Source organism: Chamaea fasciata, unplaced genomic scaffold (genome assembly GCF_029207755.1).
Source record: "Chamaea fasciata isolate MVZ Bird 193981 ecotype frontalis unplaced genomic scaffold, bChaFas1.0.hap1 SCAF_3, whole genome shotgun sequence".
Taxonomy (NCBI): Eukaryota; Metazoa; Chordata; class Aves; order Passeriformes; family Sylviidae; genus Chamaea; species Chamaea fasciata.
In genome coordinates, this window is record NW_027094088.1 from 21494535 (window position 1) to 21566623 (window position 72089).

The window sequence follows — 72089 nt, forward strand, 5'->3', positions numbered from 1 at the left end:
TGGAAATCACAGCTCATCAGTTAAAACATCTTCAGAGAAAATCCACAGAGACAAAACTTTCTTAAAGAGGGAAAATAAAGAGAATGAGTCAATGCAAAGCTGCTTCTCAAGGGAATTATGTAAGAAGGAAAAAGTCCCGAAATGTATGCAGAAACTAGATGAATTGAAACAATCATGAAAGCAGTAAGACATAACGTTGTCGTCTCAGGAATGAAATAAAGATTTGATAATAAGTGGATACACAATCCACATGAACACTTACGGAATTTGAACTTATCCCTTTTTATGACATCTGATGATGCTTTGGATGGTGTTGAATTGTGATTCATGTATTCAGAGACCTTTTTACACCATCAAAGGCATTATTATGAACAATTTAAGCTCTTGATGAATCAAAACTGACACAAAATTGTTGTTTAATAAATGAAGTTAATAAACTCAAGAAGGATTGCTCTTACTTTTATATTTTCTATGGGTCCTTTTTAAAGACATTGCCATTTTATCAAACCTTTCTGGAGTCCCTTCTCTTCAAGCCATAAAAACTGGCAAGGGTATCCTTGTGTCAAGAATCAGTGACTAAAAACAATTGTCTCAAATTGATAAGTTACATCTTGCCACTTTACTTTAAGCTTCCAACTCCTGCCTCTCTGAGATCAAACCACAGTTACTCTGTGAAATTTATGGAAGAGAATAAAATAATAGACCATGTGACCTTCATTGGTTCAATTATCTTAACTTTTAGTCTTCTATACATTTCTTCGTGTATACAAATACCCAGCATTTGCCTTCATGGTTGTGGAATTACTTCTTTTGATCACTAACTCTGTAAATGCAAAAAGTGAGTAACGAAACTTATTTCTTAGACAACATGTCTTTAGTCACTGTAATTTGTATTGCTCATCATAAGGCCATATAGAATATCTTGTGTTCCTTTTCCCTCTGAACAATGTATGTGAAGACAATTTTGTGTCTGGAGCTGTGGTCATGCCAAACTGGGACTAGTGAATCCAGTGGTGTTATAACACAATTAACTTTTGAATGAAAAATTCTATTTATATTGCTGTCATTTCTCCAGTCCATTTTGGAATAGTCTGGCCTCTAATTATTACCTCAAACAATAGTCTGAGCTATCTTTCCACAGTGGATTAGCACCTTCAGATTGTAGAGGCATCAGGTCACCCTTGAAGTTCCTACTGTCTTTGTCCACTGACAAATATTAAGCAGCCCAAAATCATGGAAATTATTTTGGAAATGGAAATGAATTAACACCCAGGACAAAACCACTGTATCCCAGAAAGACAGATATGTAAGAATTAAGTCATAATTTTAGGACTGTGATGTGACAAACACTTCCTGAAGATTTTTCTCAGTGAGCTAAATTAACCTTTGCACTACTTCACTTTTTCACATGACGTCCTGAGAGGACATTGGCCAAGAAAGTTTTCTATAAATGTTTATAGTTTGAGCTTTGCTTCAAAATTATAGGAAAAAAAGATTGAAAGCTATTTTTTTTCTTCCTCTCCCACACTAGTGTTGTTCCACTGGCCTAATCAAGATGAGAAGACAGTTGTAAATTTATGTCTGTCTGGCTTTGACAGTTTTCTCACTAATTTACTAAGCTTCCTAGCCAAAAGACAAATAAAGCTTTTGCCACATAGGAGAATATAATATCTTAAAATCATGGACTTGTATGAAACACACCTTGTAATGTATATCTCTCAACAGATTTTGTTAAAGGAAAAGAGAAAGAGAGGGAAAGGGCCTGTTATAAGGTAGGCCTTTTATGAAAAGTTCTGGATAACATAATTGGAATAGAAACAAGGGGGTCCTATAGAAATGTAACAGAACAGTATAAAATTACTCTAAAACCTATGGAGCATTATATCTTTTATATGAAGTTTTTTTAGCCATTGTATAGGATTTAATAGAAGAGGTATCTGAGCTATAGGATGGTAGGGAGGTTAAAAAAAAAAAAAAAAGCTGTAGAAAGCATATCGGTTTTGTGTTAAATTCCACAGGAGTTTTCCATGAGGGCTGGGCTGTTTCTGAGTGTATCCTGTGCGTGTTTCTTCTCTCTCCACTCCTGTGGCGAGCTGAACTTTAGTTTTAGTCTGCAGCACATTCTGAATGCACGAGTAGCCTTTTGTGGGGAAAAAAGAAGATAGTTCTCTGTCTCATTAATCTGCAGATTCATGTGGAAGTCTATGCTGTCTTAAACTTTATTGGCAGGTCACCATGCAGCTGCATGAGCCATTGTGTTTGAGTTCTAAATGGGGACGTACAATAGGCACTGTACCTTCTGGTGTAAAACGTACACAGGAAATCACATACCACTACCATCAGCAACTGAGGTTTTGTATTATTTCAATGGACTGAGGGCCCTTTTTTAGTGCACCAGGGAGCTAAGAAAGTGTACATAAAGGACAGCATAACAGCATCCTTGCCTGAGTTGGTAGAAATGAGAGAAACTACTTTGGGTTTTTTTTTGGTGTTGTTGATGATATTCGGGGCAGGTTGATTATAAATGAGCCACAAACACAAGATTAGTGGTATTATGTTAAAAAATAATACTTTCAGAAAGTCAAACAGGTCAGATATTTAGAATTCTCAATTGTTCCTACCACAGTATTCAAAACAGAATTTGGGAAGATTGCTGCTGAAGCCAATATGACAGGAATTGGAAATGACAAAAGGGTCTAAGTTCTTCCAAATCTAGGAAGGAGTAAAAAGTGTCAAAACAGTAATAAACCACGACCAGTTCAAAAGGTCCGTCCACATGAGAACACCAGCATTTAACAGAAAGGTCTCTGAAACTTCTGAAGAACAGAAGACTGGTAGGAAAGCATTTTTCTGAGAAATAAAATGTGCCTTCCTGTCAGGGAGGAAGGGTGTTGCAGGGTGCTTGAGAAATGGAAAAAAAAAAGTACCATTAAACCTCAATATGAATAAAGATCAGGTGAGAGAGGATGTCACCCTGTGGCCTTTGGAACTGTATTTCTGCTGCCTCCTGAAATTATGTTTTCCTGAAACAAAGGAACAGTGTTATGGAAAAGTGGGTGCCAGATACTTTAGGAAAATGAGACACAGTGAAGCGGATAAAAGAGACAAAGACAATAGCAATCATATGCAATAAAGTGAAGGCAGCTGAGGTCTGAGACAAAGGTGAATATTCCAAGCCAGCAAGATGACTGAAGCAGGGGAAGGAAGGAGGGAAAGGTGATTCACAATAACATTTGAAAGACATTGGCTTGAATATTTATCAGTGTCACAGCAAACTTAGCTTGGCAGCCTTGGTGGCTGACTTTGTTCTTTCGGCGGTTTCCCACCCTTGAGATGACAAACAGGAGTGTGGTTCCAAGTACAGCTCCTAATGTGAGCCGAATGCAGCAGTTCTCAGGCCCACATGCCAATTGCACAGGCACTGCCATGCCATTTTATAGCTTTCCTATAGACATAGCTGAGCTTTCTATACGTATCAACATTATGGAATGCTGCACATTTACAGAGATGGGGAGGCAAACATACAGCAGGACATGCAGAAAACTCTGTGCAGGTTTTTCGAGGACCTCACTTGCTCTGAGTATATTCAAATTACAGCGTAGGTCTTATGCCCTGGTCAATGACTGCTACATCTTTAGTTGAGAAATAACTAAAGTAAGTCTGAAGTGATTAATCCACCTGATTTTTGATGGATGCAAAAGTACTCCAGTAATTAATTTTTTTGGCTGATAGTGAAGGTCTAATTAATAGTGCTTTTGCAAGAGCTTCTTCTGCACATACAAAATGGCATTCTGAAGTGACTGATTGCTGAAGGGTAAGATGCAGGGACTATTAAATATCTCAGAGAAGTGCCCAATCAATACATTTTGGAGCTCTACTCAATGCTGTATCCCAATTTATTAAAAGTTAAAACTGCAGCCCAATTCTTATCTAAAGGTAAGGACAGAGCAAAAGTCATGCTACAACAAAGCAGGAAAAGGACCATGGCTGCCCTTGGTGGCATTGGTAAAAGTGGAGTTAACTCTAAATGTCATAGGCTGCAACCAAGGCCAGAATTTGGCTATTTGTTTTGAGTCGTTGCTATCAATAAAAGTCTGCCAAAAATAACCAACTGGTAAATATTAATTTAAACAGAAAAATTGGAAGTCAGTTGCACACTGAGTTGCAGCATGGGGCCATTCCATGCTGGCAGTAAGAGGATAATCATGTGAAGTGCCAAAAAATACCTGGAAAGCACTACTTCTGTGTGACATCCAATAAAGAGGCTGCACACACCCCTACATTTTTCAGCAATTAAATATCTGAAAATGAAAGTGCTCTCTTTCCCCAATTCCCCAACTGCAATGGCCAAAATACAGCCCAGCAATGCTGCAATAGAAGTTTTTCAGGGTGGCCCCTCTGCACAACAGCTGTTTCTCAGTCTGATAGTAGCATCTCCAACCAGCTGCTTCAGTTTGCTCCTGGCTGTCACTGCTATAGGTTAATAGGAACAGAGGCAAGAGAAGGGCCTAGGCCAGCATAAAGCAGAAATAACAAAATTTTCTGCCAAAAGGGAGTGTGGGATAAGAACTTTAATGGGCAAGCAAACAAAGAATCAGACTGAAGCCTGAGGCGCTTCAGTGTGTTGGCAATAGACACACAGTCCTGGAACAAGTGCAGCCCAGAGTCTAAATTTGAAAAGACTGTGGGGCCTCTGTGCCAATAAAGTTTGGCTCTGTGTATACATGTGTGCATGTATATCTATATCCCCACACCAAATATGTAGTTGTGATAATCGCGTAGTAAATTACAGAGCCATATGATGAACTGCATGTGCCTTTGACCACCTCACCTGCCCCCTACCAGCTAATCCATCTCTATTTGGATTTGCTCTGTCATTACAAACCAAGGCTTTAATCCTGCAAACACTTATGTGTATACTTAACTTTAAGCACTGGAGCAGTCCAGTTGAAAACAAGTTTGGCTGGGTGTAATTTCAGCTTTGACTTTCCGTGTGATCGTAATCCTGCTTTCTACATTCAGTGGCAGCAGTTTGGGCTTGTGATTTCTTCTAGCTGGTAGGAAAACACCTCTGGCACTTACTGCTGTTTTGGTGCGTGCTGAGGATAAATCTGTATTATTCCACTGGCTTCAATTGTGTTACACCAATTTACACCACCTGAGAATCTGCCCTGTTGAGAAAGGAAAGTCATGAGGATTAGCAGATCAAATCTATAAATCTATACTGGGTGAGTTTCAGTCCGAGCATAAAACAGGGGCAGGGTGCAAGCACCAGATTTCTTATCCACACAAGATGGGGATGCAGACTGATGGTGTTGCTCTACTGTGAAATCTATCCACCCACCCTCATTTCATGAATGTCAGGAAGGTCTTGCAGAGCTTCCACCACCTGCTCTCTCATGGCTTCAGCTCCAGGTTGTCTCTCTGTCCTCTTCCATAAACTGTGCAGAAAACAAAGAGAAAGGCAGCAGAGGAGAAATGTAATTTTATACTGCAAAATAACATTCATAAGTCACATAGAAACTGAACCCTACGAATAATGGATCTGTCCTTTAGGGACAGTCCTTTCCATGTCATTGTCTGGTACTTATGTTGTTGTTCATCTAACTAATTACTGCTTTGAAAGGTATAGTCCTGCTGTCATGCCTAGATTAGCAGCAAGTGTTTGGCCAGCTACTTTCTTGTCACAGTTGATAATTATTTAATGAGTTCTGTTCTTCCCTAGGAAAGCAAGATTGGGATAGAATTGGACTTATTTTATCACAGTAGCATTGCTGCGCCTGTTGGCAGATTTGACAGCAACAGCGCTGGATTTCAGCAAGACAGAAGAAGAAGAATTTCCATAAGTAGTTCCTGAATCAGTTGGAAGCAATGGGGAAATTAATAGTAATGAGTGAATCTCAATAGATACTTACTCATTACTGTGTTAGCTGCCAGTCCTTTCCTGCAGCTGTAGCCGTGCTGGAAGCTGGGTGATGCTCTTAGCTAACAGAAGAGCCACTGTAAGTTAGTACAATATGTTGCTGAAATGGGAAATCTGACTTCAGGTCTCCAGATTCCTCCATCTGCAGTGGGCCACTGAAGTCACTTTTTTTTTTTTTTCTTTTTTTTTTTTTTTTTTTTTTTTCCCCAGTGGGCATCTATTGATAAATAAAGGAGTGTCATCACAGGACCACGAGGACCCTTCCTTCAGGTTAGCAGTCTAAAAGAAAATTTGGAGCAACAAAGGCAGGTAAAGAAACTCTGTGCTGAGAGCAGGTTAGAACAGCACAGTCAAAGCCTTATTGTACGTGCAGCTACCTGCTGCAGTGAGGCATATTTTAAAAACTCTGTGGTACCTGTGCCCAGTTATTTTCCCTTCCTGTCAGGAACCTTTCAGGAAAACTTCATAAGGAAAATGTTAACTCCTTGAAATCTGATTCCAAAAAAAAAACCCCCCAAAAAAACCAACCAACCAACCAAAAAAAACCCAACCAGAAACAAAAAAAAAAAAAATCACCAACCTGATCAAATTAAAGATGTTACATTTTTATTTTAATTTCAAAATATATTTTAATTCAAACACTCTAAAATTTTCAGAGTCAAAGCAAACCTTTTGGGCTAATCTTAAATGCTTTTTCTCTATTGGCACTTAACTTCAGGGAAAAATTGAGAAGAAATTTTATTCTTTTTCAGAATAAAAGGTAGACTTTCCCACAAAATGGGAACTTGATTCGGCTTGCATTTACTGATTCCCCTTACACTGAGTTGGGATTTTCTTCCCAAAGCTGGACAAAATTTCTAATTCCTTAAAGCCATAAATCATGGGGATCTTTTTTTTCTTAAGGTTACAGATTAATTTTGAGCTCGATTGCAATCCATTCCCTTATCCTCTCTCTCTCCAAAACATGATTCACCTGGGTATGTATGAGGTACAAAGACGGGGCTTTTCTGTCACTTATTTCCTTGCAAATGGCACTGAGTCATCAGCTAACCAGCACCAGACAATGCCATGATGTCCTACATTGAAGTGCCTTCTATATGGCCACATCACTCAGGACAACAGTGGCAGCCAGACAGGGAGAGGTTGGTTTGTCTGAAATAAATGACCTGAGGACTGCTGGTCTCAGCAAACTGCTCCTATAAACAGCAGGAGCAAGTGAACTCTGAAAACATAAGAATTTCTTGTTAAGCAAGCACCCCTGGTAATGATAATATATAAATAATAATAATAACAACTTACTCAAAGGATCAAAATGGATGTTTGCCTTTTAAAAAAATACAATATTTTTAATACTAAATCTACTATTTTTCCAAGCCAGATGGTTTCTTCGCCACCATATTTTCCAAATTTTCCCATGGCTGTTTTGCATTGTTGTTTCTAAACATAAATCTTGTTTTTAAAATGGTCTAATCCTACACTTACCAAAGCCAGTGGGAAATTCTTATGTTGACTCCAGTGGCGTTTGTATCATGTCAGAAGTATGGAAAGCAGTTGCTTTCTCCTCATAGTCTTCATTGTAAGTTCTATAAAATGTATGATGAGATGATAAACAGATGTTTTTCTGGGAAAGCAAATGCAAAAGTAATGAGTAATAAGTATATAGAGGCTGAAAGGAGATTAAAATATTGGTTTAAATAATCCGTGGAAGAAATTGTTCTTGGTTTAATTTGTGTTCCTGCTAGGAGGTGTGGATTCCTTACCAAGAACTGAAGGCTCTTCTGATTGTAGCACACTGCATCATTCTTCAAAGAACAAGAAGATCACACTATACGTTAATGGCTGCAAACAACACCACTGCTGCAGTTGAGTGATCAGCACTTTCACTTTTACACAGCAATTTGTCAACTAGTAATGTAGAAGTAGTGATTTACTAGCAGCTCTATTACTACATTTACCTCAGGTCTAAGATTTATGTGTAATTTTTTGCTGATGTTACTGAAGATGGCACCCAATAGGCATTGTTTTCTGTTGGCAAGCAGATACACGAATTTCTCTGTAGGAGTTTTCTCTCTGCTAGTTGAGTAAGTAAATAACATTCTGTGTTGACTTATTTGCAGAAGAATGTGCAAAGTTGCTGAGAAGTGATTCCATGTCAATGAGGTTGTTGTTTTTGCAGTTCAACACTGAAATATACCTTTATCTATACACAGGTTGGTAGGTTGGTATGCAGGGCCGTGATTTCATTTTGGATGCCACTTTCATTGCAGATAACCAGTTACTGAGTTACTCCTGAAAGGTGAGGGAATTTCGAGTGATTCAATCCTTTCTTTACCTCCCTAACTTGTTGTATTCTGTATTAAACTCACTGCCATCCCAAATGAGGATCATGTCATCAGGGAAAGAGGTTTACCTGGCTAGCTTGACGTGTCCTAAAATTATATCAAGGATTTGGATAACCTGTAAGTTACTGAAGTAAGGTAGCAAGGGCATTCATATCTCTGATACAATCTTTACCCTTCCTTCCTGCCTCACTGCCTGAGCTATGCCGTGATAATTGCAGAAGGGAGATGGACCCAGAAAGGAACCATTCATACAAGATAAGGCACTGAACAAATTCTAAATCCCTTCATCTGGAGAGAGTTTAGGGCTGAGTTTGAATCTGATCTTTACAGTCACTTTCAAATGTGTGCATATTTTTACTGTAAGATACAATAAGCTGTGGATGTTCCTGTGTCCAGATGGTGCTAATGAGAGTCTCTCATACCTCCTCCAGTAAACCTCTCCCCTCCTTACCTTCTTTCACTTTTGGTATTATGGCAGAAGCATTTCAGCCTCTAATGGCAGGTCTTGCCAGGCACTGTCTAAAGGAAGTTCACTCACTCTAGATATCATAAAGTCAAGGGACAACTGCAGTTTTATAGGGAAAAGAAAACAAGAATCATGAGTGATTAGAATGAAATCCTTGTCTGTCTTACACCAGTGAAGTATGACTCCCAGCAGTAAGTTTGCTCTGTGCAAAAATCGAAAGAATTCTGTTTGCAGAAGGAAAAAAAAAAAAAAAGGCAAAGGGAAGAAATAGCTAATTGCTCTGTGGATAAAACAATTAGCAGCGCAAAATGCAAGTGGCAATAATGCCCTTCCGTTCAAGATATTCTCATTTTATTTTGAACCCAGCATGCATCTGGTGAGGTTTTAAAGCATTGCACATCTACTCATTTGACAGGGGTGAATGACACGAAGTCAGCATCTTGTGATCAACAGGAAAGGAAAAGAAAAGAAGAACACGCGTTATTCTGATGTCATCTCCCATTGTTATTGTTGTTGTTCCTCCAAATAATGGAATTCTGGAAGCAAGACCATAAATCTCAAAGCTCAGCATTGTCTCATTTAGAGATCAAGGTCCTTGTTGCTGATTGATTCATGCATTTTTCATTTGGCTAGCTAATATCCTTTAAATGGAACAGACACTTAGGCAGTGAAACTGGAGCTATTCTCTCCTGCCCTCGGAGGATTTAGTCTATAAGTTAAGAAATTTCTCATATTATTTTGGTAGAAAATATAATTTGTGTAAAACAATGAATATTGTTTACCTCAAAAGTCTAACATTAATTTTCTTGGCAATGAGCCTGGTGCCAGTGTGCATTGAGAGCACTCAGCTTTTAAGGTTAGATTTTGATACCTTTTTCAAGTTGCATAATACATAATTCTTTGAATTATCCCATTGGAATGAGAATTAAGACATCACTTGAAACTGATAAGAGTATCACAATCTAACCCTTAATGAAATTTGTAGAAGCTGAGTGTTCTCTAGAAGAATGAGTCCATAATCCTTATTTTTATGGATATGTTCTACGTTCATTTGTAGTCTTTAGACAGATGCATGGGCATGGCACTGATGTAGCTGCATATATTTCACTACACCTTTGATAATTTTAAAGCTGTCTGAGATTGTACAAGGAGTATAATCATAGAAAATTGCATTTTCTTCCAAGTTTAAAATGTTAATTTTTCTACTAACAGGATGAAGAATGTATTTTTAAAAATAGCTGTTTAGGGATCACAGAACTCACTATTACATGGGATGGAGAAAGGATACAGACAGCTTTGCTCTAAGGAGTTATTTTTTTCTTCAGACTCTTAGATAGATTCCACTTTATGTCAGTTTTATGATATGAATCTCAATGCCTCGATGAGTGTTGATGTCTTTCCTCTTTGATCCTGCTTCAGTTCTGGCCACAGTTCTCTCAAAGACTCACCTTCTTGGTAAATATTACAATCTCTCAAGCATTCTTGTGCAGCGGGATTGCAGTTATCACAAATAATCATTTTTCTTACTGCTTTAGATTCAAAAAGTGCATGTTGAACTTGTACTACCTCCTAAAACATAGCCCAAAAGATATTTGGATTGCTGCTTAGCACAAGCAAAATCCAAGAGTGTGCAGTATCAGGATCAAAACAGCAACACCAATACCTCTATCCATTTGATAACGACTGCTTGATGGAAAATATTACTGTACCCAAAGTAGCCCTTTTCTGTTCATGGTTCTGTTGGATTCCCTCTAAAATTACTTACAATCATAAAATTCCATGTCTTATGGCACACTGAGTTATTTTCCCTCAGCACACAAACAGAGCATTGGGATTCCCAAAGGACTTGTGCTCCCCCTTCCTAAACTGGGGTTTGGGCCCAGGATGACTCCAGAGTGGTCAAAGAGAGGTGGGGACAGAAGTCATAACAGACTTCTGGTAACCCTTGGAAAATTCAGAAGAAGCCCATGAGTGCCTCCTTTTCCACAGGAGAAGGGACATTGCCTAAATGCCTCCTAAATATCTGCCTTCCTGGATATAATGGTCTGCTGGGAACAGTGCATCAGCAGCTGAGATGTACCCTTTTTTTGTCTGGAAAAAAATAGAGCAGTGATGAGGAAAAAAAAGAGAGAGCAGGAGTGAGGGAAACAGCTGGAAGAACTTTCCATCAGAGTTAATTGAGTCATTGAAAGAGAAATCTGACAAGACAAAGAAGGGAACAGTGAGAGGCCTGAATAGTGTGAAGAGAAGATAGTAAGTTAGAAAGAACTGTGTGAAATGCTGAAACTGTGTGACTTCCTCCTGGTAACAGACATCCCACTAAAAAATTGAAAATATGTGACTCTGGACTAGAGAAATAACTCATAGTTCCAGGTTACATCTGTAATTAAAGGTGAAGGAACATGACATTTAAGCTGAGGGCCAAATGTTTAGAAAAGAGTGTAGTGAACATTCTGCATTATCTTTCCAGGCATTGTTGGGCTCAGAGCTTTACTAGCTGAGGTAGGTCCATCTCCTCATGCTGAGAGAAAAACAGCCGTGGGACAGGGAAAGTTTTCACACCTGAGCAGAGTTCTTACAGCAGCATTTTCTGGGGGTTCTAAGCAGAAAGAGAGACAAGAGGGTCTGACCTTTTTCCTGCTGGACTGCAAAGTTTGTTTCCTGCACTGTCAGAACATCGCATCTGATGTTGCATCTGTGCTGGTGTTTTGAGAAAGACTGTTATTCTGGTGGATACTGGAAAATAGATTAAATTCTTCTGGAAGCCGTGGATGTTTTCTCTAAGAATGAAGTGCTAGAGAAGAGTTTTGGGTTTGTTTTTGTTTATTTTTTTTTTTTTCTTTTTAAATTTTCCTCCTCCCTGAATTTCCTTCCAGGTAATTCTCTGAACTTCATGACTAACTTCTCATGTCATTTGTTGATTCTGTCTTTCTGCTTAGGAGAAATTGGGTGTTTCCAGGCCTTAGTTCCACAAATCATTTAAGCACATATTTAAATGCTTCTCTGTTCAGGCACAGAATTGAAACACCTGCTTAAATCCTGCAAGTACACGTTTAAGTTTACAGCAAATAAGCCGGATAGGTGAATAACAACCTCAGGACTGGATCTGAACCCTGTGGAAACCCTGTGGAAAAACTCACACTGGCACGAGTAAAGGTCTCAGATTACAGCCTCCCTTGCAGAGTTTTGCAATAAATAGTCCTAGGGATATTTCTGTAGGAAGGTAAGGGGCAGGGGGAGAGGGTGGCATGACAGGGAGCTGTGTTGTGGGTGTCAGGCCCTGCTGGCCTCCAGCTGCTGTATTCACTCCTCCGTGCTGCAGCCCTCGGGAGAAATCCTGCAATAACAAATACACCTGTGCAAACACCCTTGGTGTTGTGTTTTCTTGGGGTTACTGTAGCAATAGCAGTGTAGCATAAAAGAAAATACCAAGCTAAGCTCCGTGGGAACCTGCTCTGCCTGGTTTCAGTGAGGTAAACATTAATGCTAGTGATATCTTTTGGCTTTGGGTGAATTTTTATTAATGCACCATGGAAACCTGAAGAATCAGCTGCTGCGATTAATAAGATACAAGGTGCCATAAATTGGTCTTTAAACCTAATTTTCTTGATTTCCAACTTTGATATTGTAAATCTTATTCAGCAATGTTCTTACGTCCTTTATTCCTGAAACTATAGTTTTTTCTGGAGCTTCTGTAATGTGTGCTTTAGACTTTCTGGTCCATCCAAAGGGACTTAAATCCAGTGCAGAGGTATTTCTAGAGGATCTCCAGCCCCATCTCCACATTACCTAGTTCCCCTGTATTCCTCCCATACATAAAATTATGAGTGGGGAATTTCTTATAACTTCCTGACATCATCTAGAATTTGCACTGATGAATTTCCATCTTCTTATTCTCATCCATCTTCTTCATTGGTTTGAGCATAGATGAAGTACTGACCGTCTGGAGAATTCCCTGAGAGGACCAGGGCAAAAGGGTTTGGTTTTGCTTCACTTTAGCAGCCTATAAATATCAAGGAGCAATTCCTTTGGGAACAGTATTTTCTGTGCTTGGTGACAATTCAGACAGCTGGGACAGAACTGGCAAAGCCTTTGGCATACTCATATTTTTCTGCATAGGTTCCAATCCATTTTCAGGCTCAGATAATTCCAAACCACCTGAAATGGGCTTCAAACCAGGGCCAAAAAATGTAAATTATCCAGCACAGACAAACACATTCAGTGAAATATGAGGGTTGAATTATGTGAGAAAGATTTTTTTGTGGATAGTTGAGACTTGAAAAGAAAGCCGAATAACAAATAAAAAGTTAGGCAAAAGGTACCAGACCAGATGATGCTACTCAAATGTCTTTCAATTCTATTAAAATTTTCTTTAATTGCTTTTTAATCAAATGCTTTTGTAATCTGTTTTCTTTAATCAGATGCTTTCCAGTCTTCCTGTTGGAAGGCTGGAAATGAGTAACAACTTGATGCGTGACCCTGAGTGAGAAAAGTATTTATTTTTCCAAAGAGTCACAAAGAAGACTTAAACCCAGCACTGCCTCTTGGTGTGTGCTGACCTGTCTGCTTCCAGGGTTTGGTGGTTCACTCAAAACTTCATTTGCAGGACACTGATTTCTTTCTGCTTTCCTGAAAGCCTCTGGGGCTTGGTGCAAACACAGATTACTCCGAGCTTGGTTGTGATACTTTGCTTCAACCTCCTGTAGCAAACGGAGAGCAATTTTCCACATGCCTTTTCAACATTCACATGGCTCCAGTTTCCCTGGTGAGGGGATGAGCTGTTCATCAAGAAGTGCACAGAGAATTAGAATTTGCTACCTCACCCTTATTTCTGCTAGTGAGGCCAGGACTGAGATAGTAGTCAGCAAATAACTGTGAGGCCAGAACTGAGTCAGTAGTCAGCAAGTAACTTGCAGGATGTTTTTCTGGGATCTGCTTTTCTGCCTGGAGCACTAAAACCACAGTAAGAACTAAACTACTCTTATACTTAACAGCTGATAAAAAGTCCTGGTATGAAACTTCCTGCTTGCATTAGTGTTTCTGAGAAGTGCCAGCAGATCTATTTGAGGTTATGAAGAGGATCCATACTGAGTTGAAGGCATTCCATTTCCACTTCTGGATCTGGCCATACTAAAATCTAAACCTATACCTATATAAAAGCATGTCACAGTGATATAAGCACTCTTGTATGGAGATTGCTGTGATGCTATTTTGCCACTTGAAGTGATTCTTAAGCCTGTACAATGAGAGTTTGGGGATAGAGCTTTACGGTTTGGTTCTGTTGTTATTTTGTCTGCTCTTCTTAGCGGTGGCTTGTCGGCAGATCCAGTGACATGCTGGCTGTACGTGGCAAAACAAGAGGTGCCAGCAAAGGGCTTCCCAGCACTGGTGCTTTGGGCACATTTCATTTATTAGTGGGGAAGTACCAGCCCTGCCCTCTTCCCCCGGCCCGGGTCGCCTGATGCTGCCATGTCCTTGGGCAGTACCCCTTTCCCCAGGTAGCCTGGGCTCGGCATCACCGCGGTTTCCCTCACTCCAGGACGGTTTTAGGAGGGGATCACGCCAACAGAAAGCAGCTGGAAGGTGGCTGCAGAGCTCCTGCTCTGGATGGCGATGCCATGGGTGATGGGATGGCTCGGATGCTCTGAGATCGCAGCGCAGGTTGGGCGCAGGCAACCCCAAATTCCTGCTCTGCTGCGAGGCTCGGGACTGCGTTTTATTATCGCTTGCTGACATCTGCTGGCAGCGCTATGAACTATTTCGGAGGGACACGAGCGTGTCACTAGGAGCAAGCTCCTGGCTCCGAAGCACGTGAGCTTTTGGGGAGCCGGGAAATGGGGGATTGCAGGCAGACTGTGGTGCCTCGCTTGGTCATGCTGGGTCCACTTAAGGCTGTCCCTTAAATATGTTTGCAGAGGTAAGCTGTGATGAGCTGCCCTGCTTAGGAAGGAGTCCATGGCCAGTGCATTCATCTGCCAGTCCATCCCTCCCTCCGTCCATCCGTCCGTCCATCCATCCATCCATCCATCCATCCATCCATCCATCCATCAGCAACCCCTTGCCTTCAACCATTTCACTCAAGATCCCAGGAATGCAAATAACATGCTCAACGCCAAAGGGTGAGTTAATGACAGAATAAAACTCCAGTTGTTCTTCAACCACATACCTTTAAGGGCCTTCATAAGCACCAGAAAATGAAGGCTGGAGTGGTCCCTGGCTGTTGCAGGAGTTGTTATGGTTGTCCCCATTGTCTGGATGAGTCAACTGAAGACTTGCAAATCACAGAACCATAAAATGGCTTGAGTTTGAAGGCACCTTAAAGACCATCTAGTTCCAACCCCCCTGACGTGCAGCGACACCTTCCCCTAGACCAGGTTGCTCAGAGCTCCATCCATCCTGGCCTTGAAGCCTCCCAAGGATGGGGCATCCACAACCGACTCTAAACCGCATTAGGAAAAAAGGCCAGGTGTAGGATTTGTACACAGGTGTTCAGGTTATTTTTGAGCAGATCTCTGGCATTTCAAATTAGTGCTGCCTCAAAGTATTTACCTGGAAATATTTCAAGCAGTTGTTTGTCCTTAACATGCCACTTAGGAACAAAGCTGTTTATGGCCTAAGGGACTAGAAGTAAGAAGGCTTTACTTTTAATGTGCAGCTCGTGTCCGAGTACTTAGGGCACTACATAGCACTGTGTAGGCTTTTGATGCGCCCTGGAAATCATATGGACACTGCTGGTAGAGTGCTGTGGCCTTCCACTACCTTGGCATAAATGCCATTTTGGGTGGCTCATGCTCTAGGGTGGCCTGGAATTAAGAGCTGCATTAAATTAAAAAAAAAAAAAAAAAAAAAAAAAAAAAAAAAAAAAAAAGTAAATCCATTTAAGAAAATTTTAATAATTTTAAAAAATTATGCAGGAGAAAAGGAGAAAATACTCATTGGGAATCCAGGGCCCCTTTTACCTTACTGTGCTCTTTTTCACTGAGCTGGAAGAAGATCAAATTAATCACCTTGATGTACATTAATACACAGATGGTAATTGTGTCATTTACTGTATCTTAAATGCTGGAACTGATTAGCTTTTATCAATCCTCTGAGCACTCTAAGAGGATGAGGCACCTAGTAAACAAAGACAAAGTATCCTTCTCTATTAGAAGTGATGAAAGAAGAGACTATTCAAAAGGGATAGGAGGGCATGTTTTACTTTACAGTGCAAAATGCACAGTTAGCTTGCTAGCCATTAAAGCCTGTAAAAGCAACTTGAGTTTACTAGCTGTTTAAAATCCTCCTATCCTTTAGCTCATGAGTGGGTACTGGGAATTATTTCTTTGTTTTTAATGTGTTGATGTACAGCTAAAAATAGCTCTGTCCTATTCAGAATTTACAAGAATTGCCAAGAAAATAAAAGTCAGCATTGCAAATCACCAAAGGAAAAATCCAAAAGTCTGCACCAAAGAGAGGTGTGGCCAAAACATTCCCTGAATAGCAGACAGTGTGGATTGACATATAAGCACTTCTGGCCATTCCTATCAGAAATGATGCACTGTGTGGGATTCACTGATCCAAGCCAAATGACAAACACAAAGAAGTCACATGAGTTGTGCAAAGGAAGCTTTCAGTGTTCTCAGAGCTCAGGGAGTCATCTTTTCGGCAGGCGTGTCTGAATTGCATTCCCAGAAAGAATACACTGAAGCAGAAGCTCTCAACAGCTTCTGATTTGTAACCCTTGAAAATGTTTCTGCTGAATGTTTAGGTGCTTACAAAGGAAAATACAACTATTTGCAGCATGCAGTACACTTTTCTTAGGCATTCCTTAGAAATAACTCACAGATCTCCTGGGTTTTTAGCTCATCTTTAGAAACCTTTGCACTAAAGCCCAAGTATCAGTAAAAAGAATTAAAATCTTTCTTATGTGCAGGGCATGCAGATGGTACAGACTTGAAATTCCTGATTTCTTGAAGAAATGTTGTAGGCATGTGTTCAGAATACTATTTTAAATGCTTAAATAAATATGAAATCAAGGAGAAGAACTGATTAATAATTAAGGGAAGGAATATACTTCCTTTTGACACTTAACTAAGAGATGTTTTGGACCAGGTAGATATGTGGACAGCTTAAATACATGGCAGAAAGAAGTCATAACACTGTATGCCACAGCTGGGGTCTCTCTGAAAGATAGTAATCCTAGAAATCCTTTGGGCCTGGGGTGGTTGTGCCAAGTGGGCTGACTTAGAGCTGCCCTTGCATGCCAAATTTTAAGGATTGTATCCCAACTGACAGAGAATTGAGACGAGGAAGATATTGTGGCTAACACCATGCAAACCTTTTGGCAGTGATGGTGAAGAGATGCAAGCTTCTTGGTTTCTGCTAAAATTCTGTCTATTCAGTCTTCTGTTAGCACAAGCCATGAAAGGGTGAAATGCCAAGTACTAATCCAGAATTATAAGACATAATTCAGGGATTTCTGTATCAAATGGTCACTGCCTAATGAGAATGGCAGTTTTATTGTGTTCCAGAACAATTGCACAATTGTGTGTTTTATTTTCCACATCAGATAACTACATTGTTTGCAAAACCACTGCTATAATGCAAAATGGGGATTTCACTTTCCCAAAAAAAATCTGGAAATACATGACTGAAACTCCCAAAATAACTTTACCCTGCCATGTTACAGCTATAAACCTGCTGCTAGACTTGCAAATGGCCCATTTTCAGTAGGGTAGAACACAGAGTGGAAATGGTGCAAATTCTCACATCTGCAATGTTTTGTATCACAGTCAGCAATGATGATGTTGGGTATGTTTCCCCATTCACTTCTGTTTCTCAGTAGAATTTGCTTTAAAAGTCAAAGTTCAGTGAAAAGTAGAAATTAATGGTGGAGAGACTGCTGAAGGAAGTTCACTCATTGTCTCTGTTAGAGAAATGATTCATCATGGGTTTTTTGCCTTGGTTGGTCTTTTTTTTTTTTTTTTTCAGCCAACTCTCTGGATAACACAGGAAAAAGCTTCCATTGCAAGAACTGACACCGCTGCACATTACTTTAAATGTGCAGAGGACACATGCAGAAAGGCCACTTCTAGACCTGCTATCCATTTAAATTACATTATCCATTCTTCTACTACTCAGGATCCTCTCAGGATCTTTCTCAGTATCTTTCTCAGTCACTTCCCATGACTTACACTCAAATGCTTTCTCAGAGTGTTTCTCACAGCCTGGTGTCACAGTAACCCTCTCTCAGGCAGTGTTCTGGCTGTGATGAGGAACCCCACAGGCAAACCAAGAGTTAATTCCTCCCCCCCCACCCCCCCAGCCAGGGGCCCTACAGCTGCTCGGAGCTGCCAAGCAATTAGGCTTGTCAACATCCCTCAAATAAACTCCGGCAGTATTATCAAACCCCATTGTTACCTGATCCCCCAGAGGCTGGGGAGGCTGTTCTATCAGGACTGCAAACTGCAAAGAGCCATGTCTGTTTTCTCTTTTTTTAAAAAAATTCTGAATGATCCATCTTTTACTGGTTGGAACTGAGTCTCAAGAAAGACATATCTTTTGGGGAAGGATTAAACCTCTACTGTAATACAAGTCTGGTGGGAAATCTTGGTGTGTTTTACCCAGGAACCACATTCAGCACTTCCTTGTGGTTTTGTCTCAAAGCAACAGCCTGTTTCAATGGGCTACCTTAAAAAAAAAATGGGATGCAAGCTGCCATCTTAAGGAGAAAAAGGTTACCAGGAAAGAGTATTTATTGCTCCATCTAGGGTTGCTACCTTGGAAATACAAAACCCAAGTCACTTCAGACAAAGGCCTGCTGTGCAGGCACAGATCAGTCTATGTGTGGGCCAAAATGGGCAGTGTGATTGGAAAGCAGGCAGATAACAACCCTACCCGAAGCCAAGGATGTGTTTGGAGGACCGAGTTACAGGTTCAGTAGTGTCACAATAAGCCCACGTATTTACAGAGACATGCAAAGAGGGCAAACCCGCAGCTTTCCCTTGAGTTCATCATTTTTATCTTTCATTTTTGTTCAAACACAGCAAAACCTTGATCTGAATTAAGCAACACAGTTTTGTCCACCTGAGTCTACAACCCAACTAAAACAATTGCCCTACACTGACTTTTTGATCATCCCAGTTGTTTTGCATTTTGAAGCCTGTTGCTCTGGGGACGACAGCAAGTAGCACCAGTTGGACAGGGAAGTGGGACTGCCATGCCACCACAGTTTTTTTGGAATGGATAAAGGGCAGCAATGTAGTAAGGACTTAGGAAAAGGTGCAGCAGTACCAGACTTCCCTCAGAGACAGATAGCACCCAGGGACATAGACAAGCAAGCCTTTTAGGCATCTCTTCCAGGAAGGATGGGACCTCAATTATGAACATTGAAGGTGAAATATTTTTGATTTTTAGTAAAGCATAGTATGTTAAGCTTAACAAGCTTTGGGTTTGGTGCCATTTCTGAGAGCAAGTAACTATAAATTCTTTCTAGAAGGCTGAACAATTGCACACACAAGCTGACATCCACACAAAAGAAGTCTTTCAGCACATAGAGTTTCTTTTCATTCAAAATCTAGAATCTCAATGTAAATCTTCATTTGAGTTGAAAACCATAAGGTTTAACTGGCCACAGGCAAAATATAAAGTGAGATGAAAAAAAGCCTGGTGCAGGGGAAAGATGATCTTGCAAGATGGAAAATACTCAGGACACAAAACTCTTCTCTGTCTCGATGGACATACAACGCCCTGTGCATTCAGGTGGATAACCTTTATGTTACCATTTGCACTGCCACCCCTTCTACAGGGGTTTGGAGGGGCTGACCCTTTAAAACTGGAGCCATGATTTATTCACTTTCATTGTACCACAATGACTCTCAGTGTTCAAATATGCTTTTTTCCACATATGAGAAATGATATTGTACCAAGGCCAAAGCTGAACTGCAAACTGCTTTCCCTTCTCTACCCAAACCAGTTTGTGTTATTTGTAAATCTAACAATAACAAAGATTCAAAGGTCTATTACTCAGCGTCTCTTGATTTCCCTGTTTTATTTTGTGCCCCTTATCGATACTCTTCAGAGCTCAGGGCTGAGGCAACATAATGGGAGCCTGGAGACATTGTCTGCATCTCAACTAGGGTCTTGGCATTTGGTAACAGCACCAGGTTGTCTTTTTTTTTTCTTTTCAGAGCTAAACAGCTGGTGAGTATTTGAGTGTATGCTGGTGGCAGAGAACTTGCAGTAGAACTGGCTGTGACTCCTGCTGCAGAAGCAGTTTCAAGACACTAGCACTGAGCAAAGAGGCATGACAGATAAATAAGACAAAATGCAAAATATGCTTCTTTGCTGTTGATCAGGAGTTACAATTTTTTCAAAAGACTCAGGGTCTTTACAGATGCTTTCTTCCACATCATGTACATCTCTTACATGACTGAACAAAAGTCTTCCCCTTAACCTGCAGCCTTCTTTCACTTTAGTTTTCTAAAACACCTTGCTGTTATAGTGATAGAAGTGGTAATTCATCATTATTTAATGATGAATTCGCTGACATGTCAATAATGTTTATCTGATTACTTTAGATGGTGAAGAGGGACTATAAGAGCTTGAGGGAAAAGCCCTGTTTGTTTCTAATGCCTCAAGAGGTATCGTTTCTGAAAGAAGGACTCTCTGTAGAAGGAATTTTTTTACTGGGCTTGGCAGATACATATTCGTAAATGGGCACATCAAATGCACATTAATACATTATTCACTCAGTCATTCAGATGAACTGACACTTTTATTTAATCCTAAAAGACATTACAGTCTAGATCGACAGTACTAGTATTAATGGGAGACTGAAAAAATTGAATATTTGCTTTTCTTACTGTACTTTATACCATCCTCTAAAGTATTAAATCTTGGCTTTATTATTCAGAAACCTTATCCACGCATTACACAACAAACTGTTCATACCACAGCAGGTGGATAGATAAATGCAGATTCTGAATTTAAAAAGGTAAAATTTAAGCAGAACTCTTTTACTCTGAAATGCATGCACATGCATACCCACATGCAAACCCCAAATATTTACATTTCTAAAGATGCCACTATTAAATTTTATAAATATCAGGGGAAGCCCATTTTGAAAAAAATCAATACCAGTCTTTCTGATACAAAGCACAATAATCTAAAAGGACTGTAGATTCAAAAAAAAAAAAAAAGTTATACCAAATGACAGTTTTCCCTGTTTGCTATTAATACGCTTTTTAAAAAATTAGTTATGCACACTGTCTAGAGCTGTACTGGTATTTTATTTAAAATAGTGTGAACCTGGAAAAGCTCAGCAAAGGAGAGTGCAGTGACTCCAGATGAATGTTAACATTACCAACTGTTCAGTCAAGTCCGAACAACTCCCCAGCACTGATCATTCCAAAGCAATTCTGGGACACATAAATTTCTCTGTAACAGACAACATATTCCAAAGCATGTGCAAAATTACCTGCCCACACATTCATCAAAGCGTACAGTGAACTTTCATAAATCTCCTGTTACTTTTCCTCAGCTCTTTTTTTCTTGGCTGGTAAGAGTCACAGCAGAGTTTTTTTCCTTTCAACATTTCAGTATTTGATATTACACCAAGGCAGGGTGCTGCCTGCACATCGGGTTAGTTTATGCAATACACTATAAAGTACAAAAATGACATGACAGAAAGGAAAAAAGGAGTTTTCTAATGTCTAACCTGAAAAAGAAAATGTGAGCAGCAAACCCGACCACAATTTTTATTAGGCAATTAAGCTGATTGCTTTTGTGAAGTGGCCACAAACTTGAGTTACCTGCAGTCAGTTGGTGAGCACAGGGATTTGGGTCCCCACACATCTCAAGTGCAATAGATTCATACACCTCAGCTTTGATATTTCCCATGGTTCAGCTTAAAAAACGCACACACGGTAAACAACTGCTCTGTCTCAATTATTTATCCCTCAAACACCATTGTCAAGGGGCAGTAAAGCATTGCTGAGGAAAGGTCTATGTAAGAATAATGCCAGATGGATTTGTGCAGAAACGGATAATTAAGTAATGACCAATTAAAATACAATCTGTAAATCTGGTAGCAGGAAAAATTAATTGTTAAGATAGATCTTAATCAGTTTTCCATTTGAAACTGTTCTCTCCTAATAAAAAACAAGTAAATTTTAATCTCAAATCATAGTTCACTCTTTATCTTTTCATCTCTGTAGAAAGCTGTATGTCAATTGTCATGTGTTCACATATACATTCACATGACTATTTATTGAATAACATTGCCAGGAAAAAAAAGACTTAGTTTCTGCACAAAAACCTATAGGAATGTGTGCTGTTCAAAAAGGTAAATCTTCAACAGAAAGATACTGCTAATATAGAAGAAAATGAGACTTAAACTATCCTCAGCAAACATCACTGGTAAAGCTTCATTAGTATGTATTTTCACATAATTCAATTAGCCAAAATACATACAAATGCTGGCAGTGCTGTTCCCTGCTCAGGGAGCGTCAGTGAAGCTTTAAACAGATCTGAAACAAAATTGCATAAATGGCATGTAAAGCCCTGTGCATACAAAGATACCTTCAGGGTTCTAATAAATTCATGAAACTTTTTAAAGTATGATTTCCTAGCAGGCAATCACTTTTAATTAACAGGATCACCTACAGCAACACATGTCCTTCAAAAACTTACATTATTTTTTCTTTTTGAATTTCAAAGTTTCTGTAGTAAAAGTTGAATAGCTGAGTAGCTTAACCTCAAAAGGATTGCAGGCTTTTATGACAGTTATAAACCACTGTGGTGCCTTCTTTATAAGAAGAAAAGATTCTTAACACAACAGAGAAAGAAGGAAATCTCTTTTTAGTCATAGCTAGAAGCAAGCATTTCCTCCAAAGGTCAGAAAACTTTTCCTCAGTTAAAGAATATTTTTAAGGACATTGCAGGCTACTTGTACAAGTAATCTCTGTTAATTTGCTCAATGAATTACACATGTAATTTCCAGTATTTATTATTTTATGTACTTTGGCATTTTCTTTAATTTCTCTGAGCTCTCAGTATACAGTTTTGGTAAACACAGGGATCAACTGGTGAAACTGGCCTCCATAATGAGCTTTACATGACAGAGAGCAATGGGAAGCTCATCTCTTAATTAAATTAAAAAAAAAATCTTACTAGTTTACTGAGCACACCTTCTAGAGCTGTGTGTTTGAGGTGGTGCTTGCCACTTGCTTGGAAGCACATTGCCATGTTCCAAAGCTGGCTAATCTTCCCAGCAGATCTAAAGTCACACAATATTCCATATTTTGAGTTTGAGAGAAAAAAAGAGGAAAAACATAGAAAAAGTGTTAACACATTTTAAAGGGACAACCCCTTCTCCAGCCCTCCCTTACATGAATCAAAGCATTGATAATGGTACCTGACAAACTTGAGCAGAATCTGCATAAATTAATTTAGGGAGAAGGATTATCAGGATGTGTTGTGCCTGGTTTGATCCAGGAGGTTTTACAGGATAGTGTGTATCCTCTAAGAGTGGCCAATAGTAATTTTGTTTTTCTTCCTTTTTTGCACATTCCTTCCAGGTGACCGTGCATTTGGAACTTGGGGAAGGTGGTAGAGGCTGATTTTATGTGTCTTACCAGAACAGTCAGCACCATGTCGGGAATATGCACGATGTCTTGTGTGAAAGCATTGGCACATTGTTCTCAGATGCATTTTCTGACTGGGAGAAGAACAGATATGACTAAACTCTGGGACTGGAGAGGGGTACAAGCACCCTTGCAGCATTTGAAAGTCCTACTCAAGAAATAGTTCTAAGGCACAGGTGGGCATCTAAGAGGACCAAAAGAGTAAAAAATGTGTTTATGGATCAAACAGCCTTTCTGTCTGAAAGGAGCATGGCACTTGCAGTGCCCCTGTATTTGAAATGAACATGTAAGGATAAAGTCATGTGCCACAGAGAACTGGCCATGCTCTGAGTGACTGTGCTGTGTAAAAGCAAAGGTCTCACAATGCTGACCATCCTTCAGGTGAATGTACACCCTGTGATTACACATGGGGGTCTCTCTGCCATGGTGTGAGTGCCCTTTCATGGCACCCTGGCCAGGGCAGGTTCAGCATGTCCTCCTGACCCAGCACTGGGCCTTCTTCATCCTGCAGTGGGTCTTTTCAGCTCTTCATTGCTCCTCTGCAAATCCGCTGTCTTCCAGCAGCCTCTTGCATCTTTAGTTATTCCTAAAGTTGCCTTCCCACCAATGGCTGTCCTATGTCTTGTCTGGGGTTAGGCTCATTCTGCTCTCAGACAGAAGCTTACAGGAGCTGCCATGCCCCCAGGACTTGAGGCAAGTCCCTTCTCTATGTATTTAATTTCAACCTGTTCTCATCTCTCCTGTACCTTAGAGTGCCTTTGGAGCAGTGGCTCATTCTTCTTCTGTAGTTGTAGAACACCCACTAATTAGGCTGCTTTTTCTTGGCAGTGGCCTCTCTCTTGGTTTTACAGAAGACCAAATGCAAGAGATTTACTGCTAAGATGAGGGTAACATTTCACTACATGGGGAATGCCGATGATTTGTTGTTTGAAAAGGCACAGGAAGCTTTAGTCTGCAGTCATTACACATAATATTTCTAATCAGTTCAAGAACTGAATCTTGCTTTATATTTTTTTAAAATGAATGAGACCATGTATGCATAAATGCTATCTGTCCATGCATATGTCACGAAGTGTCACCCGTGTCTGGTACACAATGTGTGTGTGCAGTTGTGCATTTCATGTTGACATGGATTACTGTATATTTTACTGTAGCCAGCAGTGGGATTGCAAAGGACAACCACTGGACAATTAAAAAGCATTCAGAAGGACACAGCCACAGTGCAACCATCAAGATATGCCAAAATAAATTAGCATCATGCAAAGTTAGGCAATGTTTAATTCATAGATCATGCCTATATTTAGCCATCTTATTATTTGCAATATAATCCATTCATTTATTGAAGGTTAATGTTAAGTTTTTCTCCTGGGCAATTGGTAGACATGTCACAGGGCAGTGCAGCCTCTTTTGATTTTCATTCACTAGCTGGACAGAATTTGCTATAAAAATATATATGCTTGTGGGTGGGTGTGCACATTCAAGCTGGTCTCATGTATGCACAGTCAACAAAAGCAGGGAGAATTCCCTAACCATTGTTGTGACACCCTCTGTCATTCCGTTTTTCCAGGGAAAGGCCCCAGGTGAAATCCTAATATTGGTTTATGAATTAACAGTTTCACTGCATTCATAAAGAGACTGTTGCTGATTTTGCAAAGGTGGACATAAAGAGTAATGACTGAAGAGAAGGCAAATCACCACTCACTTTGGGGACACTCCATGAGATGGTGGAGGAAAGTCTCACAGGGCTCCATAGAAAGAAATCCTTTAAAAACTACATGAAATACTGGAAGAGGACTGGAGAACAGAAGGAAAAGCATCAAAACAGCAGTTTGACTGGAGATATTAAAAGGTGAATGTCCTGAGACCATATTTGGGAAATTATCTTCATTCTGGCGCTGATGTGATCAAAAGTAGAGCCTGCCTAACTGAATGGAGAATATGAATAGCCTAACCAGGTTGAACAGGGTAAATTAAAATGTTCTTCTGCAGCGTAACTGGACTGGATTATGTAGAAATTTAATATATTTTTGACAGGGTCTTGAAGCAATGTGATTTGGAATTAGTGACAAGGTTTTGAAGAAGGAATACTTTCATATAGATCACACTGTCTAGGGAGACGACTGGTGCCAATCATTTTGATAGCTAAGCACAAGAGCCTGATTTTCAAAGGTGCTGAGCACACACACACAGATCTTGTTCACTTCACAGGGAATTATTTTTTTTCGTGGTCCTTGACACTCAAATATTAGGCCCTTGGTTTCTGACCATTAAGAAACTACAATGTTACTGTAAATGAGGAAGGACAAATTATAAAATCTTATCTATGAAGAAAAACATTAAGTCCTTTTGGAAACAAGATGAGACCTTTCATACAGAAAAAAAAAGCTCAACATTATAGAATTATCTTGGTAGCTGCACAGTCTAAAAATTCCAAAGTGGAAAGGTACATCTGTAAAGCTTGCAAAACTGAGTTGGTCGGATGATAAATCTGTATTTCTACATAGTTTGTCAGCTTTACGGGAGGTCTTGAAAGCAAAGCCTTCACTGGCATATCAGACTTTGGACCCAGAGGAAGTCTGTACCCACTTCTTCTGGATGTCTGACTTCCACCTCCGTCCCATCTTGTGGGAGACCATGACCACATCTTTTGTCCTGTCTAATCTTACTGGTGCCCACCAGATTCCCAGCTCTATGGTTGTTTTATGACCTTCCCTCAACATATTGGAGAGCACTGTGTGGTAAGTGACTTCTTGACAGAGTTAATGAATCTTTCAGATAATGGTCATAGCAGTGAAGGGGATCTCCTGCACACAGTGATCCTCCATGATCCCTCAATTTCCCTGAAAAGAGCCTTCTTCAAGGCAAAGTTATTGCAAAGACAGAAGTGTGCAGAGCCCAGCAGGAGACAAGAAAGGTTTGGAAGAAAAGTATCTACTTCCAGGTCAGGCTAGAAAATCAAGTGTGGGTTTTGGTACAAAAAAATTCCTTCTGGTCTAGAACAGAAGTGTCAGCAAGCTAAGGAAAGGCTAGGAACAGTCCTCGGAGCCCTACTGAACTATGCCAGTCAGCTGGGCAGTTTTAGCAAAAAGAGCGATTGGTACTCTGGGGCAGGCAAAGGAGTCCTTTGGTTCCCTTGGACAGAAAGAATACTGGGAGGGCTGGAGACTGGCAGCTGGGCCAGTAAGTGCTGGATGTCAGCTTAACATCAGTCAACACCTACCCAATGAATCTGTGACTGCCAGTATCCGCTGGAGCTATGAGTGCTTCCGCTCCCATTCACAAAGGTACATGTTAATACATTTATTTATTCACTCTTAGGCTTACAAGCAGCATGACTTTAACTCTTCCATGAGGGTTCAATGACTGGAGACATCCATGCCTGTAAGCACGGAGTGAGGGGAGTTAAGTTCTTCTTTACTCTAGGTCTGAGAAGGCTCAAGGTGCTTCACCTCTGGTTGATTTCTCTGCTGTTGGGAAGGAAAAGGATGGGAGCTATCACTTCCATGGGAGCTATCACTCTAAGATTTTATTTAGTTCTTATTTTCTTTTTGAGTCAAGAAAACAATACTGTCAAAGTTCTTTCTCTACAAACTGCCTGTGGCTGCCCCAGAGATTATCAACTATAGTTGCTTTTCTGTCAGATGGCTGAAGGAGAATCTGCAATCTGCACAGATTGCAGGAGAAATGAGTCAAATCCCAGGTACACTCATAGTCCTATATATAGCCAACTATATAAATGTGCAAAAGGGGTACAATGAAAATGACAAATGAGCTCAAACTCATTTAAGGCACTCATAATTGTAAACTGTTTTGTCAGCACTGTGGAGTACAGCCCAAGAATTTTGTTTTATTTTATTTTATTTTATTTTATTTTATTTTATTTTATTTTATTTTATTTTATTTTGTTTTATTTTATTTTATTTTATTTTTTCAGAAAGACCAAATGAAGGCACCAAATCCAGGGTAACAAACACTGGGGGACTGCCTGGAAAAACTGAGGGATGTCTATGGTCTTTTCTAGTGGGTAGTTGGAGAAGGCATGAGTAGAATTGTATTCCACTCTTAGCTCTGCTATGTAACCGTATTAAGTCACTTCACCTCTATGCTTCTCTTTCTTTTGCCACTTTCCATATCTATTTTTTTTTAATTTTTATTGTGAGTTTTTATTGCAGGAGAGAACATCCATTACCTTGAGTTGGTACAGTAGCTAGGAGAACTGGGCCATAAACTCACTTGCAGCTTCCTCTGTTGCTACAAACCTTCATGACAACAAATTTCTGAAGGTTGGAGAAAATCCAGTTTTTCTGACTCAGAGTGGAATTATCCTTAAAACTCAGAAAGGCAGAACAAGTTTTGGGTACTCTTTTCATATTTTTCAAATAAGTTTAAATTGAGATGAAAATAGGCTTCCTTTACTCTTGCTGATTTTTGTGAAGCTGGAACACAATGGGCCACATTTTTGGCAATTACACTGGTGCGACACCCATCCATTTCACCTTCACTGATTTTATTCTTTATGAATTTGTGTCTGCGGGTTGCAAGGCATCTATCCTTGAGCTTGGTAGTTAGACAGAGGCAAAGCTGCAATTCCCTCAGCCTTGGGATTTAGGTCAGAGTCCACCCACCATGAAACGAAGCCTTACCCAGTGTGTTTAAAGCGACTAGATGGAGCAAGTACTGCTGGAACAGTAAGTACATCATGGAACATACTCATTGCCATCTGTGGACAGATTACTTGACCTGCTGTCATGGCTTATGCTGTTTTGAAGCAGCTGCTGAGTTTTGGTTGGCCCCAGGTAAAGAACCTGAAGATAAGTGGTTTTTTAAGAGAAAAATAAATCTCTTAGGCTTCACCTTAGCCTTCTTTGAAATTGACTAAATGTTACCTGCCTCAGAGCAGGGATAGAGTAATTAGGAAAATAGATTTCAGTCTGATGGCTGGGGCAGGTGGAGGAAGGGAATAGCAGAACGAAGATGAGAACCATGTTCCATTTTACAGATTACAACACAAAGTAAAAAAGGTGCTGATAGCTGTAGGGCAGGGTACATTCCTAATCACGATTTAAATCCTGAATGAATGGATGCTAATAATTCATTACTCCTTTCCTACTAATTAACAGAGTGTTTCACAGCACCCTCTAGAGAGCCCAGCCAGAACACTGTTGTGCTATGCATGCTTCATACAGTTCTCTGCTATCTCGATTATCTTTTTGTAAGGAGACAGAGGCTTTTTCACAACTTGACATCAAAGTGCTTGGAAACAGCTGAAATTAGTTGTTACCTCAGTAGGCCAGCTGGTTCTGAGGAAACTGGTGCTCAGTCTTAACTTGCAGTCATCTTGTTTTTCTGGTTCATCTGAAAGTCACTTTAATGTTTAATTCACTTGATCTAATGCTCACAAGAAACAGTGAAATGGAAAAAATCTGGTAGAAGAAGACTAAGGAATTGAGGACAGGAGAAAGCAAGGAATGTTTGTGAGTAACAGGTGGCTGCATCTTCTCTAAAGATGCCTCACTGCAGCAGGGAGTAATACTAAGAAAAATATTTTAATTTCTACTTGGTTTTGCATGGCTGAGAGCCTGGCTGTTTAACTTGGTGTAGGAAAAAAAGGCTGTGGCATGTGTGCAAGTATCAGCCACTATGTAGCTGAGCAGCAGTAGAGCTAGTGCATGAAATAAGGAACACTTAAATGAAAACAAAAGGATCTGCCTATAGATCAAATGTGGCATTTGGTACAGAACCTTATTCAAAATGGATACAAATGCATCAGTTCCTCAGCATTATAGGTGAATCAAAGGAAAATTACATCCAGAAAGATAAAGCAATCAACCAGCAGCCTTTCCATGTGAGAGGCAGAGATGCAACTTTGAAGCTTCCTGTACAGCTTGCCAAAGAGCCAGATGTTGCAGGTGGAATGATGTCCTTTCTGGCTTAGCATCTGGTTCCTGTCATTCTGATCCATAGAAAAAGGAGATGAGGAAGGATGTGGTAAAAATAATTTTATAACTTCATTTAAGAAAAGTGTTTTCTATTGCTCCTGTAATGAAATCACATTTGAAGTGAGCATTTTTCCTCAAAAGTGGAGGCTATCACAGACAAATTAATATGGGATCTTCACCTTTCACTGCAGTGTGCTTACTTTGCTTGGATCTTGAACAACTAATTTATTGGCCAATAAGAGATTATATAGCCCCCAAAAATAACATAACCCAGAAAAATCATCATTCTTCACATTTGAGAGGAAGCATTACCTATTTCTGAGAGCAAGGATTTGGGATTTATAGACCCTTGGTTCCATCCTTGACTCTGTCACTCACAGGCACTTTATGTATTCTAGGTTACCCTCACCTCTTTAAAGGTACAATGGTGAGCAGCTTTCTTAGACATGTGGATAAAATAATACCAATCTGTAAAAGGTCATATATATATATATCTCTATATCTATATCTATATCTATCTATCTATCGATATATATATATATACACATATATATACACATGTAGTTTTTTCAAGGTGTGAAACAAGTTCATTTCCTGGCCCCCCACAATTCCTGACTAGTCTTTACTGGTACTTCAGTTTTCCTTGAAGAAGATGTGCCACCCAAATATAGAAAAACAGAAAGTCAACCACATCAGTTGCTCTTCCTTCCTTCCTCTCTCATCCTCTCTCTTCCTCACTGCACACAGTCCATCTCCAACAGGAAGAAAGATGCAACTATAGGGCACTATAAAACCTACTTTGAAGAACTGATTATAATGGTTCTCCTTGAATTTATTCTCTTTATGAAAAAACCTCTTTGCTATTAATTAGGTTACTTTGGTTGTGTGATGATTTATATTGATTGGTTAATCTGTGTTTTTCTCTTAAGTACTTTCCACCAACAACACTGAGTTTGCAGCATGTGAGAAAGGGAATACTGCTGGGGTAAAAAAAAAAAAAAAAAGACCTGTAGAGTTAGGATGTGATGTCAGGTTCACCAAGAGGACATTGCTAAGCAGATCACAAGGTAAATGACAGGAAATATGAGTACAAATGAGTTGATCACTCTGCCAGAATCCAATTTTATGTGGCTGCTGGATCCTTGTGATAGTTCACCATGAAGGACAGAAGGCATGTTCCTTTGCTTTTTTTTTTTCATGGTGCACCGTATATCAGGTCAACAGCCAAGTCTCAGTTTGAGGTCAGTTTTATTATTTTAATTCCAAAAATGTTTTGTGTTACTCCAGAAGTTGTAAAAAATAATATTGCTCCAAACGTGCCCCATGACCACTGGGAAGGGGCTCATGAAACTCCATATATGCAGCCCTGTAGGCAGTGTCACATAAAATATGATATGACATGGTAACATAACAGACACTGACAGGTTATCCAAGTGCTTCCAGCAAGAAGGCAAGTATCTTAGTACCACTGGCACATCATTATAGAAATTACCAGTGAGCTATTGTCTACTGTAGGTTTCAGAAGGTGCCTCTGGGGAGAGGAGTTGGGTCTCTGAGAGGAGTCACAAACTCTCTGAGTTCGTGACAGCAGATCCCATTCCAACTGGGCCATCATGCAGAGATTAACAATCAATTAATGCTTAACAGTGAGAAAGTTGGTGACTGGGAGAATCCGCAGTGATGCTTGCACAAAACCTTGAAAGGATTTCATCTTATTTTCCCATCATGATCACCAAAATCAGTCTGATGTTCTATGAGAAGGACTGCTTAATGTTTGTTATAATTTCTGAAAGCAATTATTGCTGTTTACATCTGGTCTTCTGGCCTTCACAGTTAAAAACAGGTGATGTCCAAGGCTTCTAGCAGAGTCTGAGTGCTTTGATTATGTTAGCGCAATCAACTTCCTTGCTTCCTCCTGCGTCTCAAAGGCCAGAGTTTTCTACTTTGCTTTTTCTGCTAATAAAATATTTGTGACCATATCCCTCTGTGGTTTTGCCCTATGGTTATAAATTTTTTTCGCAGATTTGGCCTCAGGTCATGAGACAGACCTGCCCAAAAATTTCACATACAAATTTGTTCCTCCAAATTGGTGTAAGTATTTGTCTCTAATGTGTAATATCTTTTTCAGGGTGTGAAAATAAGTCCGATGCAGTTAAGATAGTCAGACCCTATTCCCCTATTTCAAAATCGTACAGGACTGAATTTGACACCAATATTACTCACAAATTTCAGCAGTCTGAGAAATTATATTCACATGCCATTTATAGCAACATTTGCACCAATTAAGCCTAAATCAACAATCTCATTCTAAATGAGTTCTTGTGTGTTTGTGGGCTTTTTCTTCCTGAAAGCAGTTGGTTGATATCATCTTGCCTGATTTTTCAATGTGGCATGCAAAGATTAAATTAAAACCTGGTATGGAATTCTTTCTGGGTCATATGCCAGTCTGGCTTAGTAAAGCTTATTATTTATCAAGAAACTTCCACAAGTGCTAAGATGGAGAGGTGGTGGCACACTGCAGCTGCGCAGTAAAATTTTACAGCAAAAAGAGAAGGGCAGTTGTGCCTTTCTGTCCAGGAAGTCATTCTATTTTAGCGTTCAGAGTTGCATATTTTGCTGCCTTGTGGCTCTGCATACTTTCCTTTTCCCACCTGGCAGACACTCGCTCCCTTTGTTCTTCTCTTACCCTTTCCACCCTGCAAGCTGCTTCCCTCTCCCATTGCGTCAGAGATCCTGCGTGTACCCCATTCCCCACATTCCCAAGCCTGCAGCTCTCCCTTCCTTTTAGCCCAGGATCTACAGTAGTAAATAAACTCATAGGTGACCACCTAGTTCCAGAGGGCAGTTAGAACACAGCCACCCTGTTTTGGAGGAAAGCAAATTGATGGATGTGGGCACCAGATGTTTCATTCCACTTGGCCTCTAAACAGAGACACATCCGGGGCCTGTTTTATTTCGTCACACTGATACAGCTCGTGTGGCCATTGGACCTCCCTCCCTTCCCAGCTATTTTGAAGGCCTCCTGTGCCTCTCCCCTATGCCATTTAGTGCTGCATTTTCACAAATATCTGTTTTAGGCTGCATTATTGATACTTCTGAGTGCTCGAAAATCATAAGATGCTGCAGCCCAAAGAATTTTGTCACTGGCTTAAATATCAGAAGATTAAAAATAATACCTTTTAGACTCCTTTTAATACCTCTGAGGGATTTTTTGGCAGGAGAGGAGAGGTTTTAGGACATATTCTGGTCATGCTTCCAAGCTTTCCTCTGCACCGTTGATGGAAATTACCTTTTTATTATTAAATGAGAGTAGAGATTCTCAGCAAATCATATGATCCCACGAGTAGGGGCTTTAACACTGATACAGTTGGCAGCAGTAATTCAGAATAGAGGGATTTCATTAGCATTATCTCTGATCTTCCACTTGTCAGAACTATAGGGAGGGGGTCTTGGCCCTAAAGCTAACTCTACCCAGAACAACCAGGAATGTACCACCCACCACAAGCACAGGTTTAAGCTGTGTTTGCATGGCACAGTGCAATGCCATGTAGAGAAGCTGCATTTTGGTCAATTAGAGCTAGTTTGGGCATCTTCATGTGGCACTCTATTTGTTCACTGAAGATATACTCATTACCTTCTTTCAGCCTCTGCCAGAGTTTTCCTTATGTGGGATAATGAAGGGGTCCCTTTGTTCCATGTATGCTGCTGCTGCAGAGGGTAATGGACCGTGCTTAGGCAAGCCTGCTGCACTGACCTCCAGTGCAACTCCCAACATACTTGCAAAATAAATGGGCAAATCCATTTAAACACCAAAGCATTGATTTGGGAGCTTAAACTTTATGCCCCTGCTTTGAAAATTTAAAACTTTTGTGCAGCAGTTAAGAAAAAAATATGGTTGCATTTGTGCTCTTATTGGTGGACACTGGAATATTTTTCCCATTTGGTTATCATCAGAGGGAATCCACATAACTGATTTCAAAGCTGAGAGGAACAGTTTCTCACCCATGTGAATGGTCCAGCTATAAAACTTGGTATTGAAAACAGGAAAGAACTGCTGGATGTTTATCTTCTCAAATATGCTCGAGAAAAAAAGTTCTAAAACTGTACAGTTAGACCTGCGAAGTTTAACACCTGCTAGCTAGAAAACACCACACATAAATGCATATATAGACACAAATAAAAGGAAATCAGTGGTAAGCAGGGAATAACACCTTTCTTCAGATAAATGGTTCCATCTGAGCTATAGCAGCTTACTGAACCATGAAGTTAGTGAAGCAGGGCACATAATTCATGTTTCAGGCCATTAGAATGAATTGAGTCTCCACAACTTTATAGAAACATCATCTCTTTAGCTCCATTTAAGCTATGTGCTCAGCCTCAGTGAATGCAAACATCAGCTCCAGCAAACAGCATTTTCTTAAGAGCAATAAATACTTTCATGGTTGTAATTTTAGTGGTAGTTTCTTAAATGAGGCTTTTGAATCTTGGGAGAATGTAAATGGCATGAAATGCAGTAAGGGCAACGCAAAAAGTCCATGAAGGAAGTAATCAGTGGGAGCCTCTTTCAGGGAGTGGGCTAAATAATACCTGCAAAAAGAGTGGGCCTTGACTCCCACCAGTTATTTCCACCCCTTCTTTAGAAACAGAATCACAGCTGTATCAGAAATAGCCAAGCATGATCATAATTGCTCAGGCTCTCATATGGACAAGAGCTCAGGCTCTCCTTATGAACTATATAAGCCTCCTTTTTTTCTAGCTCATTTTGGTGGATGTCACCCCCATTGGTGAGCTTGTTTAAATGATGTGCTGCCTCATCCTGACATGAGTGTTATTCCTTGCTTAGACTATGGTTTTGGCCACTTCTCCATATTCACTGACTATAGCCAAAGGCCCCCCTGTTACGCTATAAACAGCATCTACAAGTTTTTCATGATGGCTTCTAATTCATGCAACCAAACTTTCCTCAAGGCTATCCTTGGCAAGATATTTGGTGAAGAACAGTAATATCAAGATTAGTTTGTTGTTTTTTGGGGTTTTGTTTGTTTGTTTGTTTTGTTTTTTGGGTTTTGTTTTTTCTTTTTTTTTTTTTTTTAAATTCTCATGGCTGTGCAATATGCTGGTGGCACTGATTAGTGTGCAGAGCCCTCATGGTGTTTGTAGGGTCATGTTAGAGGGGGTAGCCAACACCGGCATAGTGTAAGCTAGTGGCAAGGGCAGCAGAGCGTCTAATTACAATTTTTAAGGGTCTAATTCTGTCTTCTCAAGCATTTGCTGACATAGGCAAAAACACTTGTGCCCTGAGTGTTGGTTTGCCTAGTGCAAAAGACTTGTCTTGTGGGGTGTTGTGAAAATTCAACCTTTTTTACAAACCTTTGTGGGATCTTGAGAGGGGGAGATGCTGCAGAACTGTGAGGATAATTTACACCATGCTAGCTGGCTGTGCACTACAGAAGTGGCACCAGCCCCTAAGAATAAATCATGCAAAGTTACCTTGGAATTACTAAAAAGCACAGGGGATATTTACCACACAATTTCATTAAGGGCTGCGAGGGTGACTCTGGTATGTGGGATGATGTAGTGAAAGCTTGCAAGGTCCACCATGGCATGAGAAATAAATGCCTTAGCCTAAAATTGTGACTTCAGATTAAAGTGTCACATGCAGTTATTTGGTTTCAAAACTTACTCAGAATGAAAACACATTTATTAGAGTAAGTGCAATCTATATCTGATAAATGGGAACACATCTGGTCCATATCCCTGATACAAACCCCTCAGTATTAATTATATTGATGGTTAAAGCTGAGGAGTGAGTTGAACATTATTTATAGTGATCTTTGCTAAGTAAATAATTTTAAAAATGGCTTTCTAAATGTAACGTTTCCCTTTTAAGAAGCCCTACAGAATTAAAGAGGCTTTACAATGGAACATGAAACATATTGCAGAGGGAGAGACAGAAGCTTGCTTGATTAATGCGCACGATTATCAGCGATGCAAATCACTTTCACTTATTAAGTCTTGTTTAATATCCTAATGAAGGCTTCCTGAGCAGATTTGATAATTCCAGAGAAAGTGACTGTGAACTAATGCCCTTTCAACATGTTGAGAATGAGCAGTGCTATAAAGAAAACCTCATTTACTATAATTCCCACCAAATGTGGTATCCTCTTCTAGACTCCTACCTCACAGCAGGACACAATTAACCTTTTCAGTGCCAGAAGTGATTCCAACATGTTCCAGCTGTGAAGGCCAGCAGGTCAGGCATGAATGAAGTTTACCTTCTCTTTTGGTCTGAAAAACCACAATTATGCAAACACGTCAAGAAAGCCCTGAGCAGCTCTGAGCTTTCACGTGGGTTCTGCCAGCTCCAGTGCAAATGTGCTTCTTACTTTAGAGAGGGGTCTGCATCGATTCACCAAAGCAGGGAGCCTCTCGCAGGGAATGCTGTGTATTGCTCAAATGATTTCAAAGCAGCTCTTTCTGAATGCGCTGCCACAACCCAGAAGATTCCCTCACTGAATATCCCGGTAATTAGGCTCTTGTTGCTTCTAAACCTGTACCAGTCAAATGGCTGGAAGCGCGGTGGTCTAATGATAGGAGAGAGTCAAGGTGTGTTGTGGGAGGTAATGCCTTTTTTCCATACACCCAGCATCACTTCTAAATTTGGAAGTGGTGGGAAGCAATGGAAAATGGAACATTTTCCCTTTTCCTCCCTTGACTGTGTCCATGCAACCTGTGACTTAACATTACCAGACTGTTCCGGAGCTACAGTGGCCACACCTGTGCCCAGGCAAATGAGCTGTTGATGCAGTGGGTTAGAAAGCTCGTTACACGTGGTGGGAGCTGGGAGCCCCCCTGTTCAATTCCAGAGCTGTAAGCTTTGCCTTAAACCATGGCCTTTTCCAGACAGACCTGCAATTCAGTGCTTTGCAGTTTCAGAGCTTTACAGATTCCCCCTTTAATTTAAAAGAACAAAACCGATGTCAAAGATATAAAGAAATAGCTTTGATGAAAAAAAAAAGCTAGTTCAACTTGTGCTTATCTGGAGATTTTCTAGGAAAAACAAGACTCGTAGGTAGATTTGTTTTTAAAACAACCACTCCCTTGGGAAGGAAGCACCTGAGGGGGAGAAATTGAAGGGCAGCTAACCCTGAAGAATTTTGTGAACATTTTTATTAGATCTGTATTAGGGCAAGGAATATAGATTGGAGTGTGCATTTGTAGACATTGTCAGGGAACAAGTTTTCTAATCCACATGCTCATATAGGACAGGCTTTTAATATAGATTTATAATAAAAGCAGTTTTGTGGTACACATCTCCCACATGACTGAGAGCTGTCACATGAAATGAGACTGTAGGACTGGATTTGTATCTTTATTTCTGTGTATAATGACTTGAGAATAGCATTTCAGATAACTATAGGTGACATGATGGATCTCAAAGGTATAATCACATCTCAGCTGCTAAAATAGTAGCAGGAGTAAAAATAAGGATACTTTAAGAACTTGCTTTGTGAATGAATGGCACCCAGGTTGTATCAGTGTCAAATTGAGGGGGCTTTTACGGTCACCTTCTGAAATCCCGTAAAAGCAAATTAATTATTGCAGTCCACCAAGGAACCTTTCACAAGGAAAGCACTTCAGTACACAGCCATATAATATATTTAATTTAAATACAGAAAGTAGTTGAGACTGAAAAGCCCTCACATGCTACAAGAGTGAATAAAAAGTACATATGTTGCTGACTTTCAGGCATAAGCTGAGGTAGATTATTCAGTCACAAAACTTTTGTGCATATGTTTGTTGCTGTGTGTGCTGGTGACATCCAAGTCTTGTGTTCACATGAGAGAACTTCGTGGTTCAGAATTCCTCATGACTTCAGCCAGAACAAATAACACTTTAGAAAGTATCTAATGCTAGGACAAAGAGGAGGTGTTGCTCAAGTCCTCTTCTCGTATAGATGAAAATTAATAATTTAAAGTCAAACGAGAAATATGAGATATTTTAGTCAGATTGGCTTCAAAGGGTGAGAAACAGCTGCTTTTTCCTTTTTTCTTTGATAAACCATTGTTTCAAAATAAAGGCATGTCAACACTGGTTTGTTTTTTTTTTTTTTTTTTTTTTAAATGAGAAATGAGAAAAGATGATATCCAAGCCAGTTCTCAGCCCTTGAAAAATGTTACTATAGAAAAGAAAAAAAAAATATTTTCACAGCCTACCTCTTGAAAACTTTCCAACAGAGCTGTTGTGCATGCAACATTCTCTCACTCTCTCATTCTCCAGAGAGAATGAGAACAGCCACAGAGACATGCACAACTCAGAGACTAAAAAGGTGTGACTGGAATAGTAGAAGGAAATCGGATGGGAGATGAATCTGAGGAATGGAAAACCACATTTGGGGTCATATCATACCTACTAGTGTTATTCAGTTCCTAGATAATGGGCGTAGGGACGTGTATTGCTAATTCTCATTAGCAGCTGGTACTGAGGCTGTCACTGCCCCTCTCTGTTATCAACATTTTCTTGTCCTTGGAACCTGTCACTGTAGTTTAACTGGCTTTAGTAAACCCTTACAGATTACTGGAAAAGTAGTACCAAAGCACAGATGTATCCAAGAGAGCCTCTCCCCCTGCTTTGGGAGATCCCTGTGTGCTGGATCCAGCATCTTTGGAGCTCCTGGGAGCTGAGCTTCCTAAAACTAGCAGCGTGTTATTTTGGTTCATGCCTCCTTCCACAAGGGTGTGGCCACACCCCGGTGGGTGGTAGTGTGCCCTGAAAAATCTTTCCATTTTGGTGAAGTTGTTACTTGACAGTGCAGCAATTATCTGGAGGGTGTGGCCAGGTCTGCTCTGGGCACCTGCAGTGTAGCTGGTGTCCTTCCTCTAACTCGGTGCTCAACACAGTTCTGTTCCAAGTGTGGGCAGCGGTGTATGAAAAGTGCTAACTCTTAGTGGTTGTTTTGTAAATTAAGCACACATCTTAAAACAACAGAGGCATGTTAATATGTTAAAAATAACATTCACATGCCAACATCTCTTTTTTTGGAGGCAGCCCTGTCTACATGGGCTTTCTCCCTCTTTTCTTTGCTCTTTGCCTTCTAATTGAAGATACACAAGGGCATTTCCCTCTAAATTGATCTCATTCGCATGGCCTGTATAATCAAAAAGTCTACCTGGAAGAGTGCTCTAAACGACAGGTATCTGTTTCGTAGCCTCAGGCATTTAGCATGTGTAAACGTCACAGAAATCCACACCATTAGTGTGTAAAAGCATTTAGTACCCCCTGCCAACAGTCATAAGTGAGCAAGTGAAACCCAGTGTTGAAAAACTAAAATAATAATATGTTCCACAAAATTACAAAATTATAAACTCCCCTCCCTCTGTTGCCAATGAATTCCATGTAATCATTAAAGAATAATTTCCTTTAGAGGCAGGAAATTGTTTGCAAGGGGTAGCAATAAATATCTGTAATATACAGGTTGCTGAGTAACTTAAAAGTGTTGATGGCTACCAGTACAGTTCCAAAGTGGCCCTACTTTGGAAATTACTGTTGTAGCTGACATTCATCCAGATAATACAGGAAGAGAGGCCTTGAGCTAAGGGATGTGGAGTCCAGTTACCCTTTTTGCTAGAGAGGTGTTAGCTGTGTGTCCAGATTGAGGCACTTGTGAGATGTTGTGGAGAAATCACCAAACGTCCTGTACATATTGGGTGAATACAGAGGAGAAAGGAGTCTCCATGGATACTAATCCACCATCTTCTATCAGACTATACACACTGTTCTTTTCTTTCGTTTTCACCTTTATGAATATTGTGTTTCTGCATATTATCAGTTCTTTGTGTTTTGAAGTACACAAACATTTGAACACACTTTGTTGTCCTGCAGAGATTGGCTTTTTTTGGTGGTCTTGTCGTCTTATAGCATGAAATAATGAAAGCATCTCCCTCCTGGATAGCCCCAGTTTTCAGGAACTATGAATATTTAGGAAAACTTTGCACCAGTCACTAGTACTTGCAAACTAAAAATCTCATCTAATTCCCTGAAAAATGGAGTAAAGCATTGGTTGGTTTGAAGTAAATGTACCCTTGACTTTGGCCTGCTTAAGATTGTATAAAGGTTGTTTATAAACACTTGTGTTTGCTATTAGTAATCCCAGCCTATTTTTTATAGAGGCTGAAATAAATCAGTGCAAAGCACTAGATGATGATGATATGTATACACACAGACAAACCAATTTCCGGAGATTAAAGGAGAGTGAATTTCCTAGACGAACTGCAAATTTCATCCACCTGTGGGGTGTGTAAATATAGATATTGGGTGGGAAGCAGGTTTTGTTTTGCTACTGATGTGATGTAGTGATGAACTCTGACATGTTGCTGACTGTGGTTACTTGATAAGTCTAAGATGTGAAAAGCCAGCAATAACACTAGATGGTATCAGATCTCTAAAATAATATGTGTTTGAAGGTGTTAGGTATAAATGTGGCATTGCAAAAATAAAAACAGACAAAGGCATAGTTTATTCATGGAGGGAAAGAAACATCAGAGGAAACAGACCTTTCTTTTTCTGTGGATTTTCAACAAGTAAATTGATCACTAAAAAACAACAAATTTAAAATCAGGTTTAATATTCTGGTAAAGCCAAGGGATGTGCTGCCGGAATTTTAACAGGAAAAGCTTCTGCAAAGTGCTCATCCTTAACTGCTGAAGCTTGTGGTGCCACCTGAGTAAGACCATTCTCTTCCCATCTTTGTCTTACAGATCAGTAATTACTTGTCCTTCTTGCTTACCCCCCCACTGCCTTTGCTGCTCTGTGGTACAGCCACCCTCTGCAATCAAGCCAGGGCTGTTCCTAAAGAGAGAGCCGTGTTGGCCAGGACTCACTCACCTCTCTTGGTTCTGGAGGCATGTGAAAAAAGCTAAAAGTAAAAAGACATAAACAACAACAGCAACAAAAAATGAAATAAAACATCTGTCTTTACCTTGAATGACCAGACTACATGGATCCATCTGTTACTGGTCCAAATCAGTAAAGTCTTATTTGCACCAAATCCCTCTTGATTTCTTGCCTAACCAGTTATGTAAAGAGTGTGTTTGATGGTCTCAGGTCTTTCAGGCCAAGATTTCTGCAGGTGCTCACCTGTCTTCTGCTGTCATCTGGGTGTGTCATGAGAGCATTTTCTAGTTCTTTCTGCCTTTGGGTGGACCAGCATGATACCCTGTTACTTTTCTGCCTTATGTTCCAGAGCTTGAGTAAGTTACTATGCTCAGGTTTTATTTGCTAAAAAAAAAAAAAAAATAAAAAAAAAAAAAAAAAAAAATCCAGATTTCTTAGAACCTCAAAAATGTGTGCAATGACTTCATACTTCAGACACAGAGCAGAAGGAATATGGAATATGTCTGTTCCTCCATCAAGAGACCACATTATGCAGAGAAGTGAAACTGGGTCAAATTTCTGGGCACTGTAAGTTTGAGCAGCTTCTTTGAAGCAAATGGACTTAGACCAATTAACACCAGCTAAAGATCTGCTTTGCTGAATTCCTGGTGAGTGTGAGAGGGCTGCCTAATGAGAATCAGTGGAGAAGGAGCTGTAAAGGAAGGGATCTAAATAAATGACAGACAACCCATCTACTCTACTTAAAATTGTTCTACCTGATGGTAACAGTTAAGATCAAAGACAGGACAAGCAGGATATATCACAAATGCTTCTGGCTTGGGGAATTCCAGGGAAGAACTGTGGGTTTCCCTTCTCCATTGCCCCCTGCAGCTGTCTTTGCCCCAGTTATGCTTCTGGAAGTCTCTCTTATTTCTTACAAGCAATCCCTGTGCTTGCTCCTGTCCTTGCTTTCATTCTTCAGCTAGAAGGGGGCATGGACATTTCCATCTCTCCCCATCTCCACTGATTTTGCTCTCCCTAATGGCAAAGTTACAGGAGTACACGGGAGTTTGGATGCTGTCTGGACTCTGAGGGGTCAGGAAAGATGTTTGGTGGTAAATATGGATTACAGAGATCTGTTGGACATCTTAAAAACATCCAGATTATCAGAAAGTGCTTATTAGTTTCTGGAAAAGGAGTTCCTTTAAAATGCTTCTGCTTGAGCACCCGAGAGCAGAAGGAATTTTGTAAAGGGCTGGCCTCCTTACCTTGTGCTTGTGTGAACAACTGCTCCTGAGCTCAGCTGGGCAGTCTTGGGACACCCTGCATGCAGGAAGCTCACCATAAAGGCAAAGGCTGAACAGGTGAGTAATAAAAATCAAGGCAAGCCCCTGTGCCTTGCAAATAGCAACACAAGAGGTTATGGCCATCACCAGAGCTTTTGCCTTGGAGTTACCTTCCCTGAAACAGAGACCTGGATCAGGATGTCTCTGAACAATTACCTCGAATATGGACAGGGAAGGGAGTAAAAAAGGGAAAGTTCCCATATCGAATGCCATCTTGTTGCTTTGACCAGTCACCTTTTAAATATTTATGTTTTATTTTTATCTGCGTATTAGTGAGACATTATTTGTGCACAGGCTGTTAAAAACAGTTCTAAGGGAAACACACTTCCAGCTGGTTTCCTCCTGTTTTCCATCTGCTGTGTGTATGTGTCTTTGGAGGCATTTAACTGTTTCTTGTCATGGTAATTGGTATTTTTTCAGTAGTGAAGGTGGGAGGGGTGGAGGAGAGAAACCCTAAGGCATCTGTGTTTGTGCTCAGTTGATCTCAAAGAGATTATCCTGGTTATTTCCTTATAAACATTATATGCTTTAAAAAATACGGGGTGGGACAGTGGAAGGGTATCAAACATCAGGTAAAATTTTTTTAAGAGTTAACTTCCCTAAATTGTATCTTTGTATTCTTCTATTTATGCATCACTACTCTTTCACCATTTAATCTTAAATATGTAAATCCTCAATTTATCTGGAATTACTTAGTGAAAGGCTGATGTGTGAGTGTGGCAGATTATAATATTCCATCGCCACCCCTGATCCTCTTTACCTCTTATTCTTTTCATAGCAGATCAAAAAAAGCTGTATGCGTGCCACAAGAATATATTATTTTAAGAGACTTGGACTTAGAAATTGATTTCCTTGATGAGAAAAGGAAAAGTCTCCTTCTGACCTGAAGGGTCACTTCATAATCCTGTCACTCTACATCAAAAAGCTTTTTTTTTTTTTTTCTTTTACTAGAAGATGAGAATATTTCTGAAAAGGAATTAATTTTTCAGATACAGTGAAAACGATGACTTAAAGAGACTTAGCAGATGATAGAGGGCTGTCCTATTCGGAATACATCTCCTGTGATTAGAACAAGCTCTGAATATATTTTAGGGTCAGGCAGTTTTAGATGGAGATTGGGATTTGTACTTTGGGATGAAACTGATCTTATATTTTTATCGAAGTACTTAAGGTTTAAGCTGTAGTCTTCCCTTTTTTTGCAAAGGGATTTCACCGGGTTTTATAATGGGGATTGGTGCAAGCAGCCAATAATTTCTGTGTATGGACTTTAGTTAATAGGATGTTTGAAATGAAATGACTTTCAGCACCAATAATTAGGCTCAGATACTAATACTTTTCTTCATAGTACTTTTCTTAACAGAAAGCACCTAATACCAATGTAGACTTTTATAATCTATTTTATTTATGTAATTACTGAATATGTCTCAAGGAAATTCCTTTAAACCGTATGCCTAAAAAACAGCAGTCCCAAATACAGCTGTGAATTAATAACATGGTGCTTTTTTATGTGTGCAAAATGCACAGAGGTGCTTATTTTGGGTGTGATCATGTGTGGAGACATGTGAAATATTGGTTTAGAGATATATGCAAAAACCCCCATGAAATATACAATATATGACACATCTTTTAGGATTATAATATAATGTATAAAGCATAATATATGATATATTTAATATACAATAACATTTAAAATTTAATAATATTTTAATGTATATGGTATTGTATCAATTAATGATACATGTTAATTATACTTTGTTTTATAGATGCAACCATTTGATAATTATAAAATAGGAGTAGTCAGAAGCCATGAACAAGAGGCTCCAAACATTTTAAACAGCTTAAAAGCCTTTGTGCAGGTGCACTAATAAAACAAAAGGTCACTGCTCTGAAGACCGCAGAATTGCAATTTGTTTATATAGTGATAATTATTGTATGATACTGTGTATGTTTAACATAAGGTATATAAAGAGAAATGCAAATTCCCTTTCTGCAGATAAATTGGCTATTGTCTGAACTGTCTGTTACTTGTTCTAATTGCTGGTCTGAAGGCAGCAGCAAAATATTGCCTGGTAAAACTGTTCTTCTGATGATGGCATGAAGTGCTAAAGCAAAAACAATTATAGAACAAAAAAAAAAAATTTTTTTTAATATGAGAACTATTCTACCAGGGAAATTTTTCCTGTTTTTCCAGGCTTTTAAAAACGGGTAATTTATGAATATTTAGTGTAGGTTTCTCACTCATATTACTGGCTGCATTTGGAGATCGACAGAAAACTGTATCACGTGTAGGAGCTGCAAAACTGAAGTAAACCCGTGGTTTGAGCTCTTGCTGGTGATTCCTGTTCTAGTCTGGCCTCTAAACGCTGATGATTGCTCCAAATTGTAACCAGAAGATCCCAACTGCTAACTTGGGTTGAATTGAATTGAAAAGCAGGGTTTTAGCCTAATAATCTAGTTTAGATCTGATACTCCCACAGGAATCTGGCGAGAAGAGATGATACTTTTAATCACATTCACTGTATTCGAGGTAGTGGATGTCTGTGAGGATTTTGGAAATGTGGTAGAAGCCCTAATGTGAATCTAAGGGCTGTGTCTATATCTAAAGGAGATAATACAGCTTTTATACTAACTAATACTAACAAAGAGTATTTGTATTACTTGAATTTTCTGAACCTTGGAAATATAACTCTAAATCTTAGAGTAGTAAGTGTGACTTAAATACAGGGAAGTAGTAAGTTTCTCCAGGTCAGAGCAGGAAAAATAATACTTTCACCCAGGGAAACACCAAAGGTGTTGACGTGCCCAGGTACCTGCTGGAGGAAAGAAGAATTCAAAAAGGAGAGTCCAGGGGCAGATTTCTACTCTCAGCCACGTCCTACAGAGATTTTCAAAAGGCCGAGCTGTGTCTGCTTGGTGAATGACAGAAAAGAAAAATCCCAGGGTGAAAACTGTTTCCTCTTGTACCCTGGGATGGATTCGGGGAGTTCAGGGTCCATTGGCTTGCAGTTATTTTTCATTTCACAAGCGCTGGGTGCAGTCTGGCTGGCAGGGCTGGTGTGTGCAGTGTCCCGGCCGGTATCCCGGGGATGCTCTGGATGTCCCTGGGCGCTGCACCCATCGCTCTCCATGGCGCTCACGTGCCCGCCGCGCCGCGCCGGCAGCATCTGGCGGGGCCGCCCGTCCTTTCTCCTTTCTCCCACAGCCGCCCCTGAACCCGATCCACCCTGCCCTCCGCCTGACCTCTTCCCAAAGCCTCTCGCTCCCCGCTGCCAGGGCGCCCTGGCTCGGCTCCGCTTTTCAAACTCTCGCCCTTGGAAGTGCCTCCCCACCCTCCGCATTGGCTGCGAGACGGAGCCGGCGAGGAGCGATCTCGCCACGTGAATTCCCTTTGTTTTTCCGTGCGCCCAAGACAGACGGTCTCCCTAGTAACTTTTGTGGCACTACATGTGAAGGAGCTCATTATGTAAAACATACATTTTCCTCCCTGCAAAAACTCCGCGGAGCGTTCCGGCGGCTGCACGTTATGTGGGAATATTAACTACGCCGCGACCCTCTATTTATCGGCTCGTACATCACCGACCGCACCGCGGAGCGGCTCGAAGGTTTGCTGAAATACAAACTTGCTGCATTTGATCCCAGCGGAGGCTGGATAGCGCTGCTCTCCGAGCCAGTTCTCAGAGCCCACCATTCAGAGCTCCTGTACCTGCATTTGATCAAAGACTCTAAACCACAAGTATGAGGCATAAATATTGAAATGTGGCACGAAAATAAAATCCCTCCACCTCTCAGGACCAAGAAGCCTAATGGAAGCAGTACGGTGGCGCAGGATTTTCCTATTGTCTCAGCAGAGGGGAAAAAGTTGACTTCAAGAATGATTTGCAAATGAGTTCCTTGAAAAGAGAAATGTGGGGCCAGTTCCATAGTTTCCGAATGAAATCTAACCTTCAGCCAAAAACTGAGCTGTCCGGGTTGACAACATTTGGGAAACTGTGCTTTTCTGGAGAGATGACTGCAGTGGCAAAGATAAACCGGCAGGAAGGTTTCTTTGGAATGATATGAATTTAATGAATCATATCCACATAAAAAAATTCCCAGCTGGTCTTAAATTTCAGGGAGATTTAAGTGATAAAAGATATTTTCCCTGTCCCTTTAGATGTGTATTAGAGATGAGAGGCCTTAGATAAGCCCTCCTGGGAATCAAGCATTCCTTTTTCTTTAATTTGTTTTAAAGAAAGAAAAGAGCCAGGCATGGTTCTGAGCCTCAAATGTGTATAATTAGTTATTTGCTGTTACAGGACTTTTTAAATGGTCTATTCCCACTCTTTTTATATTAAATAATTTTCTTTTTTTAAAAAAAAACCCTAGTGACAAACAACATGCCCCTTCCTTCTCTCCTTAAAAAAAAAAAAAAAAAAAGAGAGAATAGCTGTACTCATTTGCCTTTCCCCCTCCACCATCCTTGTGCAGGGCGCATCTTTTCCCCTATTAACATATTGATTTATTTAAATTAAAAATAATGATCTCCTTTCCCCTCGCCTCCTCCTCCCAGCAGCAGAGTCTGTCTCTGATCCTTATTAACAAATTGATTGCAGTATTGGTGTCAGTATGGCTCATTTAGTAGCTCTTTTGCCTAAGGTCCAGAAGGCTGGAGGAGGGAACAGCTTCCACACGTAGCTGCTGGCCTGGCTCCAAGGCTGACACTGCTCGGGTGGAAGGGACAGCTGCTAGAGACAACACCGACACAGTGGGGCCCCCTTTGGGTGGTGAGGATCTGCCTGGAAGTTGGAAACCCCACAGCAGCTCTTTAAAGCTGGTGTGAGGAAGCATCTCCACCCTGCCCCATGTGTCTCCCCCTGACCTCCCATGCAGACGAGGAGTCTCTCTGCTCCCGGCCCTGCAGTGCCCCGGGCCTTGCTGGGTACCATGGCAGCTGTGGGACACTTGCCTTGCCATACCAAGCACGAAGAGCTTGAGGATGTTGCAAGCCCTAAAGCTCCCATGCAAACCTCAGCCACCTTTTCTCTGTTAGAAACAAACCTTCAAAATGCATCTTGGCCCTCTTTGGCCCCATGCTCATTGCTCAGTTTTAGGAATAGCTCTGGTTCAAGTCCAGGGAAATGTGTGAAGCGCTCCCAGTCGGTTCCTCCTCGTCAGCACAGGGCAGGCATTCCCACTAATGAACAGGAGCTGCGGGGCTGGAAAGGTCAGCAGCTGGGGATGAAAAGCTGCAGCAGGAGCTGCTCGCCTCCCAGCCTTTTTGTCTCTGACATTTAGCTGCTCACACCAGGCTTGCAGCAGATCCTGCTGAAGGGTGAGATGTGCCTGCTCTGCAGCCCCACAGCCAGTGTCTAAGAACACTCTTGATAATATGAACTCTCTCCTAATGACTTTGGGGGACTTGTGTCAACCTTTGTCAACTGCTGGCCTTCCTTAGTGCTTGAGGGCTAATATTGCAGGGACAAAGACCCAGAGCAGCTCTGTGAGCCTTGCTGTTTGTAAGGGAAAGGAGAAACAGAAATGAGGCTCTGCTGCCTCATTCTGCTGCTGAGAAGTGACGGTGAGCAAGGGTGGAGACGCTCAAGGTCACGAAACAAGACACTGGCTTCTCCTCTTAGGTACCCCTACTTTGGACCAGGAACACCCATTTCCAGGATTGTGCAGCCAGCCTTGGAGCATCTGCCTGATTCCACCGTTTTCAGTTAAGCCCTCAGGCTCCTGAAGTAACCTTGAAAACTGTGTTGTGGCCAGGTCTTGTTTTATGATTTCCCCTTCCTCTGCACCTCTGAAGGGCAGCTGCTTCACAACAAAAGCCCAAGGGAGCATGGAGGCTGGAACCCAGAAGGAGGGAGATGGCTATTCTTGACATGTGCTTAGTCACCTAAAGCAGATGGTGTTGTTTCAGGTTCCTGATGGGATGACTTTCAGCTCCCAAAAACCTTTCGAGTTTGACCATGCAGACATGCTTGGAAGAATGTCAGATGAGTACACATCTGTCCAAGACCTTTTACCAAACAGCAACATGAGTACAATTAAATTAACAAAAGGAGAGTTCACAATTAAAGCTGGAACAAGTGCATGGCTTGCTTTCAAAGAATGGCTGGAAAAACGTTCTCATACCAGGCACACAGGCCAGAGCAGTTTCCTCACATTTCAGTCTATGAAGTTTTATATTCTTCCTGTTGCATTTCGAAATACACTGAAATAAGCAGGAATGCAAACTTTACAAAAACTAGTTATTGATCTTCTACATCCTTCACCATCTGCTTAGTTCCAGTGTCTAAAAATATTCAGTCCTTGCTCTTGCTCACATGATTGTTGAGAAAATGCTAGAGCTGGTAAATCAGAAAAGCACATTGTGTATTGGGGGAGGGGAGTTCCATCAGAAAAATATGCTGTCTGAAGGGAAAAATACAGAACAAAACAACTCAAGTCCTGTACTTGAACAGGCAAAAATTAAAGGAAAAAAACCAATAATTTTTTCAAACTGTAGGGAGAAAAAATAAAATATGCCTGGAATATTACTTTCTTTTGAAAAGTAGCTACACAAACTTGTGACCTATACCATACTATAAAATTGTATATTTGTTACATGCTTCAAAGAGTTGGGGAATATAAGTTTCTTATTATACCCTTTTGAAAATTGAATCCAACTGAACAATTTAGAGGTTAAAAATATTAAGATTGGGGAAGATGTGTCCACCTCCAGGATATAACAGCACAAGTACTGCCTAAAAAATTGTATCTTGGGAAATTGCTGTAGACATAAAAAGCTGAAAGAGATTATCCTAATTTTGATTGAGAAACAAACATGCAGTACAGAGGACTCTGTCTGACTTCTAGGATGACTGAGATTCTGAGGGCAAATACCATCCATTTATTTCAGTGGGAACTGAATTAGTAAATTCCCAGCTCAGCTTTAAAAATCTCCATTTCTCTCAGGGGCTGTGTATGGTGCCCACAACTACAAAACCTAAACATGGCTCAGAATAAATTTCATCACCATATGGAGGTCCCTAGTGAAATCAGCTAGATCATTCTCTGTTAGTTTGTGAATTGCTGATTGGAGTTTGAATGTGAACCCTCTGTCACAGGCTTTATGTGAGTCTCAGGAATGAGGAATTTGGTATTGTTAGAATGGATAAAAAGAAAAGTGGGATATGCTGCCGTGTACTATTTAATGAATATTATTTACCTATTTATCCAAGCGGCCCTTTTGAGGTCTAGTGACATCTGTCACCCAAGGTGACTTTAAGAGGAGAAAAAGGAAAATAAAAACCAAAAACCTGGGACTAAAAAATAAAGATTTCAACCTAAACTTTCTGGAGATGATCTGTGTGGAGGAAGAAATGTGGATATGTCCTTCCTTCAGTGATTCAGAAAGTGCAGTGTTGCCTGATAATTTCGGTGTGCTTTCAGGGTTCTTTATTTTTGAATCTAATAAGTAGCAAGTGTGAATTGCCAATACCAAAGCAGACAAAGAGTTGGTTCATTTAATCTTATGTTCTGCGCTTGATGGTGATCACCATCAGAAGGGAGGGCACAAACCCCCCATAATTTGCCTACATGGAAATCCTTTTCCTCACCTGCAGACCTGGTTATCTTGTGTTACACCACAAAGCTAATTATACACCCAACCCCCCAAATCTCCCCTCAGTTCATCAGAGGTCACCCCTGAAGCCCTGAGGGTACACCAGAGCCAGACAGGGGTTCTCAGGTGGAAGAGATCTTTGTCAGAAAAAGTCAAATTGTTGGAACCGGAGCGTTTCTTGGAACCAGGTGGGTTTGGGGCCCTGTCAGCAGAATGCAGGCAAAGGTTCCCCTGAAAGCCTTCCTGAATGCCAGTATCCTTTCACTCACTTCACCTGGTGGGCTTTCAGGGGCCACCGATCCAGGGCTTCTCCATCACTTGGACCACTCTGGATCTGGACCCCTCCTGACCCTCAGCTTCCAGGATGCTTGCTTCAGGTTCAACAGCCCTAAAGCCTACAGGCTCCTCATCACAAGGCAGGGAGCTGCAGAGGCCAGGTGGGGCTGAGGAGGCTGGATATCCTGGGAAAAGAAAAAGCTGGAACCTTTATTATCAGGCCCATTAAACCAAACGCCATGATTTCCCTCTCCAAACCTCCCTTCTAAGGCAAATTTTGAAATGTCTATTCTGAAACAGAGAAAGGTCAGCCCCCACCAAGTTCCCTACTGTGGGGCTATTCCAATTGTTTTCAACGTGTGATCTTGGGTGTGATTGTGCACAGCCAATCACAACAAACTTACAACAAACCAGATTTGCAAAATTTGGCTCTTGGTCTAAGTAAGGAATGTCATAAAAAGTAAATAAAATACTTTATATCTAGGTTAGGGCTAGGGTTAATTAGGGATTGTGGAGTGTATCCAGGAACTCAGGTACTTGAGCTTCTGAGTGCCCCTTCCCCAAAGGGAAGTGATGGGGTAACTAACCACCCAAGTTTTCTGGCTGGGCAGGTGGAAAAAAAAAAAAAAAGACTCTTAGAAGTTCAGTAGCTGAACTAATTACCAGCAAATGATTGCCTGGGGTTGGACCATTTATTATCTCATCAGCATTCAGTGCCACTTCCATAGGATGAAGGAGAAGGAAGAAGAAAAAAAAAAGCCCAGAAACATGAGAAGGAGAGCAGATGAAAGGACAGCAGTTAGAAGGAAAAAAAATGCTTCTTAACTCTACTCTGTACTTTTTTTCTTTAATAGATCCCCCTCCCAATCCACCCTAAGTAGAGCAACTGGCATGTAATGAGTTCTGCAGGGATGGAGTATCAGCAGCACGCTCTGAGATTTCTCACTTTGTGCTTGACTAGATCCCCAGATACCCCAAACTTTTGGGAGCAGAGGAAGAGTCAAGTGGAGGCAAGACTTAAATACAAGTCTTAAATACAAATATGTGTATATATATATATATACATGCACACATTAAAAAAAATACATACATATGCACACACAGAGTGACAACTTTCAGCTCACCAGCATTTCTCAGGACTTTGTTGTATCCATTGGCTGCAAGAACGGTTCAAATTGACACGAAGTTTCCATCTAGACTCTAAGCAAGATGTGCTTTGGACACTGGTTTTGCTAACACAGAGGTCTGCTTCCTGGAACTGAAGACGCCTCCTGGAACCACACCTGGGACATTTGGAAACTTGGATTTGCCTGGGGGTAGTCACAGCTGAAATCTCAACTCTGCTACCATATGAGGTATTAAGTATCTTCTCTCCTTGCACTGTATCTTTTACCTTGGAGATGGTCTTCCCCAGATAAAATAGGATGCTGACTCAATGGTGATTGATGAGAAAAGGCTGCAGCCATCAGTGTGCTCACTTCTTGCAGCTGCTGTGGGTGTGCTTGCCTGCCCAGTAGCACTTTTCTCACATCTCTTTGCATGTGGTGTTCCGGGAACTTCTGCCCTTTCCTGTTGGTGAGGTTTTCTTTCTCTGCTTTCAGAAAGCTAAGGAAGAGATGGCTTGCAGGGAAGGTGCTAGCAAACCTGGCTCTTGCTCCTAGTACATTTTTAAAAAATGACAACATCCTTCCAGTAATCCATGTTTGCATTAGATGGAAATGTTTTGGCTTCCCTCCTGTCCTTGAAAGCCCAGTGGTGTGATAGGAATTTGGGAAATGCAGGCTCTCAAAAGTAATGTAAAGAACAGATCCACCTATTCAAATGCAAATTGCTAAAGAAGAAAACAAGGGAATTATTTTCTCTACAAAAACAAACAAAACCCCAACAAAATAATTCATTCTTTTAAATTTAAGACTGCATCCCACGTTTCTTAGATTATTTTTCTGTCAAAATTTCTAGATTGTACTGTCTCCAGATTCTCTTGTCCTGCTGGGATGCTTATTGAAGAGAGATTGAAGGCATTTTCTGTAAAAAGATTAGTGTCACACGTGGGGCCGTCACTCATGAGTCTTGTGGGAGGAACAAACCTCCTCCCCGGATGACTGCAAAAGTTGACATAACACCGGAAGAGAAGCTAGAAAATCCATGCAAGGAAATGAAATGCACACTGTGACCAGTGCATGTTTCTGCAGAATTTTGGGCTGCCTTGGGCCAGACCAATCATGTTCTAAGACACTTTCCACCTCCAGCTGCTAATGGAATGGGGGATCTCCATTTACTCTAAGGATACTCCAGTGTGTGCTGTGAAGGGCCCAGCAGCTGCTGGCTGCTCAGCATGTGGGCAACTGAGGAGATGCAAATGGCCACAGACCTGTTGCTAGTCAGGATTATACAACTGGTTTTTGAACCAGAAATTCACACTCCTAGTATTTTGCAGGGGAAATGAGAACTGCATCTTTTTTACACAGCACTCCCAAGCCTCAAATAAGGTAGGAAATTCCTCCTTGTACTGCTCCAATAAAAGAAAAGGAATTCAAAATTTCAAACTTTTGAAACGGATTTCTAAATTTGGAGGTGAGAACTAAGATTTTGTGTGGTGAGACTGATTTTTCACTTTCCCTTTAATGTTCACCAAGCATCCAGAAACTGTGATGCTGAGCATGGCAAGGATTCTTATATCAAAAGAAGCAAAGCTCTTGCCTCTTGCTGCTATGAACTACATGCACTGAGTAAAGAGGGGCAGTTAATCTTGGACATAAGCACAGTTACACCCATCTGCACACTGAAGATGCCTTTCATCTTTGCTGGAGATGTACCAACAAATGCTTGGTTGGGCATCCAGTCCTGCAGCTCCAGGAGCCTACAGCTTTTTTTTTTTTTTTTTTTTTTTAACGACTGGTGTTGAGACAGACACAATCCTTCAACCAGGAATATCCTGAGTTAGAGGATGTTCAGGGGAGAAGCTCAGGTATTGCACACTAAAGGCCAAGGTCAGTTTATATGGGCTTCTTTTAAGGCACTGGATACTTGTCTTCTGTGACTGCTGCCACTGTTCTGTGTGCAATTATTTTGCCCCATTTTTGTAGTATTCAAAGAGATGGAGCTGGAATATTTTGTTTAAGTATTTTTTTCTTCTCTTGGCCTCTGCCTCCTGTGGGTTTTGTACCTCTATTGCCAGTTCTCACTCTTGTATTTTTCTCAGATGATCAGTAACTATTTCCCTGAATGTCACACTCTTCCCGGGTGATTGGAAGCACCACGGTTCTAAAGCTATAGGGAACACTCTTCTGGTCTTCGTGTAACTGGTATCTGTGGAAATTAAGAAGGTGACTGCTCTCTGGGGCATCAAGCCTTTTTAAAATAAAGACTTTAGGAAGCAGAACACTGCACTCTGGCGTGTATATAATTTTCCTTGATGGGCATGAAAGGAGGGCTGGTTTTTACCCTTGGACTCTGACTTTGGATGTACTTGAGAGGTACTGGAGCCGGGAGAGGGAGAGACGGATGCTCAGCGCCTTTCAAGAGCCGGCCATCCTGCAGTGGCAAAGGGAGTAATAAGTGAAGAGCAGAGGTCCCTGCGATGGATTTAAAATTTTTCCTTAAGCCGCAGGGCATCCCTGCCGCCTGCCCGGCCGTCCCACGGGGCCGGGGGCGCTGCGCTCTCCGCCGCAGCCGCTGGGTGTCAGTGAGCCTCTGGTTTAGCGGCGGCCGGAGCTGCCCGCGGGATCGCTTTCAAAGCCGCCACTCTCGCTTAGAAAGTTATTCCCCCCCCCCCCCCCCCCGCTCTTTTCCTCCTTCTTCTTCTTTTTCCCTCTGTTGGAAAATACTGAGATTAAATTTACACTTAAGACGGCAACTTTGCAGCGGCGGCAAGGTTTTGAGCTTAAAGGACAACCAAACAGACCAAAATGCGTGCAGACAGACTCAGAAATGATGATTGTAGTATTTAAAATGTTGGTTTGAAATGTAATTTAACTCCGGTCTGGTCAGATCCACCGACTGATACTCTAATCCCAAGTGAAGCTTCTCGTTGATTTAAGAAGCTTCTGTTAGACTGTTTTCTGGACATAGAAGAAAAAACCAGAAAGTGGATAGCTTTTTCTTTCAAGAGTTGAAAGCAGCACTCGTTTGAGGTTTTAAGAAGATTTAGAGAACGGGGATTGATCTGCTAACATCAGAGAAGAAATCTGGTGGCAAATAGCAAAACTTCATAGAATACCTCTGACAGATATTATTGACTATCACCTTTCTGGGCTGACAAACCCACTCATTGCTTATTCACAATTTTTAGTTGCACAAAAAGTAGCCTCCAAGTTTGACCATGAGAGGCATAGAATTAGGAATAAAATTCCCCCCGCCTCTTTAAAAATCTTACTGAGAAAAAGCTTAGACAAGTAAAGGAGCTGCTTCATCATAACCCTTCAAAATGTGCTGAGCCTCAGCTACCTGTAATACTATCTGATAATTACATGCAAAGACCTGGGTATCAAACACCTGACCCGACCTTGTTGTCACCTGGTAAATGTCAGCACATAACAGAATTTCCTTAGAGCAGTCCCACGGAGTTTTCACCACAGGGCCAGGTATGGGAAGAGAATCAGGAGAAACAGTCACTGTCAATGAAGGAAAGGGTTTGAGTGTTGCTTCTCCCATTGTCTTTGAGGAAACGGACATGAAACTCAAAAGCTTTTGAAGGGGCTATTTGGAGGGAAAACCACTTCCAGGTGCCAGATGATATGAAGGTGCAAGCCCTGTGTCTGACTATGCAGATATGTTCAAATTGTGGGTTTTGTGGGAAGGGGCAGGACAGAGAAATAGATAGCAAAAAGCAGACATTTTTTGTATTGCCATCTTTGATTCACATAATTGTTACTTGAATTCTAGTACTATATTAAAAGCAGTGTTTCATGCATATGTCATCTCAAAGGATCCCAAGGAATTTGTTAGGGACTTTACATCCATAGGAAGTGATTTACCCTCTGGGGTAATGCAGTTACCTTTGGAGTGAAAAGCAGCAACTGTTTGGGATCACACAGCCACAGTACCTGACAATTTAGCCTTGGACATTTCAGTGTCATGTGGAAACCATAGAGGGGAGTTCAGCGAACTGGGAAGTCATTTCATAACTGAGGAGGAATGTGGCAGGTAACACCCTTGCCCCAAGAAGTGAAAGAATCTTTAAAAGCCATCAGTTATAACATGCTGCAAGCACTACAAACTCCTACTGAATTGCAAAAATCCGTAGCATTTAAATTTTCCTTAGAGGATTTTTGTCCAAGTTCTGGCCAGAGTCAAGTCTTTTGTGACTTGTGAGAACTGTCAAGATCAGAGCCCCAGGTGGTACAGCTGCAGGCCATGTTTAATAGTTAATGCTGAACAATGTTATATTTGTATCCTGTTATTCACACGCTATTGAAAATTTGTGAATTTTTTGAAAATACACTGTTGAAGATTGGATGAAACATCAAGATAGAGCTTCTAATGATTAGCCTACGTTTTGCAGCTCTGGAGAATATTTGTATATAATCTTGAATGCCCCAAGCAAACGTCGTTTAGTTAGTCAGCTCTACTTGATGGGGTTATAATTTCAAAGTCTGTTCTAACTTTTGTCTTGCTCAGAAAAACATATCTTGGCTGCAATGCAGAGTGCATACCATGGATGCAAGGCTGACTTTTCATTTGGGTTTGCATGCATGATTCCTCTTGATTTAGCTGAAGCTGATTGTGCATCTGAGACCACCAGAGCTGAGAACCTCAGCTGTGGTGTCACTGGCCACAAAATGCTTCCTCCTTGGCCTTCAGTTCAGCCTTCCAAGACATAAAGTGGTCAGTTTAGAGCTCAATTTTTTGGAACAATGTCCTTACAGGGAGGCACACAACAGGACAGATTGAAACCTGCTTTGGGCTGAGAGGGACTCCATTTTCTGCTGACAGAATTGCAGGGTCTAGGAAGAAATGTGATGAGAAGATCCTTTCCTTTCACATGCATCACTTGAATTGGCCACTTGGCAATTTATAACCTCTATTGCAATATCCATTTTTTTTTTCCCCTCCCCTTTCTAGAAACAAGGCCCTGCTTTCCAAGAAGTGGCTCAGCACTGGAAAATGTGGATAGCCCAGGTGCTATGCTAATCAGATAGATGTTATTTTGGGGTGGGTGGGAAGGTACAATCTGCCATTCAAAGGAACATGTGTATATGGATGGCAGGAACTGGCTGGCCATGAGTAGTTGCACCTGCATGTCTGGGAGATCAATATGATTGTAAATGCTCCTCTAGTCCCATGTAACAAGAGTCCCTGTCTCTCTCCCTTAATAACGACAGAAGTGTACATCCACAGGAAGAGATATCACATACCTAGAGAAATAGTGCTAATAACTTGGGGGGAAAAGAAGGAGCCATTACATTTATTTTATAAATAATGAGAAGATCAGAAAAAGGGCTGCTCGTGGAGAGTCAAGACTAAATCACAGGTCTTGGGATTCCCTTCTTCTCTGAGTTGTATTTATGGGTTTCTTTACAGACTCTGCTATCTCTGATTTATCATGAACACTAGGCTTAACTATTATAGTTTTTCACTTCTATTTTCTTTTCCTTTTCACCATTTCTTTATTTTCTCCCCATGGCTATTTTTTTGGAGTAGACCTAGCGAAGTCCATGTTGGTAGCAGACTTGGAAATAGATTTTAAACACAACTTCCCATTCATACCCCACATCAGTTTATTTATTTTTTCATTTTTGAGATCTATTTTTTTCCAGTTAAGAACTGTGTAAATAGCCCTAATGAGCCTTGAGGGCTCTCATTTGCTTAGAGATTAAAACAAGCTGGGAAGTCTCCAAGCACATGGGGCAGAAGGTACAAAATATACTTTAACTAGAACCGGTCAAATAATTCATGCCAGATTGTTTATGAGACCTGTTGTGCCTTTTTGGTTTTGTGTGGATTTTATACTTGTATTTCAATATTACATTTTGTAAGCAGACCTGGGTCTACAACTTGTTCAAGAGCTGGTCATTTTTGAGTATTTGCAATTTTTCAGCTCTTTTATGGGATTGATCAGCTAAATCATACTGTGTTGTGGTTTTCTTTCATGGAAGCAATTTTTTGCCTGTTTGCAGGCAAAACCCACAAATATTCTTAATTCTATGAGAAATAAATTTCCTTTCAATGTGAATACTAAAAAATACCCCTCTGTCCCTGGGATTTCCGCCCAAATTCACCTAAACCGACTTTCACGGTGTTTTTTACTGCTTGCAAGAAAGGGTAAGTCTTGCCCACCTGTTTATCTCCAAGAAAAGAGAGGGGATGTAAATGTCAGGAAGGCAAATCCATGAATGTGGCAGCACACACTGCACGTGTTTTAGAAGCTCTTTGTTTTTCATGAAACTAATTTTTTTTCCTCTCACTGGCCAGTTTACTGTGCAGTGGAGGTTGCACACAGATTGTGTCTAATGACACCATGATCTGCTAGTCCATACAGTTGCTTCATGGATCAAATCCTTTCTTCTGAGTGTACAGGGTGGGATTATTTAATATAAAAGCATATAGGGAAAACACCCTTGAGCTACATTTTTCTGAACAAGATCTCTGTCTCTCTCTCCCTCTCTCTCTCTCTCTCTCCCAGAGAATGACTCTCTGTTCCACTTCCCCTGTATTATCTTACCTACACAGCTCCTTGGGAACTGCATGGCTGAGCAAGGATGCTTTGCTGCTCGAACAAAGCCTGGCATTGTCCGAGGGGCAGACGCACAAATCTGGACCTCGCCCCTGGAAGAGTGCAGAGTGACCCTGAACCCGAGCTCCCCCAAAAGCAAAATGCAGCAGCCATTTCTCTGACCTAGGGTTTGTTCCACAGCCCTGTCTGAGAGATGTTTACCTCCAGCTTGCACCACCACATGTGAAAACAGAGGCTAAACAAAAATGTCAGAGCAGAGCTCCTGTTGGTTGCGTGGAAAAAACGGGAATGAAATCAGTTTGTACATTTTAACTTTTGGAAAACCTCAGGCCGTGGGTGCTGAAGCAATTCTTTCTGTGTATCCCTGGCTGACTGTGCTCAGCATAACCCTGAAATCTAACAAATGCTGACCTTGCTCGTAAAAGCAATACATTGTTTTTAAACATTAGTTTCCTATTCCTGACAGATAAGTTGAGAAGTTAACAATGCGCTAAGGCTGTAAAATGTTGGCCAGAGTTTAGATTTCACCTCTGTTTAACTTTTTGTCAACAGATTGGCATTTTCCTCCCCATTCAGAACAGTTGGGTTTTGCTTTCAGCACTGAGTAATAGCTCTTAGATGCTCTCTCACGCAGAGATTTGAGTTCAATATTAAAGCATTGATAACACTCTTATTATCAGAAAGACATGGCCTATGGGCTCAGAGGGAATCTAAAACAGCTCTTTCAGCGCAATAAAAGAATAGTTCTACATTATGTGACATGAAGTTCCCAGATATATTACTTAACCAGATCACGGCATGCTAGCAGATTCAGGCCCATGCAGGCCTGCTAAGTCTTTCTGAAATTACTTCCTTTCAAGAAAACAGTGCCCCAGTGCAAGATATCTTTGCTAACACACTGGGTATAAATGACTGCTCCTGCAAGTTAAACTGCACAGCCAATCCTCCCTGGGAGAGGCCGTGTTGGTTCAGCAGGGTGACAGAATCGTGCCGCTGGGACTTCAAGAGTTAACGATGTTAGCTGGGGGCTATGTTTCAGTCACTGTACTTTGTGCTGTGCTGGGTTTAAAAGCTGTTGAAACTAAGTTAAGGGCAGTGCTGTATATCAGTATATCCACTGAGCCAAGGAGAACCATTTATTTTTAATTGAATTAAATTGCTCACAAAATGAAAGTAGCATACTTTCATTAATATTTCATTACTTACAGTGTTAAACAATGATCACAAAGAAAACTTTGCTGGTTTCTTTTCCATCTCTGAATTTTTTCTGTTGCTTTATTGCATGAGATGGTCCTGTTGGCTTTCCTGTGATTTGAGTGTTGAATGCTACTAAGGCTGAGTGCTGCTGCTGGGTTTTGTAGGCTGAGGAGCAAACCTGAACCTTGGTGCTGAAGCTGCTGCAGAGCTAAAGCCAAGGAAGGAAGAGCAGGAGATTTGCAGTCTGACCAGAGAGAATGGTTCTTTCTTCACAAAAAAAGGGGTTCATCTTAGCACTAGCAGAAAATCATCCATAGAAACATCAGTGTCTCATCTGGAGCAAGAAAATACTGTCATGGCTACTGCTGTTACTCTTTTTTATTTCAGTGAGCTCTGTGGTTGATGGAGGTAAAAGAAAAAGATGTGGCATTTTTCTTCTAAATCCAAAAGCAAAAGTTAAGCATGATTTAGATATCTGTGAAATTACAACCAGGCTCTGCTTGCACATTGCCAAGGAACTGAGCTGCTGAGGGAGTCAGTTATACCTAAAATTTGCATTGCAACTCTTAATTTCATACCATGAATGTGGCCCATTGTTTTCCTCAGTGAGGTGCACTAGACATGTATGTATATTCTTCCACCTATTTGTATTAAGCCCAGCCAAATATTTATGCAAAAAGGTGAGGTATTGTGATCACAGCAGAAATCACCATGGATGGTGCAGATTTGGCCAAATTGGCAAATTCCTCCGTATGTTTCCTCTCTTTCACAGGAGGCAAATAGATAAAAACTACTAGAGGCATTGAACAACATTTATTTTTGTGTATAGTGTTCTATATAACATAATCCAGTTCAGACAGAAATGAAGCAAGTCCTGAGACTTGAGCTCCAAAGGTGTGAATGATCTCGTTGCTTGTAGCTGGTTTATCTCAGCGAGGCTTTCAGCAGTATTGGATAATTGAACTGAAGCTATAACTTTGAGGATTAAATGTGTATTTGATACACTTTCAGTCAAGACTAACCCCTCTGTTTTTCACAACATAGCCTTATATTGCTCATAGAAAAGGTAATGCTATTAAACCAGAGCAAGGAACTACAGAAAGCACCTTCTAAACTGAAGACAATGGGGTGTTTTCTCCTCAAAAGTTGTCTGTAGCTTGAATGTTGCTTCAGAAATTACTTGGCTCCTCATTGCCATGCTGACTGTGTCTTCTTGGTTCCAGAAGCACTTATTATGGTAGGAAATGACAGACCTGCTGTTTCAAAGCCACAATCAGGCTGTGAATGTGGGCAGTGAATGTTGTCTGTTAAGGTTTAGGTCCACCTTCTCTCAGGCTCCCTTTCCATGTAGCTTCGGGTGCTCAGATCTTTCAAAGGTGTAATCTTTCCCTGTCTTGAAGGAAGGAAATGGTAATTCCTTGGGGCTCCCATTGGAAAATGAAGAAATCATCAAGAGAAGGCAAAAATGTCAATAAGACACTTCAAGTAGCACGTTTCCAGGCAATCATGCTACTTTTAGTGTGTTAAAGTCAGTTGGCCTTTGGACAAATGCCTCATCATAACACCACCCGAGGTGTGTGATAATCGCCAAGAAATGCTCTACCTGTCATGTCTTATTGCTTAAATATTTATGCTTATGACATTTGATTCCTACACTCTATATGTCATCAGAATGTTTCGCTCACAGTAGATATGTCATCACCCACCAGGAACAGCTGACACTAAGGATTAGAACACTTTCAAATTAAAAATCCCTAAACAAAGAAATGACATGCTAGTAATTGTCTGGGGTAGTATAAATCAAATATATGATGATATGAACTAATAGATTTATTACATTAAGCTGACCCAGCCATTTAATTTGATGATTCCTGTGCCTCGCTTAACTCTGTGAGGAAAGCAGAGAAAGAATAGGACTCGTATTAATGGTACTTCTTATTTTGATGAAGGTCATGCTGTATTTCCTCTCGGTTCCACCCTGAGGAGTCAATAGGGAAGAGTACAAATTCTGTGGCAGAAATTGCTAGAGTGAACTAAGTGTGCAAAATTAAATCATCCTGCCAAGCAGTCTCTGTCCTGAGAGATTGTTTTAAAATGTTCCCAGTGTTTCCAGTCCAGTGTTGGGTGACCCTCAAGAGGAGATCGGCATCAAATAGGCAACAGATTTCCAGCTACTCCATACCGGACAAACCCCAAACTTCTGGGTAAAGGAGCTGGTGCTCCTGCCCCTAGCTCATGTTTCCCTGCTCTAGGTCAGGAGGAAGAGATGCCCACCCTCAGAGCCTCCAGCTGTGCCCAGGGCAGCAGTCCTGCCTCCAGGGGGTGTCTGGAAACCCTCAGCTGGGCAGGGATGCAGGGATGCAGCAGAGGTGCTCAGCCTCCAGCACTGCTCTAGCAGCTGCTCTTGGTCTCTGCTGAGGCAACCACGGGTGCAGCCATTCCACAACTTAGGTATGGAGCCATGGGCTGCCAGCTGGATCACCCTAGTGCCAGATGTTTTTAATTGGATAAAAAAGCTGAAATGCTGATACTTTCTAATGAGCCACTATATATGAATGCTGCTGCCCTTCACGGAATAGAGTCAAAGCTGGTCAGTTATGTGTTTGAAGGCAGGGCTACTGCTGGCATCAGCAGCCTCCCTTTAGACCAAGCACTCACAAAAAGTAAGGTCTCACCTCTCTCATTAGTCACCAGGGTGTGCACTATAATCACAGCAAGTAATCCTCTGGTTGTATCCAGACATGCTTATTTAGGGTCTTTTTCTCTCTAGCGTCCACCAGTATTGAATCTAAACAAGGATATGGACACAAGCAGGACAAGAGTATAAGCTCATGCCACATGTGAAAACACACAAGTTGAAATAGATACGTGACTGAGATGGACTGAAGATGTATAATTTCCATCTTAACTGTTCCGCTGCCATTTTTAGTCCTGTTAAAATCAACATTATTAATCAAAACATTAGTTGCTATTAAAAGATAAAACCAAATAGGTCTAATACGCTTGATGCTTGAAGAATGTCATCAACTAATGGCTATAGACCCATTTCTAACATGCCTCAAGCAAAATTTTCCCCTCAGAGCTGAGTGGCAGAACGTGCCCTGAGACAGTGTGCTCTGACTACACATGTATAATGCCCTTTGATATTAATGGGGGAATCCAGAACACTAGATTTGCTCTATGGCCCTAAGTGAAGGATTCTTCCTTTTGTGTCAGAGCCGCATGTATCAGCGCTTTCACTCATGGATTCTGTACATCTCCCTCAAACCAGCCCAAATAAAGCCAGCACCACGTGCTCTGTCCTGGCACTGGCTCAGCAGGGTGGCATTGAGCAGCTATATATATCTGGCACAATGTGGCTTGCACGCTGCGTGTGGATTTGAACGTGCACGGCGGCTCACCCCGAGAGGCCCCGCACACCCACAGAGGACAGGCCAGCAGTCACCCACAGCCACTGGTGACAGCAGGAGCCACTGCCTCCCATACCTGCTGCTGTGCACGTGCCCCTCCTGCTTATAAAGTTATCAAATGGGATGCCCTTCTCTCTAATTAAGGGGTTATCTGAGGGGAGGGAGGGGACGTTGTTTTGGCTGGAATTTCACAAGGCACAGGTGGTACAACCAGCTGCAAGATCTTTAGTTCTTGTTGGCTGTACACCAGCTCTTGGTCTTTTCATAGTTCTTTCACTGGTAGTGAAGGAGGAGGAGTGGCAGGAAGGGACAGTGGGCCCTTGATGATGTTGTTCAGCATCAGCAGCTGTCTCAGGTTGGCATTAGGCTCTGGAACAGTTCCTCAGGAGGTGTTTATGCTGAACCGTTCCCTGGTGACACTGGACGCGATAGCAGAAATGGTAATGCAGCAAAATGCTTACTGAAAAGGATCCATGCAAAAGTCTGTCCCATCTCTGAATTTCCCTGTGCAAAACCATCTTTTTACTTTGTAAGCTGCCTGGGGTGATACAGCAAACAAAAGGTATTTCTCCATAGAAAAGGATAGATTCTTCCACCACTGCTTCCCCTGAGCGATACAGCATAAACTGTGGAAATGGACACAGCCCCCAAGCATATGCCTCTAATTAACCAGTTATTTCTGAGGCTGCTGAGAGTGGAAATTACTGGAGATAAGGAGCCAGATCTCAGGTTTACACAAGATGGCACATTCCTGAGAGAATAGAGACAAAACCCAAATAATGTAAGGATGTGGAATTAGAAAGAATGCAAGCTCACAAGAAGGGAAAGCAGTTTAAAGAAAAGAAATGGTTTAGAGAAGAACAAGGAGAAAGCTGGTAGTTGCTTCTGCAAACAGCTGGGGGTTTCCCAAGAATTTTATAGGGAGATAAGACTTGAATGTAAACAACACAGGGACTATTTTTTTCAGACTTCTATATTCTATCCTTCTTCATGTCTCAGATGCCTGTGGAGATCACAAGGGCTTAACTCTGATGGCAGAGTACCTTGAGAAGCTGTTTGTATTGGAAGCCCTGTTTGATTTCTCCCTCTGTCAGTGTGTACACGTGTATGCTCTCAGAGGGCTCCTTGAAAAGTTCCTTTGAACTTTCCTAACACTTTTTGACCACAGAAGTATGACACGCAAGGGACCTCCTGGAGGTCATCTTGTTCAGCCTCCGGCTCAGTGCACAGCTATTACTAACTGGCCAGATAATGTCACATCTGGTTTTCTGGGTTTTTTCCTTGATGAGTCTTGAAAGCCTCCATGGACTGAGATACCAGCTCTTGGGTAGCTTGTTTCTGCCCTAGGAGCCTACTCCTCTAATGAGTAAGAGTTCCTCATTGTCTATTCTGAATCTTCTGAGCCACAGCTCGTGGTTATGTTGCCTGGAATCGAAAGAAAAACTTTCCAAATGACATTAAAGTGGTAGATCTGGAGAGCAGTTCTTTATGAATCTTTCATGTGCACAAAATATAGCTATGCACACTCATGGCATCAGATTATCACCATTTTATAAGTTTAATTAATTAGTTTATCTAGCAAATACATTTAATAGGAGACCAGTTGTCCTGGGAACCCACCCTGGGATGTGCCCTATTGGAGAGATTCCAAGGGGTTCTTCACCCTATATTTTGTTTTGTCTCCCAAGTCCTGGTGTAAAACAAGATGTCCTTGTTAGAAATTCTTTTCTTGGAAATAAGACTAAATAGAATTTCAAGAATGTGACATAATGTGTTAGAAAGGGTAATCTACTATTCTAAAGTGTAAGTAAATGCTAGAAACTATACATCTATATGTTAAAAATCTACAAAGCTACAAATACATAAAAATATTTATAAAAAAGCAAAAAATCTTTAGGTATAAAAATATATATAAAAAAAGAAAAAAATCTTTAGGCATCAGTTATTGCTCCTTGTTTTACTGTCTGTCACTCCCAAGAAGAGCAGCTCAGTTGTCCTTGTGACTACGCTTCAAACACTGACTTTGTGACTACCCTTCAAATATTGACTAGAGACCTCCCTTCCCAGCCTTCTCTTCATCTTCTCAAATAAGACCAGTTGCTTCAATCTTTCTTCCACACTCATGTGCTGATGATCTTGGTCTCCTTCTACTGGGACCTTTTCAGTTTCTCGATATCTTCTTTGACTTCCAGAGTTGAGAGAGGTGATACTAAATAGATGGGCCTAAATAGAAGGGGATGAAAACTTTCCTTGGTCTGCTGGTTGTGCTCTTAACATAGCTTGATATGGGCTTTGCTTCATGTTTCCTTGGAAGAGGGTAAGTCCTAAAAATAAAATGTTTAGAGCGGTGATATTTGGCCTTCTTCTCATGGCCATGCTGTAGAAGACTTCCAGCAGTGAGACACAGAACTAACAAAGAACAGATTTGGGGACAGCAGTTTAGAATATTTTACACTGGTTTTCTGAAATGGAGATGTGCTTGTGTACCATGAGCAAGCAAAATGCAAGTGACTGCTAACAAAGTGAAACCTGCTGAAGCCACCTCAACACTTCAGAAAATGTCGCCCCGGGTTCGCCTCAGTCAGCTGTCTTTTTTCTGCTCTCGTGTGCATAGTGTATTGTGGAAAGCCAGATAAGAGCATTTATTCAAATCCAGCAAAAAATAAAGCTCCTCTTTCTCTGCTAAAACAGGTTTAGATTAGTACCCTGCAAACTGATACAAAAAGGCTTGCTTCTCCACACAAGAAAAGCCCATCTCTGGGAACACTGAATATACAGAACGTGTGAATAAAAAGAGGGGATGTAACATTTGTGAGATGCTTGTGACAGCCACTCGGCAAATGAAACACATGTATTATGACAAAATCACAAACTGCTGGCTTGGCAGATTCCCTGGGAACGGGCGGGGAAGGTGATAGCTGCTTGAAAGTCAGAGAAAGGATCAATATTGAATAAATCAAAACAAATATGTGATAGGTTCTGAGAATGATATAAAAATTAAATACCAGTGAGTTTGAGGCAGGAAAACATCCAATTACTGGGCTAGTGCTACAGTCACTGTCATACTGAGAAAAGGGGGAGGGCAGAATGAAATTACTGAAGGGGGGGGTAATAGCTGGAAGTAGTTTTGATGTTTACACACAGAACCCCTCTCAATATGCTTAGCACAGGAAGATACTTCCCACTGCTGGTATTTTATGGATAGAGAAGTTGAGGCACGGACCACAGTTTTCTTGTTTGTCCTGGTCCTCCCTTGGAGTCCACTGCCTGTTCCCTTTCCCTCTGTTATTCATGCCTCTCCCAGTATTTCACCATGCTCAATTAAAACCTGGATTTGTCCAGCAAAGGAAATGGCCACTTTGTCATAGAGGGACCAGATTCTTTGTGGACAGAATCTTCAGACCTAACGCAAGAGGAAAAATGCCTCTGATACTGGTGAAACGTTGGGATTTTCCTGCTTAGAAGCCCTTTCCATCTGGAAAACTCCTCTTCACTGTGCATTTTTCTCCCAAATCTGCCCGCTTGTGTAATTTTATGCATTCTCAGATGTTGTCCTCATCTTTTAAATTTTGTTTACCTTTCAGTTTACATTAAAGCACCAAACTAGAAGAATCCATTACCACAAGTATAGTGCTATATGGGCTTTGTGCTGCTATCCACTTGGTGAGAATTTCACTCTAGGAAGTTTTCCACCAGAAAAACAACAGGCTAAGAAACAGGCTAAGATTCCAGGGATGAATTTCCAGGAGAAAATATCATCTTTTTCCCTTGTTCTGAAGTCAGTTCAAGACACTGAATACTGAACCTGTGTCAGTATTTGTTAGTATTTCTTGTCTCATAACTGTGCTTAGTGAGCTAGTTGCCCTATAACCCCAGACGAAGGGAGCCCTGCTGTTCTGAGGAGTTTCAAATTGCAACCCCTTGCCTACATCTCCTGCCACCTTTCAATGCTGTGACTTACTCACATGTGAAATATGTGTTCATAAGACTGAGATTTTAGAAAACACTATCTGTTCTAAAGAAACAAAACCCGTGTCTTTCCAAACTTTCTTCACTGATATTTTTCTTCCTCTACATTTTATGTCTCAGAAACCAGACATGCTGAGTGGTGCATGTTGATTTATATTCCCTTAATTCAAGAATATCAGTGAACCTAGCAGAATGTATGGATTTTCTTTTCTCCTTAACTGAGCACATAACATGTTAGCAAAATGAATATATACTGTCTCCAGCCTACTGAATTTCCCTCATATTTTTCACATAACTTTACCTTGCTCTTTCTCTATTTCATTGAAGTAGCAGCTCGCCTTAGTTTATTTGTAAGGCCATCCACGCTATCATATTACTGCAGATTCTACAGATAAAGATGAGGAGAAAGTGGAGGAATTGAAGGAATGGATGCAAGAGTAATGTTTATGAAGCACACAGATAACTTTCAGTGGAAGATGCTGTGGAAGTGCAAAGCTCTATTATTATTGCTATTATTACTTTATTATAGGTGGTTACCACACAGATCTCTGCCTGGATGAATTAAACTCAAATAAAAGCAAGGACTGATTTCAGCTATTCCTTACTTAATCCTATAAACAGTCAATTGATATCTTAATATATATTGCTGCTGCTTCTGGCCAGGAAGTCATGAGAGGAGATAAGGTATTATTGGTTTTATCTGCTGTGTGCCTTACATAGAGGGCAAATCCAGTTTTTCTTTCTTGTGGAAATATCTTGACATTTAGCTGGGGTCCTCTGATCTTGAAGCTTGAATTTTGTGGTGGAATGCATAAACATATGGAAATTTGGGGCTTGGATATAGAATAAAATTAGCATTCTGACTTAACACTTAAATAGGCAGGGAATTGCCCTTTGTTTTCAAGTGGAATCTAGCTAAGAATTTTTCCAGGAGAGGAAAACAGTGTATGACTAATACAGATCTTGTTTTCTATGCTGAAGTGGTGTGTGGAGTAGTTCTGATTAGTGCAGATCTTGGAGGAGGTACCTGAGCAATGGCTTATAGAGATAATCTGCTGCTACTGAGCACAAACTGAAACCTCACCTGATGTAAGCTGATGTAACACTGCTAATGTCAAAGTCTCTTTTGCTGACCTTGGTCTCTCAGTCCAGAACACCAAAAATATCACAAACCATACCCCAACCTGCCCAGTGAGATGAACTCCCCAACTGCCAGCTCCGCAAGACACATCAGCTGATTTAAAAGTACTACAAGATTTGTGGGTATCTTCCAAGTGATACGGACATATTCTCTAATTTGTCTTCCTCCAGGCAGCTGGAGTGTGGTATTACCAGTTTTTAGCCTCCCTAGAGCTGGTAACAACTGCTCACCCAGGGACTTCCCATTTCTTTACTTGCAGAAAACATCTAGATTTGTAAACATGTACAAGTGCACTCCTCCTCAATGCAAACCTTCGACCTTAAGCCTGTTTCTCCACTTAAAAGTCAGAGAAAATGTGTTCCTGCACTGGTGTAAATCTGATGTTAGTCCAGATTTACGTGCTTATGCCTCACAGGGGTGGAGGGCTGCACCCACAAGGAAAACAGCCAAGAACATCTCAGTACAGCCTTCTCCAGTATAACAAAACCAAGCAGCTGTTAAATAGCAAAAGACTCAATCAATACAAGGACAAATTTTTTTTAGAATTCTTTTTTAAGCTGGAAAATTAGTTTTACTTAATTCAAAGTGGATGAGGTACCCCTCTGCTCCACTGCCATGCAGAGAACATTAGGGGCTGCAGCCCTGAAGTCCTGTGCTCTCCTGTGCCCATAGTAGGATCATGTAGGTTTTGGGGATGTTGAAGAAGGATTAGCCTCTTCTTCATGGGTCTGTGTATAAGATCCTATAGGGACCCCAGAGGTTGGCCCCAAAGGCTGGGAAGAGGAGACTTGGGTTTGCTCCTGTGCTCCATAGGAGTTGCTCCAGCTGAGTCAACTAATTTTATGTTTTGTTCCAGGATTCAGCAGCTTAATGGACATTTATTAGCATGTTAAGGCCTTCATGAAGCAGAACCCAAGCCTGGAATTGGGTCAGCAGGTACCCCTGGATACCAACCGCCCAGCTGGGAGTAAGTTGTACCAGATAAGAATGCTGTCCTCTTCTCTCCCTGAGCCCTCTATGTGTCACTTATTTTTGGGATGTACAAAAAATATCTTTCACATCCCTTTCAGAACAAACCTATTTGAATCAGGTTATTGCAGCAACAAAATCCCAACAAGGAGCAACAGGGGGGAAAAAAGCACATAAGCCACCACCATCCCCCACTTCCCAGCCATCATCTTCTGCCATGAACTAAAAACCAGCAGCTTCACTTGATTTCATTTTTGGTAATAACAACAACAGAAATTTACATCTGGGCTGACAATGTGGATAGTGAGTGTTAGCCCAGTGCGATTTGAAATTGGCAAGTTATAGCAACCCTCTGGAAAACCAGGATTTACAAGGGAAATGCTGACAAACACTTAACTACAGTGGCACTTGCTCTATGCTATATAACATAAAACAGTGAAATGGAACATAAGTCTCTTCTAATTATTGAAAATATTTTGGGGCTGCCTTGTGCTAAAACACTCATTTTCATCTTGCCTTTCAGATAATCTCTCAAAGCAAATTTTGTTCTAAGCCACCTATCTTTAAAAAAATGCTGCTAATCACCATTAAAAGAGCAGCATTCTGCATGTGATTTTTGGAAGGCTGTGTATAAGAAGAAGAATTTCAAGGCTGTGTGGACTTGCATGACACCATATTATTGCATGAGCAAAAAACCAATACTGAATGGTAATAACCATTTGTCAGAGGCGGCACTGAGAATTATATTATAACCCTTTGTGTGTGTGTGTGTGTGTGTGTGTTTGTGTCTATCCTATATAAAGCAATCAGACACCTTCCAATTTCCAAACACCTGATAATGCTAAAGTTTATTTTATCACAGCCAAGGTTATATTTTCTATCACTTCATAGTGACCCTAGGAAGAAGAGGAATAATGGATCGGGAACCTATTATAGCTATTCTGTGTTAAATAGCCAAGTAAAGGGCAAATATAGTTCTGTAGTGGAATCAATCACTGAATCCATCAGTGAGAATGACCCTCCTGGCCCCCACCTTCTTCCCCATGCCTAAGAATTTGCCATATTCAATCTTTAGGCTCTGAACCCAAATGCCCTTTGAAAGTGAATTTATGATCACTTCATCACACTGTCTATTAGCTCACTTTCTAACAAATAGGATTGAGAAATATATGGCAGGAACTGCAACGGCACATTTCCAACTAATGGTTAAAATGTCAGGGCGATAATGTACAAGTGCATCTGCCCTCAAACACAAAATCAAACGCAGCTTTACAAGGGCTGTCGCCATTCCACTTTAGTTAAAGACTTGCAAGCTTCCTTCTTCCCTTTTGCAGGGCTGCAGTTTGGAAGCTGCTGCATCTCATCAGGGCTCGGTTTGCCAGTGCTGTACTGTACTTCATTAGGCAGCTCTATTTAATGGTTTCAACAAAAGCCATCATTTTAGCCCAACTGCCTTGACTAAATTAAAATTTCCAATCTCTGTTTTAGTGTTCTGCAACTGATGTATACATAAGCAAAACTGGTCAACATCTGCCAGGGGGTTGGCCAAAAGTTCTGTAAAGATGTACTTCACATTTCTGAAGCATGTGCAAAGTAACAACGTACTTATCCTCCTGAGGGCTCTCATGATTTTACTTCACCATTTGTTCAGACACACTTTAGCAGCATATAAGCCATACAGTTGATTCTCCCCTTGGTTGCAGTTTTATCTGTAGTGTCATTTTGAGTAATTGGGGTATGGTAGCTGATCAACTTTCAGGTTTCTCATTGGCAGAAAGGGACTGTATTGGCACCAAGAAAGAATATGATGGGTCCTCTCGGTGCCTGAGCAAGTGTCCCTCTTTTGCACTTGGCTACCCAAGGCCATTAGAAAATAAGCTTAATAAAGCAACTCAGTGTATACATCTTAACTATTCCCAGCCAAGGGGATGCAGCTATAGAAGAAATATTTTAAACCAATATGAAAGATGGTAAATGTACATATTTAGTCAGTGATCTGTGAAAGTTTTTGAATTAGTTTTTAAAGCTTTGTTAAGACCAGAACGCACAGATGTTGAAAACAAGTTCAGATGTAGCGACAGATGGTATTTGATTATGAAGCAGACTGTTCATATAATACAAAGATGCTGCTTCTGCCATACACAAGTAACTGCAGAGAGTGCAGTAGAAATTTTGGAAGGCAGAGCAGTTCAAGAGGTTCTTTGTGCGGCAATAACTTTCACGTTTTTCCAGCAGTGCTAGAATTGGGATAATTTTCTTTCTTTTACAGTCAACACCCTCACCCCCCTTCCCCCACTCGCCATTTTCTCCCCTGTTGTACAGCTCTCTTGCACTTTTTTGATTCTCTTTTCAGGTCATTTGAAATCAGATTAAGGATAACTACACTTTATTTATATTTATGGAATAACAAAGTTCCTTAAGGTTAATAATAACAATGATAGTTATTATATATTACCGATATTATCTATGTAAAAAGAGTACATGTTTTGGACAAATCCTAAATTTTGCAAGTGATGTAACACTATATCCAGAATCACTGGGCTGCTGTCTTTTGCTGGGGATAACATACATGCCTATTTGCTGGGGCTGCAGCCACGTTCACCTTGTCGAAACCACCGTCACCCCTGTTCACTTCCCTCCTCCAAAGAGATGTGAGAAGGGTACTGGAATTTGGAAATACAGGGAGGGAGCAGCGTGAAGGGCAGGGGTGCCTGACACTGGGCACCAGCTTCACCCCACCGCTGTGGTGGGGGGTCCAGACCCCTCCTGCCACTGCTGTCCTCCAGCACTCCCTGGGTGCCTTTTGGGCACCAGCTTTGGGCCCCTTTGCCCTGGGCAGGGAGCAGCTTCTGTGGCCTCAGGCAGCGCCCATCTGCCCGGCCTTTGCACAGGGTCACTCTCTGGCAGAGCTGGGTTTCCCTCTTGCCCCACCACGGCACACCTTGACCTTTTTCTTTCCCTGCCATCGCTGGCTCAGCCATCCTGTGCTGCCACCAGCAGCCGGCCGTGGCCCCGGTTAAAGGCTGCCGAACGCTCTGGAAATTTCGGGAAGGGCAGAAACACCTTTTAATCAGCAGGCTCTTTCTGACGGGAGGGAGAAACCTGACTCACGGGCAGGGAACAACCTTGCCATGGATGCGCTTCTCCAATTCTTCCTCGGGTCCCCCCCAGGTTCTGGGAAAGCAAATGGCCGCGTAAACAGTATTTTAACATATTGGCTCCGGCCACTAGGAAAGATGCAAAAGGATGCCAGGAAGCAAGGTTTCAGCGAGGAGATAAAACTGGCAGGGCAGCAGCGTGTGGATTGCGCAATGTAGCCCAGGGTCTTTGGGACCTGCAGGACCCCCGTGTGCGGCTGTTAACCAGTAACCAGCGTTAATGAGTAACGCGTGGGGCGGGCAGCGCCCGCCCGGGCTGCAGGAGCAGGAGCTGTTCCCAGCTCTGCAGTGGGCAGGAAGGGGATCCTGGGGAGATGGTGCCACCATCCCGCATCTCCATTTCACTCCCTATAAAATGGGGACACGGAGCAGGAACAGATTTCAGTGCAGCCTTTTGAAAGCGCTTGAGATTTTTCCCTGTGGCGCACGGCGAGGGGTGGAGCTCCCCCCGCCTGAGTTCTAGGTTTCTCCCAAAGCTGGGAAGTCACAATGCATATGTTCGTGTAAGAAAGCAGTGGAGCTCATTTCATATTATACCACTTCCAAACACACACATTGCATCAGGAAAGATTTGAAATACACCCCTTGACCCGAGTGTTCTTATCCTTCCATACTGTTTGCAGTGTGAGACAAGCTCGGGTTTTCAGACAAGCCTTTGAAGCAGTTTAAACCTCTGCCTCGTGTGTTGTTCAAGATCCAACCCTGACTGTCCTAGGCTTTTCTTAAATATGCCAGCAACTACTGCCATGCATGAGGGGCAGGTAAACCCCCAGTTCTTCCTCGGGTCCCCCGAGTCAGGCAGCCATGCAAGTCTCTGGAGTGAGTGTGTTGTCAGAGCCTTGTGTGGATTACTGAGAAATTGTAAAAATAATATTAAAAAAACCCCAAACCAACAACAACAACAACAACAACAACAACAACAACAAAAAACCACAAAAAACACCCAAAAACCAAAACCTAAAGTGCCTCTACTTCAGAGAAATCTGGCCTTATGGTTTTGACTGGAGCATCATCTCTTCCTTTAAAAGCGCTGACCAAATTATTGAGCTGATAAACGATTTCCCTTGGTTTTACATGTGCTGGCATGAATTATCCTTGAGTGCTGCATATTAGGGTTGTTTTGTACTAAAAGGTGTTAAACACTTGTAATAAATATTTTTCCTTATTTCCCCTAGGACACTGTTCCATCTC